General features: G+C 46.8%; 1 protein-coding gene across 2 annotated transcripts; it reads right to left on the bottom strand.

Moving 5' to 3' along the window:
- Positions 1 to 15,597: 15,597 nt before the first annotated feature.
- CDC25B (cell division cycle 25B) lies at positions 15,598 to 49,293 on the bottom strand. Of its 2 annotated transcripts, none has more exons than XM_086960135.1 (16): positions 48,677 to 49,293; positions 43,600 to 43,688; positions 42,511 to 42,562; positions 31,066 to 31,107; positions 30,092 to 30,128; positions 28,301 to 28,402; positions 27,765 to 27,881; positions 27,418 to 27,555; positions 26,365 to 26,439; positions 23,587 to 23,769; positions 22,968 to 23,063; positions 22,801 to 22,863; positions 21,717 to 21,815; positions 21,113 to 21,246; positions 20,169 to 20,280; positions 15,598 to 17,865 (listed from the first exon to the last, which is right to left on the bottom strand). In XM_086960135.1, the coding sequence occupies exons 1-16, from the start codon at positions 48,847 to 48,849 to the stop codon at positions 17,725 to 17,727; spliced, it is 1,653 nt and encodes a 550-aa protein (XP_086816261.1). In that variant the 5' UTR covers positions 48,850 to 49,293; the 3' UTR covers positions 15,598 to 17,724. The 2 variants fall into 2 exon arrangements, with proteins under 2 accessions (XP_086816261.1, XP_086816262.1); XM_086960136.1 differs by having other exon boundaries at positions 30,092 to 30,125; positions 48,677 to 49,281.
- Positions 49,294 to 72,089: the final 22,796 nt, after the last annotated feature.

Below are 72,089 nucleotides of genomic sequence, written 5' to 3'. Positions count from 1 at the left end.
TGGCGTGTCTGTGGACTGAGCGGGTGTTGAGCAGGATGCATTTAAGGTGGTTAGTGTCGGAGCTCAGTTTGGTGTTCGTGGATGAGGAGTTGGTCTTGGTGCCGTCGTACTTACAGTAGTTGCAAGAGAAGGGTCCATGGGTGTGTCCAGGAGCGGCTTGGGCGCAGTTGGGGGGTCGGCCGGGGTTTAGGGCTAGGAGGGTGGAGGCGTCATAGGTAATGTGGGTGGGGTGGGTGGTACGGGGCCAGGGGGTATGGCGCTGGGCACGGGCTTGGCGCGGACGGGCGTAGACGGGCTTACCTTTGGCGCACCTTCGGCGTGGCCGCAGCGCGTGGACGGTGCGCGTTGGGACATTGGGCATAAATGAAGTTGGGAGGGGGCGGAGCGTGGGAGGGTCAGCTGGGAGGCGGGGGCTGGGAGGAGACACGGGTAGAAGTAAATACTATCTGAAATGGCCGCCCGGTAATAAACCGAAACTGGGGCACAGCCGGAGCTCAACTCAATGCAATGTTGTCACAAAAGTGCACAAAAACGCTTCACAATTAAATACATCAGCCACTATGCAGCTCGTGGCTGTATACAAATTAGAATAAAGTAATGTGAGCTAAAACGATACCAAGCGCTGAGAACTGAGCAGTGCGCTGTAACGGGGCGGCAGGCAGCAGGTATCAGGGCAGGCAAGGCAGGCAGCGAGGAGAAAGCTTCCGTTGTGAGAGCAGGGGGCTGGGGGAGCGACCGTGATGGAGGGAATCCAGACGGTCACAGGATAGGGGAGGACGGGGCGAGTGTAGTCGACAGTGTGTGGGAGGGTCAGCTGGGAGGCGGGGTCTGGGAGGAGACACGGGTAGAAGTAAATACTATCTGAAATGGCCGCCCGGTAATAAACCGAAACTGGGGCACAGCCGGAGCTCAACTCAATGCAATGTTGTCACAAAAGTACACAAAAACGCTTCACAATTAAATACATCAGGTGTGGTAGGCATGGCCAACTCACAGATCAATTCCCTGTCCAAAAAGGAGTTTGCCAAGGGTGCGTGCTGGCACCCACACTATTCAGCCTCTACATTAACGGCATTGTGAAACATTTCAATGGTGTGGTAAATATTGATGTCCCTAAATTGGCTACGGGTAGAGTGCCCGCTCTGATGTTCGCAGACGACACTCTGTTGTTGTCTAGAACATCATCGGGCATTCAAAAAATACTTGGTGGATTCGTGGAGTTTTGCGAGCTTTGGGGAAAAACAAAGTTTATGATTTTTAACCCCCTAAGCGGGTACGCCCAAACCCGGTTTTACATGGTACCCCCCTTGAAAGGGTTAAAACATTTGTTTATCTGGGTGTTTCTCTGACTGAGAATTTCGACTGGAACACGCAGATTGCTAAGTCTACACTTAAGTTATCCCAGCTTGCAGGGGGTATAAGCAAAGTTTTTAGGGAGTCAACTTTTAGGCCGGTGTCCCCAGCTCTGGAGATATATTGTCGCCAGGCTAGAACAGCAGCGATCTACGGGGCTGAACTTTGGGGGCACAAGCAGATAATGAACCTTAAAAAGGTAGAGCAGTCTTTTGTGAGGAACCTAGTTGGGTTACCGCCTAGTACGCCTTTGATCCCTCTTAGACTTGATCTTGGCATGGTCCCAATAGAGGAGATCATAAGTGCAAGACCAATTATGTACTCAAAGAGGTTGTGGTCAGTCCCCGAACTGGCCGCTTATAGAGCGGAATTTCTGAGATTTGGTCTCTTCTTATATACAAAAAGATCCCTTGGCTTCATCACATTCGTGCTGTTAGTACCCGGTTAGGTCTTTTGGAACTGTGGGAAACCCCTGAGACTTATTGCCTAGGGATATCAAAGAATGAACTCCTTTCTCATATACGTATGCCGAACGTTCAAACTCTATCGAGCTCTGCAACATTGGGTAGGTTGACATCTGAGTTCCTCCTAGTTAAATCCGAATCCAAAACTGAGGAATTCATGGATTTAATTGAACCCCCGCTTGCTCGAAAGCTATATCTCCAGCTAAGGCATGGCACTCTACCCATTAGGTCTTTTACATCTAAATGGCTAAAACCTAATAACGAAGTTTGCCCTGCATGTAGTTATAAAAATGAGAATGTAACTCACGTATTGTTTTTCTGCCCTGCCTATTCTGCAATTAGAAAATGTTGGCTGATTCCTATTTATAAGTATTTGGGACTCTTGCATTTTACACAGGCCTGCAGGACACTGACCTATGATACCCATCCTCCCATTGTGTTTGCGGTTTCTCGTTATTTACTCAGTATGTGGCGTAGGAGGCAAACCTTTCTAACCTAATTGTTGTACTTATTACTTTTATTTCTCGTATCCTGATAACTTGTAGTTTAATTCTCTTTTAACATTTTATGACTATTAATTGTTTTATTGTTCGTGCTGATGTATTTTATGTGCACTTTTATGGTCATTTGACCGAAATAAAGTCATCAATGAATGAATGAATGAACATATATATACAGACGGAAAACAATTTTTCCTTTGTCTGTATTTATATGTAAAAATGGCAAAATACTAGTAAATTTTGCCAGGCGGCCGTGCTTCAGCCCAGAGTTGCCCGCGCCTGGTCCTTTTGCTGCTGCCCCAGCCCTTGTTTTGAATTCGGCATGTATATCTGTGGCCTCAGGGGACAAATAAATGGTGTGCCACGACCATGGGATCAAAGAGCTTCAGACACCCCTGCCCCCCCCCCCTCGTGTGTGTCAGCCTGGCAGAGACAGATCCCGGGCACACACACAGCAGCACCTGAGTACTTCACAGGTCTTTAAAAGACCATTTATTTGCTAACGAGGCTCTGTTATGTGATCTCACCCCTTGTAAGCGTCCCTGCAGCTCTGCTCTGCATATTGCTCCGAGACTCAGGGGTGCTTTAGATATTTACTTGCAGGTCGTGTACCTCTCACTGGGCCGTTGCAGTGCTCTTTTCTGCATAATTGGTGCTGCGCAGTTAGGTGCACTTAGGGGACTGAATACATGTGTCACTTCTTCTACCTTAGAATCTTTTATTAACTGCGGTCAGAGAGGGATGGCACTGGGGGCCTCCTTACAGTCATTGAGGTCGCAGGGTATTGCCTGTTTCCATTCATGCTGGGCAGCTTAAATGTCCCAAGACATGAGTTCTGTGGTGGCCGCTTCTATGAATCGGTGGCAAGTGCATTGTGCCGGTGTGTTTCTATGGTGGAGGCCCCCACAAGAGTCTTGGGTGTGGTGCACCAAGTGGCTGCTAGGTGGCAGGGTCTGCTCCCATTATGTCTGGTGGCATGTCTTTGCTGTCTTTATACGATGAAACTTTAATGTCCATGTCCATGCCTATGTCCTGGCATTTTAATTTGTGTTTTTTGTGTCCCTCAGCGCTCTGAGTTTGTTCACTATTTGCTGTAAATTACACCCTCGGCCTCCGCTCTATAAATGGGCAAATTAGCTCGGTCCCATTAGAAAGCTAATTCATGTGACCTATAGGGGTTATCAGCTATGCATGTTGTGCATGTGGTTTTATGAGCTCATTTTCTTGTTCTTTGTTTACAGTGAATAATGGGAAACATCCTTTACAACGCAACTTTTACCACGCAGGGCCTTTACGACGCAACTTTTACAACGCAAACCATTATAACGTATTGCGCTGGGGGGCGCTCTAGGATAGGGAATAAGTATAATTTACTATCCAACACCTTCCCTAGTGTCCACGGGGACTGGAGTTTGAATAGTAAATTAAACTATTCACTATCCAGCACCCCAAAGCGCTATGCGTTGTAAAGGTTTTCGTTGTAAAAACCGCGTTGTAAAGGCATGCGTGGTAAAAGCATGCGTTGTAATGTCATACATCCGAATAATGCTGCTCTGCCCACGGGCCTCCAATCATGTTACCGAGTAGGTAAGGTCAATGCCATTTTAAATGTCACCTTAAGATATATGCAAACAAAACAGGTGATGGACCGAATGTGGATCAATGTCACACATTCAACCCAGTCCAAAGATCTGGGCCCAAATCCATCGTTTTTTTGCACTCCACACCACCCTGGGTTAGACAATGGCGATATGCAAATCAGCTCTGACCCTGTGCCCCATGGGAACAGTCCAGTCCGAACTACAAAAGCCATGTCCTTCCCAGAACGGAATCAAGCATCCGAGGACCGGACCGGTTTTGAGGTAACACCTCTCATCAGCCCGGCTAGCTCGACTCCAGTGGTGTGGAGTGCCTGGGACCCACGTCTGGGCATCCTCAGTGCACTTAGGGCGGCAATTGCAAACAAAACAGGTGATGGACCGAATGTGGATCAATGTCACACATTCAACCCAGTCCAAAGATCTGGGCCCAAATCCATCGTTTTTTTGCACTCCACACCACCCTGGGTTAGACAATGGCGATATGCAAATCAGCTCTGACCCTGTGCCCCATGGGAACAGTCCAGTCCGAACTACAAAAGCCATGTCCTTCCCAGAACGGAATCAAGCATCCGAGGACCGGACCGGTTTCGAGGTAACACCTCTCATCAGCCCGGCTAGCTCGACCCCAGTGGTGTGGAGTGCCTGGGACCCACGTCTGGGCATCCCCAGCGCACTTAGGGCGGCAATTGCAAACAAAACAGGTGATGGACCGAATGTGGATCAATGTCACACATTCAACCCAGTCCAAAGATCTGGGCCCAAATCCATCGTTTTTTTGCACTCCACACCACCCTGGGTTAGACAATGGCGATATGCAAATCAGCTCTGACCCTGTGCCCCATGGGAACAGTCCAGTCCGAACTCCAAAAGCCATGTCCTTCCCAGAACGGAATCAAGCATCCGAGGACCGGACCGGTTTCGAGGTAACACCTCTCATCAGCCCGGCTAGCTCGACTCCAGTGGTGTGGAGTGCCTGGGACCCACGTCTGGGCATCCCCAGCGCACTTAGGGCGGCAATTGCAAACAAAACAGGTGATGGACCGAATGTGGATCAATGTCACACATTCAACCCAGTCCAAAGATCTGGGCCCAAATCCATCGTTTTTTTGCACTCCACACCACCCTGGGTTAGACAATGGCGATATGCAAATCAGCTCTGACCCTGTGCCCCACGGTAACAGTCTAGTCCGAACTACAAAAGCCATGTCCTTCCCAGAACGGAATCAAGCATCCGAGGACCGGACCGGTTTCGAGGTAACACCTCTCATCAGCCCGGCTAGCTCGACTCCAGTGGTGTGGAGTGCCTGGGACCCACGTCTGGGCATCCCCAGCGCACTTAGGGCGGCAATTGCAAACAAAACAGGTGATGGACCGAATGTGGATCAATGTCACACATTCAACCCAGTCCAAAGATCTGGGCCCAAATCCATCGTTTTTTTGCACTCCACACCACCCTGGGTTAGACAATGGCGATATGCAAATCAGCTCTGACCCTGTGCCCCATGGGAACAGTCCAGTCCGAACTACAAAAGCCATGTCCTTCCCAGAACGGAATCAAGCATCCGAGGACCGGACCGGTTTCGAGGTAACACCTCTCATCAGCCCGGCTAGCTCGACTCCAGTGGTGTGGAGTGCCTGGGACCCACGTCTGGGCATCCCCAGCGCACTTAGGGCGGCAATTGCAAACAAAACAGGTGATGGACCGAATGTGGATCAATGTCACACATTCAACCCAGTCCAAAGATCTGGGCCCAAATCCATCGTTTTTTTGCACTCCACACCACCCTGGGTTAGACAATGGCGATATGCAAATCAGCTCTGACCCTGTGCCCCACGGGAACAGTCCAGTCCGAACTACAAAAGCCATGTCCTTCCCAGAACGGAATCAAGCATCCGAGGACCGGACCGGTTTCGAGGTAACACCTCTCATCAGCCCGGCTCGCTCGACTCCAGTGGTGTGGAGTGCCTGGGACCCACGTCTGGGCATCCCCAGCGCACTTAGGGCGGCAATTGCAAACAAAACAGGTGATGGACCGAATGTGGATCAATGTCACACATTCAACCCAGTCCAAAGATCTGGGCCCAAATCCATCGTTTTTTTGCACTCCACACCACCCTGGGTTAGACAATGGCGATATGCAAATCAGCTCTGACCCTGTGCCCCATGGGAACAGTCCAGTCCGAACTACAAAAGCCATGTCCTTCCCAGAACGGAATCAAGCATCCGAGGACCGGACCGGTTTCGAGGTAACACCTCTCATCAGCCCGGCTAGCTCGACTCCAGTGGTGTGGAGTGCCTGGGACCCACGTCTGGGCATCCCCAGCGCACTTAGGGCGGCAATTGCAAACAAAACAGGTGATGGACCGAATGTGGATCAATGTCACACATTCAACCCAGTCCAAAGATCTGGGCCCAAATCCATCGTTTTTTTGCACTCCACACCACCCTGGGTTAGACAATGGCGATATGCAAATCAGCTCTGACCCTGTGCCCCATGGGAACAGTCCAGTCCGAACTACAAAAGCCATGTCCTTCCCAGAACGGAATCAAGCATCCGAGGACCGGACCGGTTTCGAGGTAACACCTCTCATCAGCCCGGCTAGCTCGACTCCAGTGGTGTGGAGTGCCTGGGACCCACGTCTGGGCATCCCCAGCGCACTTAGGGCGGCAATTGCATATAGCCAGTGTCTGACCTAGGGTGGTGTGGAGTGCAAAAAACGATGGATTTAGGCCCAGATCATTGTACTGGGGTGAATGTAAGACATTGATCTACATTCTGTCCATCAAATTGTTTTTTGTAATTCTCTCCCTCTGTGTACTGGGGTAGCCCAGCCGTGGGTCCCGAGCCTCCACACCACTGGAGTCAAGCTACCCGGGCTGATGAGAGGTGTTATCTCGAAACCGGTCCGGTCCTCGGATGCTTGATTCCGGTCTGGGAAAGATATGGCTGTGTAGTTCGGACTGGACTGTTCCCATGGGGCACAGGGTCAGAGCTGATTTGCATAAAGCCAATATCTAACCCAGGGTGGTGTGGAGTGCAAAAAACGATGGATTTAGGCCCAGATCATTGTACTGGGGTGAATGTAAGACATTGATCTACATTCTGTCCATCAAATTGTTTTTTGTAATTCTCTCCCTCAGTGTACTGGGGTAGCCCAGCCGTGGGTCCCAGAGCCTCCACACCACTGGAGTCAAGCTAGCCGGGCTGATGGGAGGTGTTACCTTGAAACCGGTCCGGTCCTCGGATCCTTGATTCCGGTCTGGGAAAGATATGGCTGTGTAGTTCGGACTGGACTGTTCCCATGGGGCACAGGATCAGAGCTGATTTGCATAAAGCCATTATCTAACCCAGGGTGGTGTGGAGTGCAAAAACGATGGATTTAGGCCCAGATCATTGTACTGGGGTGAATATAAGACATTGATCTACATTCTGTCCATCAAATTGTTTTTTGTAATTCTCACCTTAAGATATATGGTCATAAAACAGTTACAATGAACAGGTAACAGCATTGTAATTTATGGGCATAATCTATACAGTTACAAATTTCACCAGCAGTTGGACGCTGGCTCTTGCTGGCAATTTCAATGTTCTGGGTCTGCAACAACTAGTCCTAGATCCAACTCTTGTAGCTGGACGCACACTTAACTCCATGTCAGTCTGCGGCTTGGTGGTTTGTGGTTTCCCTTTTGCATTGTGATCGGTCTGTTGAGTTTGTTGCCATTTAGTTTGTTGTTCCCTCTGCTCTTGTGTCCGTGTACAAGCAGTTGCATGTGTTTTTGGGGACTGAAATAAATGTTTGAAAAATAATAGCTGTAGCGTCGTCTTTTGCTTGTGGCAAAAATAAATGCGGCTTTGGGTCCCAGGAGCTTACAGACTATTGCGGCCTTCGAAAGAGTCTCCGGACTCTGGCTCAATGCGGCCAAATCCACATTGGTTCCACTGCACCCCTCCAGGGAATGCTATGACTGTCAGTTGCCCATCCCTGTAAGACATCACTCTGTTAAATACCTGGGGATCTGGGAGACCCTTCTGCCGGAGCTTGAGTGGGCGCTGAATATCGCCCCGTTGGTTGTCCGAATGAAGGCTGATCTTAAAAGGTGTCAAACCCTTCACCTCAACCCCCTAGGGAGAAGCGCCCTTTTTAAAATGATGGTCCTCCCGCGCTTCCGCTACGTCTTACAAAACACTTCTATCCCCCTTTCCCGCACTTGGTTCCGCGAACTTGATGGACTCCTGACCCTCTTCCTCTGGGGGAGTAGACGCCCGCGTATATCCCTGGCGCACACCCGCATCCCTCCCTATGATGGAGGATTGGGGGTGACCCACCTCTACCTCTACTATCTTGCCACCAAGCTAATCGTCATCCACGACTGGCATGCGGGCGGCTGGTCCGACCCAGCATACCGTGTGGAACGGGAGGCTATGGACTTCTCACGGATCCAAGCGTTCCTATATGGCAACCCTGTGCCGCAGACCAAAGCGCCAATTACTAGAACAGTCCTCTTGGCTTGGCGGGCTGCTCTGCGCCACACGGGTTGGAACCGTAAACTCACTAGGCAAACACCGCTCTGGCACGGCACCTGGCTCCGAGAGGTTTCGGCCTTGAATGGATTCCGCCGATGGGATCTGATTGGCATCTCGGTCCTGGGGATGTCTGGGTTGGAGATCATATCCAGGCCTTCGCAGACCTACATCGGTGCTATGCTCTTTCCCATGCCCAACACTTTAGATATCTGCAGCTGCGCCACGCCATCCACGCACATCTCCCCTTGCCGGTCCCTCTCCCGGTATTCAGTCCACTGGAAGCCCAGGTGATGATGGGGAACCTGGGTAGGGGAGGAGTGTCCCGCATCTACCGATCCCTAGTAAACAATAGCCCAGCGTCCCTAGACACACTGCGCCCTTGCTGGGAGGACTGGGTGGGCCCTCTGGAGGAGGCGGACTGGAGAGATGCACTTTTGGTACCAAGAACCCTCACCACATCTGCCAAGTTACGTCTGGTGCAGATTTATTACCTACATGCGGTCTACCTCACCCCAGAACGACTCTTTCGCGCCCACCTGCGACCCTCCCCGGACTGCCCGTGATGCGGTTCGGCTACCGCGGATTTCTCCCACATGGTGTGGCTGTGCCCGGAAGTGGCGGGTTCTGGAGGAGGGGTTGAGTGTGAGCTCACACAGGCTCTGGGCTGGGTAGTTCCCCATGAACCACTGCGGATGTTGCTAGGGGTGTTTGATGGTCTAGATGGCTCCAGGATGGACAGGCGCCTGCTGGGGACGGCGGTAGCAGTGGCCAAAAGGGACATAGCGAGATATTGGTCTTGTGCCGCACCACCTACTGTGAAGGGGTGGAGGAGGGGGGTTGACTGGTGCGGTACCCAGAGAAGGCCCTGTTCGAAGCCCGAGGCGCTACAGAACTGTTTCATAAAGTATGGGGGAAATGGTTCAACATGATTCCACCATGATTCGTGATGTACTGCCTGTTTTATGCTTTGATATCAATGTGTCATAGGATGTAAGGATGAACTGGAGAAGTCTGACCCGATCTATACGACCTATTGATTCTAAACCGCTGTATGTGCTGATTTATGAGCTGCAACCATTGAATTTCTTCTGTTGTTTTAAATACCCAATAAAGTTGATTGTCAAAAAAAAAATCCACTGCATATATATGGGAAACCCTCATTGAGTATGTTGTTCAATCTGTATACAACTGTTAGAAAGTTAAAATGGTGAATGCCAATTCCAAAACAGATGCTTTACTAAGGACAAGTTTTATCTGTATCAAACCACTGACACACACTAAACCTACATAAAACAAGCATTTGCAATGCAATAGCTCTGACATTAATGAGAGTTTAAGCTATTGGCTATGCTTAAACAATCGCAAATGCGAGACCTATTGCATTGCAAATATTTATTTTGTTTACTAGCGCCCATGTGGTGCTTTCACATTCATGAAGGCTGCGCCCCTTTCTTTAAACAAGCCTGTATCTAAAGGGGGTCCGACATTAAACTTAAACCACGGCATGGGGGCTTTGACAAAAAAGCATCTGTTTGTCAAGTAGACAAACAGATATTTTTTTGGGTAAAAGTGCCCATGCCGCGCTTTCACTTTAATGTCAGTTGCGTACCTTTCTTTAGGCGCGGTTTGTGTAAAGAAAGGGGCGCAGCCCCTATGAATGTGAAAGCACCGCATCGGCACTTGTAAATAAAATAAATAAATAAATAAACAAAAAATGCGGCCGTTATAGTTAAAGCAGGCCGCCATTAGTAAAAATTAAAATAAAAGCGTGCGGCGTGTTGCGAAGTAGTGGGTGGAATGGGGGAAGAGCATTAAATAAAATAGTGCCCAAAGACTTATAAAGCAGACCATGTAACAACACCAGTAAAAGGTCAAGTCGTTATGGGAGGTAACAAATGCAGACAAGGCGGTACCAAGGAGGGACCAACAAGCATAATAACGACTCGGAAGCCAGCATTGACGGACAATGACACAAGTCAGTTAAAAATATGGGCAGAGAGTGGGCGGGGCTTCAAAGCCATACTCCACTATTGCATGCCTCACAGCAGCCTAAAAATGAAGTTGATATCAGTAGAGAACTGAGTACTGTGAACAGTTTTCACTCTATGGAGAGAGTACATTCTTAGCACACTGTTTCCACAGTTACATTCTCAGTTGTCAAAAAAGACACTATTTGCTAAAAAAAACATAACCAAGATCTGAAGATCACACTAACTGCACCGTTCAAACTGGTGAAAACTGTACAGATAGCCCTTCTTCTAAAGAAAAACAAGCGTGCATACATAAGTTAGTACCAGGTGCACAACCTCTTCCATGTTAAAAAAAGATTTTCATGGTGACACAATTCTCTCTAATAACTCAAAGCTCCTTACAAAATTTAGTATCCACCACATACAATCCTACTCTTGTTGGAAACTTTTTATGCAGAACTTATTGGATGGAGGCCCCCATGATTTTGCAGGGCCTGAAGGTATGAACTTGTGCGGCACCTCTTTCTGCTGAGGCATCGGCGATGAGCCAGGAAGCTTTAACATGGCAGGAACAGCTGAGGAACCGCCACAACCATGCGCATTCTCTTTGGGGTGAGAGTAGAGGGATGGGGTAGAGTTCCGCCTCACTTTTTTATGCTTACGCTGGGACTTCGACTTAACTGAGAACCTTGACCAAGAACTGGAGCGTTCACAGGAGCAGCCCTGTGAATGGAACTGACACTAGATTTGCACGAAGTCCAACGAAAAGCTGGTACAATGGCTAGATTTTGGATTGCACACATTTGCCACAAAAAAAGGAAACGCTGCCGCTCCCAAGGAGCTACCGGGAACTGGGTCACGCCACGGTAGTGACGGTCCTCGGGGCGCCTTCTGGCGGGGCCTGACTCAATGACGCAGTCCATGCTCTACCCGCTCATTAGATGTAGACGGCGGTGCCCGGGAAGCAGTTCAACTGCTTCCGGGGCAACGCAGGGAAAACGGGTCGCAGAGCTGGCCAGGACCTGTTTTTTCCGGCTGGGTGGGGGGTGTGCAAACCTCTCCACCCCCTTTAAAAGGGACAGCGGAGCAGCGGAAGAGCCTCTATCTTTGCCACTCCACCCTGGTGCGACATCACGATGCCTGCCAGGCACCGAAGAACTCAAGGGAGTATCCTTGTGTATTCTTTTCTCCATCCACCATCCCCTGAGGCAGAGAGGATTAGGCAATTTTTGTCTGTTTAGGTGTGTGTTGTTTACAAAACAGTTTTTCTTTCCAGGTTGAAAGTCTTGTATTAGGGTTGTTTTCTCATTTTACTTTAGTTTTACGGTCAAGTTAGACGCTTGTCAATTTTTCAAGTCATATTTTATATCTGAGTATCCTTGGTCTGGAGTAAGGTCATAATTTTTAGGTCAAAATTTACATCTCTTAGTAGGCATCCTATTGTTTAACGGGGACGCCTGGGGGGGACGGAGGGTGACAGTGGTCTCCAACGATTCTACAGGGCAGGCTCACTGCCTGAAGGCTGAAGGGTGCAGGGGGTAGGGAGTTACGCTTCCGGTAGGCAGCTTGGGCCAACTACTGCGCAGGCGCATTGGGCGCCAACATGGTATAACATCAGCCTCTGGGAGGTAGCATGGCGGAGACGGCGCACGCGGAAGGATTTGATGGGCACACAGGCCTCCTGTGCAAGGTCACTCCGGTAAAGGGGGGACCTGGCAATGTTGGGAACAGTCATGACCTTGCATATAGGCTCATCCAGGATACGCAGAAGACAAGTGTACAAATTCCAGTTTTAGGTTAGGTATGGCTATGTATTAGATTCATGTTAAGGTTAGCCAACAAACTTGTATAAATATGTGTATTTGAAATTGGTTAAATATGTTTGGGTTTTCTGCAGGTAAAATGATTTGTGTTATGAATAAGGATTATGTTTTATTAATTTTAATAAAGTATGGTCGGGTTTATACGACCCTTAATCCAAATAATGTATTTTAATGTGTCCCTATCAATGCCTCGAGGGACCTGGGTGGTTCACTGGTTATCTCTCGAGAGGGGACTCGGCAATACCAGGTCACATTGAAAGCACTGGTCATATGCCTACAATGAACATTTTAGGAGTGTTCTCTAAAATAATCCTGGGTAAACTGAAGGAATGGATCGATTTAAACGCAATTGTCCCGGTAGAACAAGGAGGGTTTAAAGAGGGGCACTCAACACTTGATCATTGTTTTGCGCTGTGGCAAGGAAGACAGTAGAACAGCAGGGTAGATTATACTGCTGCTTTGTCGATTTCCGGGCAGCATTTGATTTAGTAGATAGAGAATGCTTATGGGAGACATTAAAAAGATATAATATCCCCGTAGACATCCTAGAAGTAATCCAAAGTCTGCATAGTGAAAATTGGGCACAAGTTATTAAAGATACAGAAGGAGGCTTAACCCAAGAGATAAGAATTAATAATGGGCTAAGACAGGGATGTGTTTTGGCTCCATTATTATTTTCTATCTTTCTTGCTGACTTACCGTAATTATTAATAACTAAGAGGTGCAAGCCCAAAGGTAGATGGAAAGCATCTGTCTTGCCTATTATATGCAGATGATTTAGGGTTGCAAAGAAAGCTAAATGTTTTGGAGACTTATTGCCTATCCAAACACTTAATAGTAAATAGGGAAAAAACAAAAATATTGTTCATTGGAAAGAAAAAAACATGAATATAGCTGGTTTCTGGGCCACACAAAATTTGAAGCAGTTAACCAATACAAATATTTAGGTGTATGGTTTGAGCGTTAAACTGGAATATGCACCTTCGGGCCCAAAAAACAAAAGGTTTTGCAGGCATTTGTGGTTTGAACAAATTCAATAGCATCTATGGAGACATATCTCATAGACCAGTGTTGAAAGCATTTAGGGCTGATTCCCCTGCAAATGCAGTATGGGGCGGAAATCCTGTGCTTGAGGGGGAAATGTGCTGGGAGAAGGAGGAAGAAAAATGTTTAAAATCACTTCTCTCCTTGCCTAGCTCTTCAATGGTACAGGCTATTAGGTTAGAACTAGACTGGCCAGCATGGAACATACAAGTTCAGGTAAATCTGTGCAGATTTTGGAAAAGGTTGGGATCTGGAGAAGAGGAGAAAGTGTTGTGTTGGTGTAGGAGGGAGATCCAACAGAGTGAATTGAAGTGGACAATAGCTACCAGAAATAAACTGTACTCTATTTGTGAAACCTTAAAAGCAAAATTTGACCCAGAATTATAGTGTATTGAAGAATGGAAGAGTGCCCTAAAAACCTTGGGAAATGAAAAATCCAGACAGATCGACATGGATTACTTGAAGCAAAAAAAATCTGTGCAATTTATGATAAAAACCTGGAGTAACGTTAATTTGTATCCATATTTAGATACCAAATCATAGGATGAGATTGGAATTATTAAAAGCGAGAATAGGTATCAATCCCGCCCGTGCAAATAAGAAAGTAAATATATTAATGGATGATTATGGTAAATGTACATGTGGGCTAGATTTAAAATGAACTAGCATTCATTTTGTAATGGATTGCCCAAAACTGATCAGTACGGCGGATGATTTTAAGGCCTCTCTTTTTTTAAAATATGGAATAAGCACAAGGTTGCAAGCAATCGAGCTACTTACGGACATGCAGTTCTTAGAGTGTGCAATCGCCTTGGCGAAGTTTATACAAGTAGCCAAAAGATTTCTTATGGAACAATGAAATGGAATAGGGTGGTCTAAGGCGTGATAAACTGAGGGAAATAGAAGATCTGTTATTTTATGTACTGAAATGTTTAGGTATTGTCTAGACTTATAGTGTGTTATTAAAAAAACATGTTTTTATAAGAACATAATGAAATTAGTTTTTAGGCTTTTTTGTATTTTTATTTTGTGATATGATGGAATATGTAGTTTAAAGGCCAAACGGTCATAATAAACTTATCTTTTGATTGATTGATAAAAAGATTTAAGAATTGGCAGGCGTACTTAGAACAGGGGTAGAAATAACACAAATTTGAGAAATTGAGTCTTCTTGGCAAAAATAAGAGGTGCAATTGTCTTTGATTTAATGCAAACAGACTATGGCGACACAACAGAAAATAGAAAGAAAAAAAAGCACTGGCAAAAGTTGAGCATTAGACCACTAATCCCAGCGTTTAAGTTCTATAGGAGACGCGCAGTGAACAGGCAAGATGCTGTCCCCGACAGTGCAAGAGAGCCAATGCCTGAAGCGGGCTGACCCACTACCCAGTACTGTGCAGGATGCAAGCAAAATGTAAATGGCCCAAAGGATCTCTCTGTGTGCATACATGCATGTATTTGATGTCTATGAACATGGGCAGACCCAAAAAACGTTAGTTTGTACTTGCTGTGTTTAGATTCATAGGTTACACACACTTTTGCCTACTATGGTAGCGTCGCCCTCTGCGGACTCCCCCTATCTACAACTGCCCCCCTGAGAGCCTCCTTGAACGCTGCAGCGAGACTTATCACGGATCAAAAAAACACTCACATATTTCCCCTGACCTAAAATCCTTGAACTGCCTGCCTTTTGAGGCCAGAATACAACTGAAAATTGCATGCATGACTCATAGGGCTATACACCACAGATCACCCGGTTACCTTACTCAGAAGCTGACAATTTCTGGTGGCTCAAGATCCACTAGAAGTTCAAAGAATCCCCTTCTGAAACCTCGAAGATTCCGGAAGAAAAAAACATATAAGCGCTCCTTCTCAGGAATGGCACCCAGGATCTGGAATTCACTCCCCCCAGAAACCAGACTTATCACCTCCACCACATTCTTTAAGAAAGAAGTGAAAGCTATCCTCATGGCTAAATTCACCTGAACATGTACCTAACTTTGGAACTTTTTGAGACTCCTGACTATTTGTAATACTTGTTTATCAGATTGACTATTTGTATTATTGTTTAACTGATTGTGTATGCTCCCTCTTTTATCTACTTTATTTTTTACTACCCATTTACTACCTCAACTATCTGTCGCTCAAAAGCTTGTTAATTGCTCTCTAGTTTTTACTCCTCCCCTTGTTGTAAAGCGCTCTGATATCTGCAAATATCTTGTTCGCGCTATATAAAACTCTCAAAATAAATAAAATAAATAAAATTACCACCCCATACGCTCCATAAACAAACAAAAAAATCACACAACAACAATGACGGTTTTGACAGGGCAGTTTATTTCCACCCAGCAACATAACGGAGGGCAAGAGGCTCTTTGCGCTGTGTTCCCAAATATCATAAAACCACACACAAATCATGCAACACAAACAAAATGCACAACATCGAAATTCAATCGTACATCACTCCGATGTGTTACAACACAACATCCGATTTGCTCTTCCTTCAAAGGTGCATCTACACAAACATGTAAAAGCAACATAACTAACAGAAACACAATATATTTGGGTGGGAGATATTTTGTTTTTAAGAATAAGGACAAACAATATCACGTCCCCCCCACACTGGGCAGTAAAAATAATGTATCAATAAAAGTGACTGCAAAACTCGAAGCAATATATGGGCTTAGTATGAAGCTCCTTAAATAAATACAAACAAAATCACCCAATTGCAATTCATCCGATTGCAACATCCTTTCAACTTTGATTTCTTAACATACTGTACATTCGAACCCAACCTATGAAACAATTCTCTTCCATATTTTTTATGTTATAAAGTTTTTATCCTTTTCCTTTTTTTAACACCCATATACTATAATAACATGTTTAACACATTTCAAAAATAGTACTGGAAGGTCTTTTATATTTATATATTTAAAGTATTAAAAAAGTATAAAAATATTCCCTGCACACCCTTCAAAAACTGGTTTTAAGATAAAATACATGCGTTCTAAACAATATCTCAATCATTAATCGTGTTTACAAGATATGGCTGCCTCGCCAAATTGAGGCAAAATAATTCAAGTGCTTTATAAAGGATGTCTAAAGAAGCAGCCATATAGGGGGAAGCATGTAAATATGTTGCACTCTTGATTTTGGTGGTGCAACACCATATAGCAATGACACAACGAAATGGACCCTGATCGCACAAATCTTCATACTGCACAGACGCAACTGCTTTTTTGTCTGGGGGATAATGGTGTGTAGCCATGATGTTGGTTAAATATGATAAAATATTACTTGTAATTTTCTTATTTAGCCTTTTCGTTTCCACGTCTCCAGCTTCTTAGATCTAGTAGGTTTTACCTGTGCTAGAATCTTCTATGGTTCATGAGAGCTTGATGTCTGTCCGCCACCCTTGGGAGTTGAATTTGTGCATCCCCACCCATCACAACCTAAGCATCCACTTTCCCGGTAAACTGAAGCAAGTAGAATCCTCTAGCGCAGCCCAAGGAAACTAGAATTTTCCGTCACTGTCATAGCAACGACACAATGTCCGAATCCTCTATCCTCGTTTTACGAAACTAGGATTCTTACTACCTAGACCCAAGAACCGAGAACTCTGCCACCAGAGAATAAATAATACAAATAAAGTGGCTGTCAATCTTTCAACAAAATTCAAAATTGTTCAGTGGACGGCCACAGGAACTCTTCAAGAAGTTGTGATTTTTATAAAGGCAAATACAGACTTGAGCTTGTATCGTCAATAGCCCTCTTCCTACTACCAATATATTATTTTCTATGTAGGTATCTGAGGAAATCTGCTGTTTATCACTATTTCCAGCTTTTCCCCTAAATGAATTATAAATAATCTATGAAAATCACTATAATTTGTTACTTGCAAAAGGGAGTAGCCTTTTTTTATCATTCTGGCGAACAGCAGTTATACAATGTATGGATGACCATCGAAATCCCTTTAATTTCTTTCCCAAACTTCTTTAGCATATTTTCTGTTGCACTGGAAGGAGAAACGAAACAGCACTGTTTCAGCTAGTGGCCTAAGCAATCCAGGCAATGTCATTTTTTTTAATGTACTTCCATGTTGTATTTAGAACACTTGTGGCGGAAGATGCTCCATGCGAAACGACACACACAGCAGACTTGACAAGCACACCCAGTTGCGTTTTGCCCAGGTTCATGTTGTTGTTAGGTGGACAACCACACTCCGATCTCTCACAAAGAGCCTTCTCTGCAAAAATGTCAGTGGAAAATAAAAATGGACTCTTGCCATAGGGTCCAGCCCACAGCAAATGTCTTTCCAGCAGCTGTCTCGAGAAATGTGTTAGTTCCACAGTAGCGGTCGCGGAATGGCAGTGTGGGGCCAGCCCAAGCTTAGAAAGTGTTTTTCGAGCAGGTGTCTTTGGCAGGTTCTTGTGGTCCTGCTCCTCATAAATGCTTGAGCCGGTTGTACAGCTCTCGCTTGCTTTTCTCGCCGGCCCAGGTTCTGCTCTTGGCGCGGAAAGTTTTCAGTTCTTCCTTGAATTCTTCGTGGTACATGGGCCGGTAGGCTTGGGGTTCACAATGGATCTGAAAAAGAGGCACAAAGAGGGCTTGGTAAATATTGAATAGAGGAAGCAAGTCATAATATGTCAAGAGACAGCAGAGTTTGTGGATCACAAAACTATGTGGCAATACCATTAAGATAGGCCTAAAAGGGGCATTGCACTCGTCTGCATTTCACAGAGCACACAGAAAATGCCTAATTTAAGAGGCAGCCAGTAACAGGACACCCACATAAGTAAAGGTAGATGCCACCTTCCACTCGCGCTGTGTTCCCATGCTTCATTAGGAGGGTATGGAAAGGGGGTGTATCTCAGGGCAGAACCGGCTAACTGATCATGAACACAAAATGGGGGCTGATGGGAATGAAAAAAGAGGCTATCCTGTCAAAAAACAACCCTTCTATGTTATTCTTGCCAGCTGCACTTTTGTCGCAGAATATCCCTGGTGCTCCTGGACAGAAACTCTTTAAGTGTCCCCCACACTCCACACACCCGCTACCACAGGTGTGGAAGAGGCTGTAGAGACATTGCCTTCACTGCACCAGAGGCCTGACGGCCAACTAGGCCGAGTAACATGTGGATACCACTAAAATCTATTTGGTCCCCAGCTTACGCAATCCTCACACTTGACTTTGGGCCCCCACATGTTTTTTAAAGCATTAAGTGTTTTCACATGCGCTGGCATGCTGGTCCATGTTCGCTGCTTGAGCTATCGACCCTTTTTAGTTACATAGCCTGTGAGTACAGGGTGTCAGCTGCAGGTATCCCCTGCCAGTGATGGCTTGGATAGTCAGAGGCATATTTACCAAAAAATCGCGCAGCACAGACAAGCAAGTCACCTTGCAGCGCTGGTGACAGGGAAAGGGCAGGAATTTGAAGTATTTAACATAATACAGCACATTCCTGTCGGCGGTGCTGAACAATGGGCTACTTAGCGCCAACGTAGGCACCCTCGCACCGCGGTACAAGGGAGCCCGCATTGCAGACTGGATTGTTTTAGTGCGGGATGGGACACCTTCCTGTAGCCTTCCTGTACAAAGAACAATCCCCAGAACATTCTCCTCTTTCTATGTGTGCTGCAGAATAGAAAGAGGAAAAAACAAAGAGAAATAACATATTTCTCCTCATTATGCATCCCCTGAAGATGCGTAGCCTTTTGACGCATTCCTAAGTCTACGCAATACAACGATATGCGCTGCGTTGCATTATTCTAGATCAAGCCACTCAGAGCCATGCAAGGGTGCCATGCATAGCTTGATAAATATAACTTGTGAGTTGCGTCACTCTTGCGCCCTGTTGCGTGGTGCAAGGGTAATGCAGTTCATGGATACATTTTGCCCTGAGTGTACTTGGACAGTTACTGTGGGATTCCCAATGGAGGGGGCTCCAGGGAGGGAGGAACTTGTGACCACCCAACAATGACCTGGTTGGTGGATGGTTTGACTGAAGCTGGAAATTGCCTTATGGTGTCTGTAAGCATTTCACAGTTCGAATTAGGGTTCACTCTGGAAGGTGGGCCATACCGAAGCAGAGTCGACATTCACTGCCATTACTCTGTTCTGCGGCTAAACATCCCAGGTAACCTGGTGCCAATATTCTACTGAGCAGCGCTTCCCTCAGGCTCCACCATCAAACCTGTTACGGCCATGAACATATCTTCAAAGTGTCATACCCACCAGTGAAATTGTCTATTGGTGTTCCGGTTTTCATCAGCCTCAAAACAATGAAAAATGGAATCAGCTTTTATGCAGCTTATCTGCAGTAGGAGCTCAATCCACTGAGCAATTTTACAGACAGCAGATAAAACAAGTAGCTCAAACACCTGTCAATAAACTATGTGTGCACCTGAAGATACATTGTGTACAACTAGCCAAAAGACACAACCTGCAGTCCTAATCAGCCATAAACTTGGTTTCCGAGTGGACTACTTTATCTTCAAAGAATGCTAATTTTTCCACACATCCATGTTTTTTTACTCATATCGCCGCCCCTTTTAAAGGGGCAGGGTCTGGTGCCAACCAGTTCAAAGGCGACTCTGAATCATTTTACTGCTTCCGGGTTCCTGTGCACCTGGCAATCAATACCTGCGCCTCTTTAGGCTGGTGGCAGCTGAGTCACTCGCCACCACTAGCCACACAGGTAGGCACCGGCGTCTTGCCTTAGGCGTGGCTCCCCCTAGTTACTGGCACCTTGGCAAACAGCCTTCTGTGGCATTTCTAGGCCAACCCTGATCTTGGGGTGTGATGAAATGCACGGTTGACCCTGCAGCCACTGCACCACCCAACTGAAATAAAATCACAGCGAGAGAGAGATGCGAGAGAGCCTTACTTGGAACTTTGGGAAGAAATCCTTATATCCGCCTTTCAAGACATAAATCTCGGGATAGTGAAGGCTGGGGTATTCATTGCGCATCCGGTCTTTTTCACGGACAAAGCGACACCTACAAAACAGAGGAGGTTAAGTATCTTACTGCAGGCTGCTGGTACAGCATCTAGTTTATTTAGTTAAGTCATAATAACAGTGTTGTGCTCCAACCCAACTCAACTTCACACAAGTTTCAGTCAACTCATTTCATGGTTTCCAAGAAGCCCCATTGTATGCATGCATAAAGAGATTAAGTAGAAAAGGGTGAAGATGACACAGCTGGACAGGGCCACCTGTCCAGCTGTGTCAATTTACGCTCAGGTTAGAATTAAGTGGGGCTGATGCATTTTGGGCACTGGTCCCAACTCACAAGACGCACAATTTGCCAAATTGGCCCCTCACTCTGGTCCCATCAGACTACTGATATTTTCAACAACATCGAACTACCAGATGAAGCAATGCACAACTATGCAACGGCCTTACATATACCTGCAGAATTCTTGATTTTGATGCTTGAAATTCGAAAAAATCTTACAATGAGTTCTGTGATAAATGTTACATTCGAACAATTCTTTTAAAAAGGAAATACAGATATTTCCAAAAATCTCCTGTCTGTGGAGGGGGTTTGAACAAGATTAGCTGACCATCTCTATTCCTGTTCAAACGCTGGTCCACTTAAGAGCCTTTGTAAAGGGAGACAGTGTTAATTGTGTCACTATTGACTGTGGACCTAGGAATCCTACCCACTTGATCATGCCTTTGTGAGACTGGGAGAACCAGTATTATAAATATTTGCACTTTTGGTCCTCAAGACTGAATGCTACCAAGGACAAAGATGAGCCCCGCATAACTCGTCCGCAACCACACACCAGCCCAGCCATGCCATCCATAAAGTGAATAGTACTTACATTCGGGGCCCTCTTTCGGAGGAAAATTCACAGTGAAAGATTAGGATAACTCGCTTCTCTACACTGACTGGAACAATTGGCGTTTTCAACAAGTACTCCTCCACGTCCTGTTCCATGGGAAGGTTTATTGCGCCCTAAAGAGACAAACTCCAGGTAAGTCAACTCTGCAAGATGGACAATGCAGACTGCGGAAAGACACAAGCGGCTTTGCTTTCAGTTTTTAAGCACTGTAGGTCATCTAATGGGACTGTAAGCTCAGGTATAAGTGCATGGTCATTCAAAAGTGTCTCGCCTAGTTAAATGTTTATGTGAATTTGCAAGGAGCAAGCACATTCCAGTCAGAGGCGCTGTACAGAGCTTTGAGAAGATGTACAGGAATGATGGAAAGATATTCTGATGAGAAGTGAGGCAAAGTCATAGTGAATATTTGTGAAAAATGCACTGTTGCCATCAGCTTGTAATTTTGGCAAGGAGGAAGATGAGTGCAGATTACTGGTCTTCAGAGCACTTTTAATGAAATGGAAAAGCATTTGCAACAAAGTGTACAATACAACTCAAAAAAACCTCCTGAGACGCAGAGCAAGTAAAAAAAGTAACAAGTTACCTTAATGTGTCCGCCTTCGTACTCGTATGGATACCGGCAATCGATAACCACACAACGCTCCACAATGCTCTTAAATTTGCCACTCATAACAGCCATCATCTAGTGGAAAAAAGCAATTTACAAGGTTAAAACACTGGGAGCATGTGAGCTTTGCTCCATTGTGCAAGAAAAGACGTTTGTCTTGCATTTTGGCTGTCCTCTGCTTTTTTGGTGCCTACTACCAGTGCAGCTGAGGGGAACTGGATACAAGGACACATTCTTAACACCGTTCATTCTTCAGTACTAGCTTCTAAAGTGCTGTGGGGTCAGTGTCTACATGTGTGATCTTGGGCAGTGCACAATAATTGAGCTATTCACCGGTCCTATGAGCCTCCTTGTGCTGGGATGAGAAAGATTAGGGTGGGATACTTTGTGCCATTTACAAACCCAGCTACTGGAGAGTTACCCGAGAATTGCCTAGTGGTAGTCTGCTCAAAATCTGTGATGACAAGAAAAAACTGCAGCTTTACACTGCAGGCTGCCCCGGGAGCTTCATAAAATGGGGCTCAGCCCCCAGGTGGCTATATACTCAGCAGCCCATGCAGGTGAGGTAGGTTTTTTTAAAAACAAGTCAGTCCGGGTTCCAATGCTGCATAACAGCCCAGAGGATGGTTCGTTTTCGTCTAGCATCACATGGTTAGCTGTAAAGTGCCTCCTTCCCACTTGTTTAATCCCACCAGGCTCCCATTCTGCCTCAAAAGTGCTATTATCCAGCAGCTGGGCATTTCTGTGGAAGATTTCTACCCATTCTCACTTTTCTCTCAGCTGCGCCTGTGTCACAGCAATCTCCTTTTAGTCCTCTTTTTATGCCAGCAGCTCTAGGCTTTCTGGGATTTGTAGTTCTATTTTTCCATTGACAAAGATGGCCGACAGGCCATAGAATGCCTAGTGCTGGTGGTCAAAAAGCAGAACTGTCTAAAGTCACCCTCACACAGCTACAGCTTTTTATTCTTTCCGTCATAAAATAATTTTCGTTCAAGATGCATGCAGCCAGCAGTCACATCAAGGGTGCAGGGAAATACCTGCAGACTCGGAAGCTACCTACCATTTCAGGAGAGATGTACTTGAGATCCTGATGTTTTCCTTCGATGGTCTTCAGAACATAGGCCTAGAGGTAAACAGGGAATCATGTTAGCAACTATGAAGGCCATTGTGTAAAGTTTATTTATTTTTTGTGTTAAAACTTTTGACTGTGTGTGCTTGCTCCTCTACCTTTGAGAAATCGCCAATGAGTTCCCGCTGATCGTCGTCCAAGATGTTTTCAATTTCATCGGCGCAAAATGACTTTGATCTGCACAGTCTGATTTTCTGAAATAAGAAAGGTAAAGAAAAGTTAGAATCAGGCCAGTAGATATCTAAGACCAACCTTTCTCCCAACTAGGTCCCATACGAAAACAAAGATTTCATTTTAAATTTGGTCAGAGATGCAATTTAAAAGCAGTGTTTAAAGAGTTTTTCATAGTGTTCCAGGCAATTTAAAGTTCTAATCTTGCTGAGCAGTAAGGTGACAGACAAGTAAACCAGCGTCATGTCACAGAGCTTACAAATGTATAAGCATCATTGTAAAATGTATTTAGAGGCCAATATTTTATGAAGTGCTTAGTAGGGAAAGCTCTTAAATGACCCCAATATTGTTAGAAAAGGAAAAGGAGACACAGAGGGAAGACTAATTTGCCTTGGTTCACTCAATAAGGCTAGCTGGTGAAGCAAAGATTATCACTTTTGGTTTCTGGACCAGTCATTGATTTAGCTAATAAACTTCTTGCTTGAAAAGACAAAGATGGAGCCAGAAGACAATATATCCTCCCTGAGTGTCCCTCCCATGACTCACCGGTTCCTCCTTCTCCACCGTTTCTTCGATGGCGTCGCCTAACAGACTCTTCCTTCGCTTGTTTTTCACCGGTGTGTTGTCGTCCTCAGGCCGGTCCATCCTCTTCAAGATAGGCCGCATGACCCTGCAGGGCATGGAGGGCGAACGGAAGAGACGGCGGCATTTGCTCCGAATAATCAGATCCTGCAGGGACATGAGAGAAGACTTGCATCAAAACACTGCCTGACTGCCTGACTTTTGGAATGTACTACTATTGGCAGGAATAAAAACATAGGCAATATGTAACAAAGTAATAGTTCGAAAGTACTTTTTGGCACTTGAAGTGACTAACTACAGCTCCCATAATGGTACATCTCTAAAAGGCTACACATGACGAGCAGTGTCATACTACCGTAATGGTAATCAAGTTTTTGACAATGGAAGGATTAAAGGCGAAGACAGCTTGCTAGAAATCCAGCCCATGATTACACAGAATACTATCACAGAACTATTTTGCTCCTTATCTTGGGCCAAGGATTCCCTGAAGAGGTTTGCTAATTTAATTCTATGGTATTTTACTCCAACATCCATTTTTGGTTTCAATAATTAGGCTGAGCCACCATATTGCTTAGTTCTTGCTTGAGTTTTCTATGGTATTCCATGCAAGTAATTTTGACCGAAAAGACGGAAATTCGTATCCCTAGGGTACCATGCTTAGAGTAATGCACAAAAGTGTGACACTGTGATTTCCAGCCAAATCTGGTTTAGAAGCCAGTAAGCTTTCTGCATACCGAAATGGTGGCCTATTGTTAGAATAGGTAAAGTGAAACTACACACCCCAGGATGCGAAGTGCTTTTAAGTAAAAAGGCATTGGCAGATTAGGTGTCAGAAACTACATGAAACCAACTACATTTCAACTGTGTGGAAGCAAGAAAACATTTTCTTGACACTGTATGTGAACGTTTACACCAGATACCTCCATATTATCACAGACTTTATAGTCTAGATTAATCAGGATGCAGGGCCCACCTGTACGGTGGCCTTCGGTTATGTTATTTATTAATGTATACAGTTGATCTGTTTCACTACTGAGTCGATCCTTCACACCCATCTGCACATTCATATATTGTATTGTATAGTGATTTCCATTTATATAGCGCTTACCCCCCCCTGATGTGGCGTCGCAGCGCTTTTTCGGTAATATATTTCGTTATCCAAAGATTGTTTTTATTTTTTTGGGGAATACTGACTCTTACATCATGTTTGCACGAGCTCAGTGTTTTTTTGTATAGCACAGATGTTATTCGAATGTGCGTCCAGGCGCTCTAGAAATAAGCCCCACCCAGGGACATCTGGGGTAGGGGCACGCCCCTGTGCTGGGGGAGGATAGGGAGGTGCTCACCACTAATCTCTTTGTCGGCTTGTTAAAGATAAACACTTCTAATCTGATGGAAGACACCTTCCCGACGACTCCCTGTACACAGCAATCATGGCCTCCTCACAGCAGCCCTTGTCTGCTGTAATGTCACGTCAGCATGTGAACAGCCCCCGGGGAGCCCCCACTGCGCCCAGGCACACAGCCACCGGCAGGGGTGTGTTCTGTACGGCGGCTGGGACGGCCCAATTCAGCCGCAGTGTTCTCACCAGCGTGGAATGAGAGGCCAGGGTTTGAATGTTCGAAAGTCGCAGCACTACACGCTCTTTGTTTTTAAACGCTTACAATGCAGCCGTGACGTCAAGTGCATCAGGCTCCCTCGACAGCACGTGGGAAGTAGGACAAGCCCCTGTTGTAGGGGCGCTGCCGATAAGGCGTGCATTATGGATACATTATTTAGGGCCGTGCACCTACAATAGAGGCCTCTTTGTGCAGGAATTCTGAATACAGTAATTATGTGGAGAACATTTACATAAGCACGTGCAGCTACGGGGCCAGACCTAGCACGAAAAGGCAACTCCCAACCCCCTCCTCCCCGGAAACCACACACTTCTTAACCCCAAGAGTTGAAGAGCATGTCAAAGACAATAGGTCGCGCCTTTTTTGGCCAACTTGACTTTACTACGTTTTTAACCTTGGTGTACATGCAGAGCATCCCGATGCTGTGCAGCGTGTCTAAAAAAAATGTTAAAAAAAGGCGGCCGTTTCATTTTGTAGGCACGCATATCATGCATGCCTACAAAATGATGCAAGCCTTTTTTTATTTAATTACCAATTAGGATCGGTAGTTAAAAAAAAATTGGGAGGAGAAACAATGGGAGAAACATGAGGATACTAGTGGGGGAAACAACAGAGGCAAAGGCAAGAAAGCAATGATGGGAAGCCCCCAAAGGTGAGCACAACATGGAGGGGTAGGGAGAAGCGCGCAGAACCTTCAGCGGCACACTACACTCCGCAGGGGAGAGAAGACTGAGGGGAAACATATAGACTCCCATAATAAAAAAAGCAGCACATGAAAAGCAAGCAGTGGAAGCATAGAAGCTAGTCAGTCAAGAGACAGTAAACAGGTGATGCTCCATGGGAGGGACAAACACAAGATTGACAAGCTTGGACACCAATAAGAAGAGGGAAAACAATGCAAGGAATGGGAGGGCTCCAAGCCCCTGAATGTTCTGATGATGGTGTGCAGGGCAGTAGCAAAATGAGGCTCAAACATATTTTGGCTAAAATTACATAAATACATCTTCAAATACTCCCAGAGCAGCGTTTCTGAAACCGGTTGGCTCATTTCTCCTGTTCCTCAGCACCCACCCTGCCCATCGCCCATCGCCCACCCAACCCCAATACTTTTTAAGACCCTCACCGTTTCAGATTCTTGTGTCCGGACGAGGGGGGCTGTCAACAGGTTCTCCATCCCGGATGGGAGGTTGGTGTCATTCTGGGGGGGAAAAGGCAGTTTGATGAAGAAGCACAAGGGACGCTTGCATAAACTTTGCATGACATTTCACAAGTATGACTTCAATCTCTGACGCGTGTCACAAGGCCAAGTCAATTTTCATCAGTATCCGATTCCTTTTATGTATTGTTTGCAACTCTGCAGGAGTTTATAAACATGACACTAAAACGTTATTAATTGAGACCGTTTGTGCTCCTGAATTAGGTAAAAACAGGAGTTTCTAGCAAAATTGAGATTATAAATTGTGCAGGCAACGTCACACACCAGATTCGCGAATGTCATTAAAAATGCAGCAAAATGTGAACAAAGTAAAGAGGACAGGCAGCTGTAACACCGGGTCCTGAATTACCTAAACACTGCAATGCCAGTAATTCAGGCTGCATTATTTTTGCATTATTTTACTGGTCAACTCGTAATGTGACCCTACCTGGTTATAGCCAAGTCCAGACCCCATTACGCTGGTGCATGTCTGTTTGCCATTGTAGCCTGCAGATATGTTTACTCTGATCTAGTCAGACACTTGAATCCCCCTGGGGAAGATTGCTTCTCACACACATGCATCTCTATTAAAATGTTTTAATTTAATTTTCTGTAAAGCACAGCATGCTGCAACAGCCTCTAGGCACTGGGGCCATAAGGGGCATGGCAGGCTAATGGTTAGGTATATTACTCGAATACTGTGGACTAAATACCATATAACAAAGTTATTTTATCCTGCATATTATTTTCTTAAATAACTCCTCATAGGAGTTAATTATAAAATCGTCACAATAAATCAACACTCAATGGAGTGGTTTTTGGAAACTATATTTAAGCCTCGATGTTGTGTTCGATCGTATTTGTGGTATCGATATTTCAACAGACAAGCAACTATAAAGTACAATTTGAGGGATTTCCATCGATTTGCCAATGCTTGCGTGAAATGATGGAGCGCGCTCTGGATTCAGACATGCCACTCACCTTCAGGGGCTGCTCGTGCATGATGTCCATGTACCCATCGTCCTCGTCTTTGTTGGGCGAGAACACCAGGGAAGAGCGGCGTATGAATATAGGGCTATCGCTGTCCAGCTCCTGGTCTTCCTTCTCCGGGGTGAGACACTGGGAACGAAAGATGAGCAAAAGAAAATTAAAAATAACACCAACCGGCTGCGTAACGCGAATTGTGAAAAGACCAATGGAAATGGTTTTTGGCGGTAAACGAAGAAGCATATATTATAAGTTAGAAACAACCAAATGTAAAGTGAACTCGACTATGTAGGACACATACGATGAAAAGACTTGCTCTTCATACAGGGGGCGACACTTACCATGAGGGCAGGTGCTGAATTTGGTCTTTGGGCAAAACTGTCTTTCTGGTCCTCGAATGAGCAATGGCGGAATCGTGGAATTGGACGTGAAGATGGCTTCTTAAAAATAAAAACCTCCTGTAGAAATCAGACAATCCATGTTACTAAACAATGGATCCAAAAGTACAAACTCCGCATGTTTTGTTTATTTATGTATTTGTTTTGCTTCCAATGCTATTCACGTTTCCAAACCAGCACTTAAATAACACTTCAACTTTAAGTAAAAGAAGTCTGTCTGAGCTAAATTAAAGACATCAAGAAGACCACATTCAAGTCATCAATCAGTTGATTTATGTTGAAACTAAGTAATTACTGTGGTTGAGGATGATGAGACAGATAAGGAAACAGAGCCCAAAATGATTACACTGCATGACAAATCAAAAGAAAATTGCTTGAAAAAATATGAAAGGCAGGAAACTGAAACAGACTTGTAAAGTCTAGTTCAATAATTTAAAAAAATAGCAGGCTTCTAGAAGCAGGCGCGGGCCGTGACTTACATTTTCCTTGTCGCAAGGTGCAGGAGCCCTCTCTGTGACATGGGAGAAGTCAGGTGAATTGGAGATGTTTCTGAGGACAAGACTGGAGCCCAGCAGCGTGACCTGGAAGAGCAGGCAGAACATATGCAATCAGCAGTGGCATTGCAGAGCTCCTTGTGGGGCACACAGACATGCTGAACAGTCACATGTACAGGGCTGCCTGAATGACAGTGAGAGGGTGGAGTTTGTTTAGCAGACCGTGGGCACAGAACACAGGGCTGCCGGTCCAAGTGAAAAAATGATTACGCCACTAAACCTATAAAGGTTGTTGAAATACAGTGCACGTAACACACTTAAACATGTAAATACAAAACTAGCTGGCAAGGCCAGTCCAAGTATCTGCAATGACAAACGCTCTGTTGTCATTTTAACAGGAATTCAGATCAGAATGCAATTATTTGAGAAAGTTTAAGGAGCTTTTCTTGAACTAGAAGCCTGATAAGCGCTTTCCATGTTTTACTAGTCATATAGTAATCTTTCTTAATTTCTAATCCACCTAAAGAAATTCTAATATCATTCTTTAATGTATTAAATTGTTTGCACCTTGTCTCATATATTCATATTATTTTTATCAGGTCTAGGTCATTTTTATAAGATCTTCCTAGTCTCCAATAGCAAGTTAAACCTATAAACGCTCCTTTTCAGGAATTGCACCCAGGATCTGGAACTCACTCCCACCTGAAACCAGGCTCATCTCCTCCAACAAACTTTTTAAGAAAGAAGTAAAAGCGATCCTCATGGCTAAATACACATGATCTATTATTCTGTATTTTTCATGAATCTGCTCTGTAAGACCTGCCTGACCCCCTTGGTCTATTTGCATTACTTGTATTATCGACTTACTTGATTGTATATGTTCCCTCTTTGTATATTGTTATATTGCTGACGCACCTGTCTGACTTTGCACACTGTACCTACACCACCTCAACGATCCCTACTCCTGTACTACTGATGCTCCTGTGCGACTATACATCCTGCACTCACCCACCTCAACTATGCCTACCTTTATGCTATCTTCAAAAACATTTTAAGCACGCTTAAACAAGTATATGCTCCTTATTTTTGTACTTTATATTATTATGCAACTGTTTGACTATGCACCTTGTACCGACACTACCTCACCTGTGACCTACCTCTTGTTTTTGACCTACCTATGTAACTACGCACCTTATACCTAACTACCTCAACTATCACATTGTATTACTCTATCACCCCAGTGTCCTTGTAAAGCGCTCTGATATCTGTAAAGATCTTGTTCGCGCTACATAAAACTTTCAAAATAAATAAATAAGTTACCTTTTTTATTTTGAAAATATTATTGACCTGTGTCAGAGTCAAGGGGGTCACACCACTGCATCAGATTCAATAAAACAAAGACAGAAAATGAGGCCATCACAGTGCAACAACCAGGTAGCATTTGTTTTATCTAAGAAGCGGTGGGTCTCCTAGTCCATATATTTTCTAATCAGAAAACTACTGCGTAACAATGGTGCACAATCGGGATAAATGTGGCGTCTGCCTTTTTTGTGGTGGCTCAGTCCACAGTTTGGGGAGAAGAGAACATTTCTTGCTCGCGAGGCGAAGGCCACTGAGACTTTTAAAAACGTATTGTACTCTGGGAAACCGTTCAGCAGTTGCATCACCTTCCATTTCCCGCTCAAGATGTGCATTTTTGAAGATGTGTACATTACACCATTTCAACACAAATCTCTGTGAAGTGTAAGATGTTTGCCAGCAAGTTAACAAACTTACCGGAAGGGAATTTATTCTTCTTATTGGGCACTTGCTGCTGAAAAATCAAAGGGGAGGCACACATTAGTGAATTACCATCGACAACATGTTCATGTGCATTAATGGCGTTTGACTGTAACACAGGAGGTAACGCAACACACAAACCACAATCACCCTCTTTTTACAGTAATCCCACCCGACCAGCTAGCATGAAGAAAGTTACAGGACTGAAAGAGCCCAGTGCCCCAAAAATAGGTCTTTGCAATGGAAGTAACTCACTCCAGATTAAGAGTTCATATTGCTGTCATCAGTCTTCTAGACTGCAGATGTGTGGGCGGCATCGTTACGCCTAAATACTATCTGAGATGACTGGATTCTGATGTGCGATATAGAGTAACGACCAGTCTCAAAAATAGCAACGCTTTCCCAGACCTGTTTAATATTTGCAAGTTCACCCTAATATTAAAATCCAATTAAAAAAATTGCTATTTTGTTTTCCAAAAGGTCAACATGAGCAAAATTACCACTAGCTAAGGCTAGGCTGCTTGTCGAGCGGATGTGGCTCAGCAGCCAGAGCTGCCGACTCGGGAGCCTAGGATCCAGGTTCGAGTCTCGGCGCCTGCGCAACATCCTGTGATTCTGGACAAATCACTTTATCTCCCCGTGCCCATGGACAGCGCCTGGATACCCTCTCGGGTGATAATCTGTGCTATATAAATCTACAAACTTTAACTCAACAGGTCTTGGTAGCAATCAGACACCTCAAAAGTGCGCTCATGGCAGAAAAAAAGAGATTGGACGAGCAGGCCCTGCAAACAGGGCCCCTGAGACCTATCACCCATGAGGGCCACACATGAGCTGTCACTTTTGAGGGGCAGACACAACCTCTCAACCATGAGAGACACATAAGACAAATGTTACTCCCCCCCACCCCCCCAAAAAAAAACAAGGAAGAAATAATTTGCAAACATAGGCGGAAGAAAAGGGATGCTTACTCGTTGGCAACTGGTCCAGTTTCATGAAGTGCTGTTTCAAAACTGCAAGGGGAAAAGAATGAGTTAAAGATGGCGTCTCATCACCTCTGGCAGCAATATATATATATATGGGCACATTAACGAGAAATGTGTAGTATGCCTGACTGTTGTGGTGGATCCTTTTAGGTTTTAAAGTCTTCTGAAAATACAATACCACTAAACTTTCCCAGGCCTCTTTAAACTACATGGCTCATGTAGGAAACACGTGGACAGACACACATACACCCCCTTCTCTCTCTTTTTGAGACAACAAATCTTCTGTTTTATTGTATGGAACGATAGGTTAGGTTTACATGTTGCCGGGCGGGGGAAAGCCTATAAGAAGGGTAACTGTACATCTTTCATTTGGTTATTTCTGAATGTGGTTGTTAAACTGGTACTAATGAAGTGAAATCTTCGCCCAGACAGTATAAGCAATTGTAAAAATTACAACATATTGAAGGAATGCTACCCAAAAATGTGCTGCATAAATTGCCTTTTCCTGCTCCATCATTTAGCACTCCCCTGCCACAAATTCCAACGGCCTGTACATATCAGGGCAACACAACCATAGCCTTCCCATGAGTAACAAGACCATCACACTATCGACTGTGTGATACTCGTAAACACTGAACACAAAGGACACACTGCAGGAAGCGTGCATAGGGCTCGCATGGCCCGCTGCCGCCATTACACAGTGTTAGGTGCAGAGTCCATTTCCACTGTGTTTGTGTCAAGGGAGCGAATGCCAAACCCTTAGTTACATGAAAAAGGGAGAACTCGGTGTGATCCTGGACACATTGCTATTTGTGGTCCACAAAAACTTTCTTAGAACCTAAACAATAAATGACAGTGTTTTGCTGCCTTCGCCGTGATCTACCTCTCCCCCTTCCAAATCCCTCTCACTTCCTATAGTGTGCTCGCTTTGTTCTGCGGGAGGTCCTATTTAACAGCTCTAAAGTACACGTAATCACACAATAAAATCTTTATCTGTAGGTGCACTCTATGCAGTAGGCAGTCATTCCACCGCCATACATTAAAAGTGTCTCTGAACGGCGTAATATCCGACATAAGACTAGTGTCTGGTAGCTCAAATGACCACAACCTAGGAGATACCATTCGTAACGGTTCTGCTGGAATATGAAAACTTAAAACTAGTCACGTATTATGCTGTATTTAAACACATACCTAAAATAGCAACAAAAAAAAGTGATAAAAAGAAGTCCGGTCGCAAAATCTAGTCTGCGGCCTTGGCAGGCTAGCAGGGAGACACATGTATTTATGCCAACATCGTGGTGGTCTAGCCACAACTAATCAAAGCCTGCCCCAGCTGTTCCAGATATGATCTGGGACGCAAACACGGCACAAAAAAAACGATAATTGGCTCTTTTCAGATCTTCAGAAATCTTGAAAAAACAAACCGGGTTGTGAATAAAAGGCCTCTCCAATAAAGGGCCCGAGCGTCCTTTCTATAGGAGGGCGGGCGGTTGCCATGGCAGCCGGGTCAGGCCCGGAGTGCTCCACCTGTATGCAAATGAGGGGGCTGCAGGCCCCATATGCCCAATAGAGGCATCATGACCCCCAGCCCCCCCGCAGCTGTCTGCCGGACCAGGAAGGGACAAGTGTGGCACCACAAAAGGGGGTGAGGCCTGAGCAGAAAGAAGCCATTCAGGCCCGAGGGAGGGGGTCCTACGAGCAGCACGTGCAGCGTCCCCGGATCCCCCCACCCCGCCCGCGCGACAGATGGGAAGCGTGCCCTACCCGCCAATTACCCCCAGCGCCAAGAAAGGAGGAAAAAAAGATTATTGCTGGAACAAAAGGGCTCTTTGGTCTGGTGGAATGCAAACCCCGCCCCCGGCCCGGCTTTTAAAAACTGTTTGGTAATTCTAGCTCCTCGAGTGGCAGAGGAATCCGCACAGATGCGCTGTGTGATTTTAGGCGGGAGTTTTGAATGGGCCTCGGTGAGAGCCATCTGCCGCAGCCCGTCTTTTGTCGGTGCCCGGAGGCCCCCGGGGGCTCCGATGTCATAAACTGGCCCAGCAGGTGCGGGGGCACCTGTCGGCTCCACTCACCTTCAACAGGCTTTATTAGCTGAAGCCAGTGGCGGCTGGTGACATTTGAAAGTGGTGGGGCGGAAACTAATAATCATACTGCCCCGTAGCGAGCGAGCGTAGCGAGCGAGCCCGAACCCCCTAAGGAGGGTTCGGGGGGAAAATTTTGAAAAAATAGTGGAAAAATGGTGCATTTTCAAGCAAATTTAAGAAAGCAGGAAGGTTAATAAAGCAATTGTGAAAGTGCAGGTATTACATTATTAAAGAGCTGTCATATAACATAGGTAGCTGCTTATTCAGTATAACCACAGCCACAGAGCTTTCTAACAGCCTTCTGTGCTACCTTTCCATGAATCAAAACTTCAATTAGACAAAAAACTCTGATCTCTCTCTCTCGCTTGTGCAACTTAAATGTGGCATTCATCAGTGGTAAAAGCAAGAGTGTGAGGGCTGCACTGGTTTCTCTTAGGCCTAACACGGAAGGATTGGAGTTCCTCATGTAATGCAACTGGTGCTATGTAAAGCGCTCTGATATCCTATATAAAACTCTATAAAAAAAGAAAAGTACAGACCAAATAAATAAGAGATCCAGAATGGAAGACCCCTCAACAGACTCACACACAGTTTGAACCTAATCTTCTTCTGGGCACTCAGCACGGTGCCCACAGTAACACCATAAACTGGCGCGTGGCAAGAAGAGCACGATGGATGCACATGGAGGAGTGGCTCTTGACTGTGGTATATTAATATAAATTAAGTAAACATTTTACTTGAGAGCAGAAGCTGCAAAGCTGTCAGAAATAAATGAGCACGTGGGCGGGACTGCACAAAACCACAGACCCAAACTGACAGCGTAAATCAAATTTATTTGGACAACAAATCTGCAGCTTTAGTTCAAGAAAATACAGTATGGCAGCCAAGCCTCACTATTATAACAACATACCTTAACTAATAACTCCCCCTGCTTTGAGTCACCCCAGAGTGCGAACAGTGCCCATTAAATTAAAAAATACCCCAAGACAAAATTTCTACATCGTCATCTTCCATCTCACAACCATGCTTCACTAACCCACCCCTCACGAGCCACAAACATATCAAAATGACACAAAAACATGCTCCGCTGTGCTTGCAGTGTATCTAGAAGTGGACAATCGGCCAGAATGTTACTTTGCAATAATGTTCATGCTAAGAGCATTCACTGAATTTTGGTGCATGGATTCCACACTCAGGACACCTGCCCGTAGCTGTCCATACGCAGGAGGCTGCCTAAAGGAACCAGATGCTTCCTTCCCTCCAACCTGCACTAAATGTGGATGTGTGGCTGTAGGTAAACTGCCTTCCTCTCTCTCCATTTCCACACTCTTTTGCTCTCCTAAACATAGATGTCCCACTCCACCTGTGCTGCTTCCCCTTATCCCTGTATCCTGTAGCGTACCAAGGGTTCAGTGAACCACAATGCAGGAAGGAAATCGGACCCTCACCCCACTGACCACTGTCCCATAGTAAAAAATACAACCACTAACCGTGGTGAACATTCCCGTTCCCTCACCCCTGGCGCCGCTGCACCTGCAGCACGTAAGGAATAGCCCTCTGAGTCCGCAGTTAAATGATGCATCCCAAGATCTCTCCTTTGATAACTTGGCATCGACTTTCACTCTAGATCACTCTTAGCATAGGAGCAGAGAAATATAGGTACAGGGGTATGCAAGGAGTGTAAGACACAGACATGATGGAGGCACACGGACGTAGAGGCACACATGAGGGAGGCACGGGGACGCGGAGACACTGTGAAACAGAGGCACGGGCACTGAGAGTTGTAGGTACTGGAGGAATGGACATAGGGTGGAATAGAATTTCAGGCATAGCCGGCCATGCATTAATCCTGGCAGGCATGGGTGATTCCTGGTACAGACGCTGTGGGTAGGTAGACACAGGCTCTGTGAAAACACTGACACTGTAGGCCACCGTTAGTAGTTTATTAACAGTGGATCACAGATAACTTTTACACTGTACCCTCTTCAAATCTGCACATAACTTTGCATTTTTTATAAAAAATGGCAGTGTTGTTATTTTATTCTTTGTCAGCAAGCCTGCACTGTTCAGATTTTAAAACCTGGGGTTGTTTTTCATCCCAGGACAGTGAGACTCGGAAACGGACAGTCACAGGGAGATACAGGGAGATGCAGGGATCTTGGCATATGGGGAGATGCACAGATGGGGGATTTGTGAATGAGATTGCTAGGAGAATGTTAGGAGAGTGTGGATGGGCAAACGTGTGGATGGGAGGTACGGAGGTAAGAATTCATTTGAATGAGGAGGCATGTCAATGGAGATGATCACTGATCTGTGAAGTGCATTACTGAGGCATGGGGTGCATGCAAAAGAAGCCACTGACGCAGGTTGGCACAGAACCTGCACACTGAAGAATGTGAGTTATAGAGACACAGGGTAAGTGGAGGATTAAATGACCCATCTCAATCGAACAACACACTGCAAATGTCTGTCACGATCCGAAATGCCTCTACCTGATAGAAGTACTACGAGCAAGAAGACAAACAACCTGTACATGGCACTGACCACAATCATTTGGGTCAGGTCTGTGGAAGGTCAAAAGACCTCAAGGATAGAATGCAGAGTGCAAATGCAAGTCAGCCAACGCAGATACACAACAGCATGGAGGGCCCATAGAACTGGAAAACACGAATCTATACACAAATTGTTCATTAGTATTAGTATTGCAAGGGTTCTTCATGATTAAATGTGGAAAATGTCCCTATTACAGTGCTCAGGAAGGAGACAAAAGTGGAAGGAGGAACAAAGAAGAGAATGACGGTAGGTAGGCAAGTAGGAAAGGAATCTCAAAAGGAAAACCAGCTAAAATATGAAATACAAAAATAATAAAAAAGGTAGAAGAGTGCAAGAAAAGGGAAAATACGAGAAAAGAGAAGAGAGGAAGGAAGAAGGTCCGTGAATACTCCTCTCACTCGACAAATAGCCAAAAATCTACCAGTTCTGTGATCAAATTAGTGGACTAACTCTTGGTTTTAATTGCGTGCATAGAATTACTGGCATATTGAAGTTCATACTGTGCTGCCCCACAGGTTAGCGGCATTGATGAGTATACAGTAGGAAATTCGCTTTGCTGTGACTTAAATGACCATCTGCAGTATACCATAACATTAGACATACGTTTTAAACTTGCAACTTGCAAGGGTCTTGAAAGCCTGCTTGGAAAGTCTGCTTAGAAGCTACTAATTACAACAAATCGTGGCATTTTCAAGCATATTGTGATACAAGCTGTCATCCCATCAGAACAGCCAGTATTTACTTGTTTTTAATGTGCATTCATGGCTCTAGTGAGAGCAGTTCTCATACTATGAAGCCAACCATTGTGATTTTTCGACTGTGCGTCAGGGTAGATTTGAATACCTGATTGGGACAACATTACACAAACCTTGGACCGATGGAGTTGGATTTTGTACACCAATTGGCATGCTAAGCCCAATCAATTAAAAAATTAATTTTTGCATTTACAACGGCAACGAACATATTACTTTTTGGTTAGAAATTGCCCAGTTCCGGTAATTTGTATTTTTTTTCTATACTTCATATCCATCAATCACAGGTTTGTTAGTCACTCGCTCTAATGGGATTTTCATTTATAGATCAAGACAGCCTGAACGAGGGCCGTACTGGGCAAACAAAAGCAGCCCATGCAAAAATTATCAATGCAGCCCACTCCCTTCGTCTCCTTCATGATGTGGGAGTGGCCGTGGACTGTGGAGGAGAGCAGGGTCGGCAAATAGGGTCACCAGGCAGTCAGGGCCCGATTGGCAGGTCTAACAGCCAGGTCATTTTTTTTTATTTTTTTTGGGGGGGGGGGGGCTGACTGTGGGCCGGATTATAGTCCGCTGACTGTGCCGGTTTCTACTGTTGATTTTCTAATATTACCACAACACAAACTTTGGCGGCAGGCGCAGCAAGCACAAATCAATGCAGCATTGCATGACAAATTAAACAATTATATGGCGTGCAGTCTTTAAAAGTTCCCAACTGCCCGATTTGCACAAATGGCCCACCATGGGGCCACTGTTTAGCTATCCTATCCGCTAACGGCCGGGGGTACTTTTATTTTGGTGCAAAGGGCTTGCTTTCTAATTCTGTCCCAGTCGGACCCAGGAGGTGGGGAGGGAGGAAGGAAAGACAGGCACAGCAGCAGGCGCTCTGCCTGCTCACTGCTCAGTTTATTTCTATGTCCCAATTAGGCCTAGTCCCAATCCCACACCAGTGACCTTGCGCAAATAATACTATTGAGCAGCACAGGAGGAGCAGAGCCGGAGCCGAGGCTGATACTGGGGTGAGAGAGAAATAAGGAGTGGCAGCCAGGCAGAAGAAGAAACGAAGCGACTGAGCGAGGATCAAAAATAAAGAATAAGAGAGAGCGGGACATGGGGAGCACGAGAAAGTTATCATGCGAGAGTCGAGAGAAAGACGGACATATAAATAATAACGAAACAAAACAGCAGATTGGTCATCATGACATGATCATCATAAGTATAGTAAAGTTATAACTTACGTGGTGGGTGGCACTGGCAGCAGGCGGTCGAGTCCACAGACTGGGCATCTGGCATCATGATTCCAGCACGCCGCGTAGTGACGAGGGACAATGAATGGCCAATCACCGACGAACACCGATGCGCGGCACCATCCTGCTGCAGCAGCCAATCCTGGCGCAGAGTTAGCAGCGCCACTGCGCCAGGATTGGCTTAAGTGCAGACTGAAATCTGCCCTTCTTGAGACCCGGGGCCCGGGTCCATTCCTAGTATAACCATAGTGCTAGAGGGGAGGGGTGGGGGGGAGTCTAAAGTGTGCGCATGCGTGGGCCAGTCAAAATCAGGACTACTCCGGCCTTTTGCCTGCGCACTCGCAGACTGTCACATCACCCACTGGCCTGTGCACTGCCTGCCTGTCGCAGCGCCAGCCCCGCCCCCCACGGGCCGGCCCGGCCCACTTCCTTATCCTGTCGGGCTTCTCCCGGGGCATTAGTGCGCTCAGCGTGATTAATTTTTTAATTGTATTCAATTATATTAATTTTATTATAACATGTTGGCACTAGTTCAGTCAGCGGTCGTCCAGGCTAGTGGGGCAACGCCCCAACGCCCCCAATGGACGCACCGCCACTGGCTGAAGCCACGCCCTGTTTATACAATAATAACGCGCTAGGAGTATCTTTCATACACACAATGCCAGGATTCTTGGCTCGCCACAGATAAGTGTGTATACGAGATTACGAAACTGTTCTTGCGCCTAGAAGAGGCAAGAATGAATATAAAAGCACGGAGCAACGGATGGATAGTTGCATAGGGCGTCTTTATAAATACATACAATTGTGAGGATATATATGCATTGCTGCCTCTCCAAACATCTATCGATCTATCAAAGTAATATCTGAAATCAACAGACGCTGCTAATAAATGAATAACACGAGGAACCTGTGCTAAAATGCGCCTGGAGTTTATCAATCACTTCCCCAGATGTACACAATTGCCACGAAATAGTTTCAGAAATAATTTTAAGCTAATCGATCGAATTTTATGCTGGTGATGCCTCTAGGTGCTATGGTTAAGAGAGTTTGCCGTTGACACGATTTAATGCATAAAGTAATGTAGATAATAACCGATACATTTCCTTTAATCGAGCACGTTTAAATCTGGCAGTAATCTAATTGAAAGCTAATGCATGTTTCTCAAACTGACATCATGTCCTTGCATAGCCATGACATTGATTTCACTGCTGATGAAAAAGGCAAGTTAAGTCCTTTTGTGCGGCGTTCCTGGAGTATTATGGGTGTGCTCTGCTGTGCTCTCTCGGAAACGCATGCTACTATTTCTAGCTAGCTGTGTGGGACATTTTTGGCAAGTACAACAGTGGAAAAAATGTAGCACCACCTTCTGCTGCCAAGCGGGGAGGTGATGAGAGCCATGTGAGGACCACACGAACACGTGCATCCAGTTCTTCAATCCAGTAAAAGCGCACAAAGGCGCAGTGGTTTGTAAAGAGGCGCTATACAATATGATAATGTCTGACATAGCGCTAACAAACAGCATAGCACACATTGGCAGCTAGGCCACCTTGATGTATTAGTAGGTAGGTTTCGGATTTTTTCCTGGTCTCACACAATACTATAGCGAGTCCTCAACTTGCAAACAGACTGCATCGCACAGATGTGAACAGTAAACATGGAGGCATCAACCGACCGAGCCTAATAATTCAAATTGTGGGCGTCAGCATGAGCAGGGCCGGGCACGCAAGAACGAATCAGTTACAAGTTTAAACTCTGGCCCAACCTGGAATAATATTCGTGTCTGTCTCGCCCAAGTAACTTCAGAGAACTGTTTACCCTCTCCAACAACACCTACAGGGCTTGGGCGTTGTGTACTCTGCGATAGGCTTGTGTAATCGCAAACCACCACTGACACACACCCAGAGAAAAGCGCGCAACTTTCAAATGTCAGCATGTCATGTCTGTCCGTGAACCAACCAGGGCCACGGGAAATATCCGATGCCGGGCTGGTGCGTTTTCCTCATAACTATGGATTTTCCGCATTTGCCGCTTAATACTAACTACCCTTCTGCACAATGTACAGATTTGGCTCAAATGTAGTAAAATCACAGCAATAAGTTTGCTATGCAGTGGGAAGCCCGGTTCAAATGCTGCCTGGCCACCTTCAATATCAAAGCTGCGACCCCTGGCACTGTCTTTGCGACCCCTGGCCTCAGAGGTGGCGAAGCAGGGATCCGAGGGAGTTACCTAGGTTATTAAGACTAGTATACGTTTTGGTGTAAGTGTGACTACAACCGTGAAACCTTTGTTCAGAGTTAACATATGAAGTAATTCTATCATGAAACACGCCACACGGTGCCGCATAATTTGCCTTTTCTTGCCGCATAATCTTATCACTGCTGCCACACAACTTGGTCCTAAGCTGCAGCACAATTCCAGTGGCGGGTGCCGTAAACCTATCTGAAGCCCTTGCACCCACCTCCAGGGCATGTGTGGCTTCAAGTGCATCCTTGAGGCCAAACTGGGCTACTTCAGGCTTTGCACACAGACACCTGTGTGGACACAGGAAGGTACGGCCCATCTCACCTACTGGTATTAGGGCTAACACCTGGTAACTATGTGTCTGAAAGGGTTGGTGCAGAGACATGTCTCTGGGGATATTCTGCAAGCCAGCTGTTCGAATACTGGCAGGACTGCCTTGGTGTTTCATGCTTCCACTCTAGATAAAGGGAAGAATTAAAGTGGGAAAAATGTCCACTTCAGTGGCCGAACCTCGGTCATTAAGTTATGTTTAGATGGGTTATATAGCGCCAAGCACACCCCGAGCAGGTATCTAGGCGCTATGGGCTCCTAAAACAGAGACGCAGACCAGACCGTCCAAAGCCTCGAACAGAAAGGAAACGGGAGAGATAAACAAAGCCAAGTTGTGAGTTCATGAACTTGGAGAATTTAGTTGTGGAACGGATATTCAGAGGAAAGGTGCTCCAGTGGTATGACGCAAAATATAGAAAAGAAAAGCCATTAATTTGCATGTCTTTTCCTTGTAAAGGGATTCGATGCTCCACATGCAGACAACCCCAACCAAGTGCCTTCACTATGTGAGATGTGAAGAGAGGGAACGCTGCAGGAATCAGTCACGTAACCCAGGCATCCTCGCGGCCACTGCAGTCCGAGAACAGTCGGGGCCTTTGTACACATTAAAGCCCTCCTCCGAGCCAAGCGGTCCAGGCCTGCTGAGCGTGTGCCCTGGCAGGCTCCGGGCATGGACAGCTGAGTGCAGGGTCTGGGCAGCAATCGACCCGACAGCTGCCCCTACCACCGTGCTTGCAGCTGCCAAGGCTCCTTCCCGTGGCAGAAAGCATCAGCGACCTCATAACAACCTACTGTATAGCCGGCCCCTTCAAGCTACATCTGGGGTGCTGAGACAGAGCCCAAGAGGGCAGCCCGCCAACACCAAACATGTGTAAAGCTGCTTTTTACAAGCTTGAGACATGTCACCACAACCCCCACCCCCCAACAACACACAAGATGAGCCCATAACGCATACAACGGGTGTGCCCCCGGAATATCGAGCTGGGACTCTCAACGGCACGAAATATCGAAAGGCAAGTCGAGTTTCTCTACAAGTATATAGAGATATCCAAGGTGCAAAGATGTGTAAACCTATGCTGTCTCTTTACGCATTTACCTTTCAATATTTGTATCTCAAATACCGGTCACAATATTCCTATGATTGACGTTCTGTACTGCAATATTTATTTAAAAAGTTCCATAGCATAAAGGCGCTAGAACTATGCTTTACTAGCGCCTATTTCAATGGTATTCACTTTTTATTAATTTCTAAATGGTGACAAGCAGACTAGTCCTGCATGGACTGAAGACTTGCAGGTTACAGGTTAGGTTAAGTCTCTGCAGTAAGCCCCTTAACCCATTACGCTAACTCTCTGGACAGACAGTCATACACACCTTGGTACTTTACTGACTGACACATGGTGTGATATACTGAGCTTCAGAACAGGGGTACAACCCACTGAACTATCTTAGGAACTTACAGAGATAAAACAGAAGACAAAAACAGTATTCAATCGGTGTGGCAAGATGTATTGAGGAAGTAGGCAATGCCACCACTGAGCCTCTGGGTGGAATGGGTGGGTGGAGAGAAGTTACACCACTTTTATATGTTTAAAGTACAAACAGTGCATTTCCCAAATGTACAGGAGAAGTGGAAGGTGAGAACTGACTATGTAAGGAGTGAATGGTTAGTTCAAACCTCAGGCATGTTTTACCCCTCCTACAGACCCCCCACTCACCCCAAAAAGTTATTACTTATATGGTAGTGCAGTGGGCTTCTCAAATGCAAGCTCAGCCCATCCTAATATCGTGCAGGGATGTCAGCTGCGACCCCTGACCTCAGAGATGGCAGCATCAGTGCCAGGAACACAGGGGAAGGTTGGGTCCCCGCTCCCTTCCTTTATTCTCATTGTTTATTACACTAATAGTGAATAATCTTTTATTATTCACTACTGGTGTACTAAAAGATGTAGTACAATTAGCTGGAATGACATTCCCTGGTAGCTGAGGTAAGTAAAAAAATGCTTGTAAATGTCCGTTGTGCATGCTTGCGGGTGAGTGTGTGTCAGTGTGGATGGGTGTGTGTGTATAAGCATGCGTGCGACTGAAACTAAAGGTCAAAAGGGAGGTGATGTCACTTCCGATACCCCATGCATTTTGGTGAATTTACGTTCATGTTTTTGTGTCCTTGAGGTGGTTGTAAAACGTGTAATCGAGCAGAAGGATGAACGCGTCACTTACGTTTCCTCGATATCCAGTGGGTCCAGCGGGCTGGGCGAATCCATGCAGAAACCTGCGCAGACAGACAGACAGCAACTTCAGCGTGGGTCAGAAACAGGAACCCACCCCACGCCATTCACTTCCACTCGCTGCAGCGGGGGCTCAGCGCAGTACAAGGGGGCCCTCACACTGGGGGCCAAAGCAGAGGGCAACAACATGGCTAGCTAGGGACTGGGTGCCACCTAACAGGCTAACAACCCCATGCCATTCACTTTCAACCACTCCCTGCAGTGGGCACAGCACGCAGAGGGGCTTCAGGAAAGGGCTGTCACACTAGGTGCCAATGCAGTGGGCAAAGTATGGCTACCCAGGTACTGGGTACCACCTTGCTTCATTCATTGTCACCCCAAAGAACCAGCAGGGCGGACACATTTTTTGGTGCCTAGCAGGCATGCACATATGCAAACTAAACTGGGTGCACTCACAACGCATGCGCCGTGGCCGAGCCGCCACACCCAAGGTCAGCAGCAATTTTTCCACCTCCAGATCTGAAGACACAATCTACACAGCCAGCCTCCGAGCCACAAACACACCCTGACGACACCCACGCTGCAGCTTTCAGCCATGACTCAAGGGGGCGTGCTCCCTGCTAACGGGATGCCGGAGATGTTTGCCATACCTGAGAGGCCCCCGCAGATACCTGCACCCATCACAGGCCACCTGTCTCTTGTCTCGTGCACACACACCCCAGGGAAAGACTCCTCTGTGCTAAGCATCACTGGAGGCCTGAAACCAGCATCGGTGCAATGTCAACACAAAGCCACATACCCAAACTCGGGGTCTGCTGGCGCTCGACTGGAGCACCCACCACTGCGCGGGTCCCAACGCATGCACCGTGCCCCTGAAACGGGCACCTTATGCCTCAATGCTGAGGGTCTGGGTTTAACCCCAGAGGACATGGCCTGCTCTTGCAGAAAACAACACCGACAACGCTAAGGCCAGATGCCATACAGCGCCAGAAGGATGCAACAAACAGACCCCCCGGGGCACTGCCGAGAGCGCACAGCCATGCACCAGGTGAGAGAAGCCGGATTGGAGTCAGGCACTCACCTGAGTCGGAGGAGTCCGAAGAGGATGTGCGCGAGAGCAACGAGCTCTCCCTCCGGAAGGGCATGGACGGTCTCCTCTTTGGGGTGTCACTGGAAAAAAGAGACAAGAGGGTCACTGAATGCACAAGAGAAAATAGGACACAAAGTAAAAGTGGAGTCACTGAAAATAAGAGGAAAGAGAGGGCCACTCTATGAAAGCAAGAGGAAAGAGAGGGGGGCACTGAAATAGAGATAAAGAGGGCCACTGAAAGCAACATAAGAGGGTCGCTAAAACAAAGAGGGGACAGTCACTGGAATGAGAAAGTGTCACTGAAAGCAAGAGGAGAGTGTCAGTGAAAGCAAGATGGGAGCGAGTGTCACTGAAAGTGGGGGTGGGGGGGTCACATTCCTCGTTAGGGCACCGGATCAGGGCCAGGCGACAATGGTGCGACCCCGCTCATCCCAACAATGCTCGCTGGAGCCGGCCCGGCTGTGGAGTCAAGGCCCAGCCCCGGGCCCGAGGCCACGCGCTTTGTCGCGAACAAAAAGGGACGCAGAAGGCCATCGGGAGGGATTATCGGTGTGAGATAACATCCTGCTGCGATGGGTGTCTGCAGGGGCACGAGAGGGGCCACTGCGCGAGCCCGGATATGCAGAACAAGCGAGGGCAGTGCTGGCCTTAGCCAGAGAGCCCCAAGAGCGTCCGACCGGAACCGGAAGCAGCAGTAACCCTATGCGTTCACAGCATCGCGTTAGGAACACACTGCACTGGTATTCGTGCCTCTGGGGTGTCTGTGATTGCCAGCAGTCACAGCTCAGTGCACTAATGTGTGCACTGTAAGGACCAGCCTTGGCCCCCCACCCGAAGGTCAAAGGTTCAAGCCACAGAGGGCAAACGCTACCTGTCACCCTCATGAGTACCACTGACCTGTGCAACAATACGCATCTGTTTTATACCACTAAATGGACTATGCCTAGTTGTAATGCATGAACCTGAAAATGCGTTAGGATGTCGGCAGTGCGATAGCCAATCAGATTCCTCTGAACAAAGCCCATAACCGCTTTCAGTGGGACAAAGAACCCGCCATGTTCACATCCCTCCAGCACACATCTGTTCTGCTCACGAGCTTAGTCCATGCGGTTAGGGGTCAGATACCACCTCCCACCCCAGGGGGGAGGCGCCCTTGTGCCCCCCATGGGTGACCGGAGCTCTCCCGTGGGTCTGGTCATCTATGGGCGTGGGCTCCAGGCAGCGGGGGGGGGGCTGCGCTTTTGTATTTATTGACTGCATCTCTATTGCCGTTTGGACCCTGTGGCCATCCCTTCAGTAGTCGATATGCCATGGGTAGGAGTGATCAACTTCCACCACCCTTAGAAACAAGATACTGAACCAAAGTGCCCAATGAACCTGAAGCGCCTGGGATGGATGGTTTTTAGAATAAAATGAAAGTGGTGCCAGGTGGCCCCATTGGAACCTATCGAGGACCAATGCCCACGTGTGACAAAGATAAGGGACCCACACCATCTCCTATCCAGGGGGTGCAGCCTCCATTGGTGCAGCAGGTGCAGTGACACCAGGGCACAGAGCCCAGAGGGGACTAATAAACCCTGACAATTCTTTATTTTACTCTCTCAACAGCAGTCAAAGGGGCTAATTTCTTTGAGTGCACCAGGGGGCCCCATTGATACACCACAGCCCCAATAACTATTTCTTCATCGAGAAATGCTCCCATGTCCAATCCTGACCCTTCCAGGGTGTGGTCTGCCCGCCCCTGCACATTAAGGGAGATAAATGGACCACTAATAAATCTGGAAGGAAATCATTTATAAAGGGGTATCCCAAAAAGGATGGCGGCATTGTGACCACTGGCCTCACTAGTGTTTCCACAAGGAGGCCTGATTACCCCAGCCAAGGTTGTGTCTGGTTAAATAGCAGCAGGGGGGGGGGGGTGATAGCAGAGCTGAGCTGCCACGCCCACGCATGCGACCGACTCCCCCAGCCCACCCCTTACTTACACCACAGACCCAGCATGGGCCTGTGCACATGTGAAGTAGCATTATTTTATTGTATTTTTTATTTATTTTAAAAGTTTTATATAGCGCTGACTAGACCCGGACCACAACCACAAAACAAGTAAAAGTGTTCATGAAATGCAACTAGACTAGGGGCACTGTTATTTTTGTTTCTAAGAACCCACCCCATTGCACTCGTGCACCAAAGGACGTTTCGGGGCCGATGCACAAAGAGGACGTGTAATTGTCCTCCTGCAGTACTACTTCCAGTACTTATGAATGGGATTGTCACTTAGCCCCAGAGTCCAGACAGGGCTTGAGTTTGGAAAAATGTGGATTACTCAACTGAAAATGGTACTCATATCGACCTTAAAGGATGAGAGGCTGAACGGGCCCCACCGGAATTTGAATCTAAGACAAGATGCCAAGTACAAAGCTCCTACATACACACTATCCTTCCAAGAGCCTATTGTTCTTACGATAACTTCCGAGCCTCCCGATGTTACATACCTAGGAGCTCGCGTTTTTATTTTATGTTCTAATCTGGAGGAAAAAAATGGATTATTGTTGAACTTTTTTTTCTCGCACAGTATTGCAGAAGGCCTCCGCAGCTGGGGGTCATTGGTCCCGCAGGCTTGGCACCAACATTCTCTTTATTAAAATATATGTGTTTGCCTCTGATGAACCTTTAACCCTGGACCGCGGGATTCGCACGTATGCACTTGGTGCAAGTCAGACAGGGGACGGGCGGGGCAACCCTGCAGGTATTATTGTTATTGCCCACCTCCGCCACAGGGGGCGCCAGAGAAAGCGCTCCCTTTAAATGACAACACGCAGGCGAGGCAGCCAATGAACGGGGAGCAGATCAGCACCGGGAAGTGCAGATCAACAGCAGGAAACACTTTGGGCCTGTAGTGCCCGGGAAAGTCAACAGTAGTTGCTGCTTTCATCTGTATGTGGGATTCAGGGTGGAGATATGGCTGAGAGGCTACATTTTAGGGTGTCAGAACAAGTTGATACCAGTTGTCCCAAACTGTGTGATCTTGGACAAAGCAATCTTTGCTTGACCACCCATATTTTTATACACGACATACCGCAACGCTTCAAGGATCTTTGGATATATAACTGCATGACTTGTTATTTTTGCTGCACCCCATCTATTAGCGTACTAATGTGTGATGGACAAAGCGTTGTACTCCCCTGGGCTCTCTCTGACGTAGCTGTGTTCGCCTGCTGCCAGGGGAAACCGAGGAGCATGCCATCTGCGAGACATTACGTAGTCATTTCCCAGGGTAATTTTATCTTTACAAGGAAAACTTGGCATTCGCACTGTGGCAATAAAAGTGAATTCCTCTGCACATTTGTTCACAATAACATGCGATCCGGCCCCATTTAGCTTTGCTGGCCAACCCCTTACTGCCTCTAAAATATTCCTGCAGCCTGCTCGATAACACTTTCCTCTTATGTTTTATCCGGGAGTCGTTAAGTGGTCGGTGTCACGCCCTGTGCACGTCCAGGCGTCGGTGGTGACACTTGCACGGTGTGCTGGCCCCGAGCTGTGAACCCCGGCACAGAGCCCCTCCCCCCGGAGACAGCCTGTAATCTCCCTCATGGTAATCAGCATGGCAGCCCGCCACCAGCACAGCTGTTGTGTCAGAGCCCCCAGGCTCGTGCATACACCCCCCCCCCCACCTCCCCATGGATGCGGCTCAGGTGGCGTGGGGACTCCGTCTGGGAGCCCCAGGGCCATAATCCTCCGAAGATAAGAAGGATGCGGCGTCCCCGCTGGATCAGCGCTCATAGGCCGCCGGAGGGCACCAGGGGAGACATGGACCGGGCACGGAGATCACTGGTGCAAAACAAAGGGCAGCGTCACAACGCGTGACTGCAACACTCCCCTGACCCTTGGGAGAAGAGGGGGTGCGGAGGGAGCCGCAGCTGGGAAAAGAGCACAGACAGCGGGGGCACCTCTCTCTACCAAAGATCACCAGGGTAAAACACAACAGTCACCCTGAGTGTGAAAGGCATACTCCCAGGCCATACCCCTTAACAGAGGGGTATGGGGGTGGCAGAGCCTGTCACCACCCAGGGCAGCTGGGCACTGACCATAACACACTGGAACGAGGTGCATTTCATACCTACCAAAGATCACTAGTGTAAAAACAAAAAACAATGTGTGAATGCACCACCGCAGCTGGGAAATGACCACAGGCAGAGGCCGCGATGCCGTCCTAGTAAAGATCACTAGTGTAAAAACAAAACACAGGTTCACAATGTGTGTGAATGCACCACCACTGCGCCTATACATTTAAGAGAAAAGAGGGGTGCAGAAGGAACCGGTCACCCCACCGCAACTGGGAAATGCCCACAGCACTCAGGCAGAGGCCGCGACGCCCTCCTAGTAAAGATCACTAGTGTAAAAACAAAACACAGGTTCACAACGTGTGAGACTGCACTACCCCTGGGCCACCCCCAGGATACGCCCGAGACAGGACTTGTCTCGTAGCACAGGCCCCTTGTGTAAAAACACAACCGGTGGCTATGCTACAACTGTGTAAATACAAAACACAACTTCATCATAACGTATACATCTAGATTCACATTTAGGAGAGGTAATAAAGGGTTGGTGGCAGCCACTAGGTGTTCATAAAACACACCCAACAGCAAAGCCGATGAATGAATTGTGTGATGCACGAATAACCAAACATGCACATATTCTAGCAATAAAATGTCGTGGACAGGAAGAGCCCCTCTAAATGTAGGGGGCACAATGCAGACCCAAATCTACGCAAGTCATAGTGCTTGCCCCCCGTAGGAGCTGCAGAGTGCGTGCAGGGCATGTTTTGCACACACAAGATGCAGTTTCTCTCGTGGGCCCTGCACTCCGCAGCCACAAACAGAGCTGCACACAGCATACGTGCCAGCACCGAGGCAAACAGGCCTAGTTATCAACAAACTCCCAAAGCGGGTACAGAGTTTGGGTAGTGCGTGCAGTGGTCGGGGGCAGAGGGGAGAGACAGGACAGTGCCAAAGAAGCAGGGTAGAGAGCAGTAAAAGCAGGGATGCTGCGTAGGCGCCGTCCTTACCTGCCCAGACCGCCCAGCTTGTCGAGGTTGAGCGTCAGGTTGGTGACCGGGGACACGGCCCCCCCAGAATGGGATCGGAAGAGACCCCTGGCCGCATGCGGGGCGCAGGACCCCCCGGCCACGTCCTGCCGGCTGCAGGGGCCGAAATCACTGAAGATCCGCTCAAAATCCATCTCGGCACAGAGACGCGAGCCGCAAAAAGAATCTTCTGAAGTTTTCTTTGCAAATGAAAATAAATAAACAAACAAAAGGGCGCTCGCGGGAAAGTGAGCCTGCAGCCGGACGGGTCTTCCAAACTCACAGTATCTCGTGCAGAGGGGTAAAAGTGCAAAGCAGAGCAGCGGCGGCACGAGCAGAGGGGCTCGTGGAAGCTGGAGTATATATACGAATATATAAGTTATTGCACAGAATAAATACAATACAGCGGGGAGGTTGCAGGAGGAGAAGCCGAGGTGGCCGGGTCTGGAGAACTACATAAGACTAGGAAAGGGGAATAAATAAATAGGAAAGCGAGGCCTGGACAGCGGCAGGCCCGAGCGGCGGCGGGGACTGCTTCTCAAGCCGGGCCCCTTCTTCCTGTCCCTCCGCCGCCCTGATATTTATATTCGAAAAATAACACGGGCCGGGGGCGGGGCCGGCTCATTGAGGGCGCCGGGGGTGGGCGGGGCCGAGGCGGCAGGGAGGGACGGGGGGGCCAGCCCGCGCTGCGCTGTGGGTCAAAGAGGGGGAGGGCGGGATTAGAGTCTGGCGGGAATGTGCGAGAGGCTGATGGGTTTCACTGCAGGGTCTCACACTGCATAAGCACTAAGCAGCGGCCTCAGGCAACAGGAGTGCACGTCCTGCACAGGAAGTGCACAGAGAGCTGCAGGTTGTGACAGCAGGGGTGCATAATGTGCAGCTGCAACAGGCACTTGCAGCAGGAGTGCATAATGCGCAGCTGGAACAGGCACCGGCAGCAGGAGTGCATAATGCACAGCTGCAACAGGCACTGGCAGCAGGAGCGCATAATGTGTAGCTGCAGGGGCACTGACATCATTGGTGTATAATGCACAGCTGCAGCACGCACTGACAGTAGAAGTGCATAATGTACAACTGCTAGAGGCGCTGACATCTGAACTGCATAGTGTACAGCTGCGGCAGGCACTGACAGTGCATAATGAGAACAGGGTTGATACTGGCACTGGCAACAGCAGTGCATAAGGTTACAGCTGTTTGGCGCACTGACAGCAGTGTATAATCTGGATAGTGAGGCCACAGGCACTGGCAAGAGAAGTGCACACTGCACAGTGAGCTGCAACCTCTGACAGCAGGAGTGCATAATGTACCGTGCCAGAGGCACTGGCAGCATAGGTGCATCATTTATGGCGGGTGGCTACAGGCGCTGGCGGCAGAGGTGCATAATGCAACAGTCGTTCACACTGCACAGGGGTCTGCAGACACTAACACTGCAGCAATGCATACCACACAATTGCTGAAGGCCCCGACACGGCAGAAGGGCACACAACACAAATACTGTCTATCACAGGCGTAAAAGTGCATACTTTCCTCTGTGGAGTCGTACCCTGGCACAGGGGTTATGAACTGCCCGGGGAGATCCAGAATGACTCCAGTCTTGGTGCACACTGCACCTGAAGGCTGCCGCTCTGCCGGCGGGAGTGCAAGAGGCTGCAGGCCCTGATTGCATAGTGCACGCTTTACATATATGTGCTGGCTCTGGTAGCAGGCCTGTTAAGGGTTAAGGGAGTTCACACTGTAGTAGCAGTTGCTGACTGCAGGGGGCGCAGTCTGCACAGAGGCCACAAACTCCCACTGTAAGGGAGTTCACAGTGTAGTTGCAGTCTCTGACTGCAGGGGGTGCAGTCTGCACAGAGGCCACAAGGGGATCCTTGAACCCTGGCAGCGGAGTGCAGACCACACTGGGGCCCGGTGCATTTATACAAACTCTGCTTGTTGTGCACGGCACATCCGTGGCCCAACTAGTTTAAATGGCCCCTTCATGTAGACATCATGGCGGCCGGTGTTCTAATAGCTCGTCTAGGAGGTATTTGGGTGACCTCCTCCTCCCAAGGAAACCGACATTAGATTTCAGAGCACAGAGTCATCGGGCTTGCAGCGAGTACGAGGCTCTGGCCAAAATTCTGCAACAGACTCTGGCCACGCTCCTCCTCTGAATAGTCTGCTTTGGTGACTTCAGGAGCAGTAGGAAAACAATATATATTCAAAGTGTGCAAAGCAAACTATATTGATCAGGGGATGGCAGACATCCCTGTTCCTGGTTTGTCTGCTGGGAGACCTTGCATAGCACGGCAATTGTACACATTTGGAGCAGGGACTAAGTACTTGTGTCCATCCACTGCTCTCGTTTTTGGAGCTACTCCATATGGGTGCTCATGTTATTAGTCCGTCTCCCATATTCTCGTCCATGTAGCCTTTAATCCCTCCCACTCACCCCTTCGATATTGCTTTTTTTCCGTGCCACCCCCTTCCCTGTACTCTACTCCTCTGCATTTTACAATATTGCACTGTTCTCTACACCGCTTTACTCTATGCCACTGTACTCTTCGCCACTGCGCCACTTTTCTCTGCACCACTGTACTCTATGCCACTCTGCTCTTTCTGAACCACTCTACTCTACGCCACTCTACACCACTGCACTTTATGCCACTTTACACTATTCTGCACCGCTCTACTCTATGCCACTGTACTCTCTTCTGCACCATCTATGCCACTGCACTTTATGCCACTGCACTTTCTGATGCTCTACTCTGTACCACTCTGTACTCTACACCACTGCACTCTATGCCACTGCACTCTACACCACTCTACTTTGCACCACTGCACTTTATGCCACTGCGCTCTATGACACTACTCTGCACCACTCTAGTCTACGCCACTGCACTCAATGCCACTGCACCCTATGCCACTGCACTCTACTCTGCACCACTCTATGCAGCTGCACTTTACAAAACTGCACTCTTCTCTGCACCACTCTACTCCATGCCACTGCACTCTACACCACTCTAGTCGGTGTCACATAAAGCTGCACCCCTTTACATAACTGCACTCTACTCTGCACAACTCTACTTTATGCCACTGCACTCTACTCTGCACCACTGCGCTCTGTGCTGCTGCAGTTTATGCCACTGCCCTCTGAATCACTGCACTGTACACAGCTGTGCTCTAAGAAACTGCACTCCATACCACTGTACTGTGCCCTACTTTTTACCTCTCTACTCTATGACACTGTACTCAATGCCACGCTACTTTACACCACTCTGCTCTATCACACTCTACACCAGTGCACTATGCACCACTCCACCCTACACCATTCTACGCCACTGCACTTTACACCACTGCACTTTACTCTGTACCACACTACTCTATGCTACTCTATGCCACTCCACGCCACTCTGCGCCATGCCACACCACTTCTCTCCACGCTGCTGTACAACATGGCTAAAATAAGTTAGCAAAGCCAATATCTCTTGTGCAGGCAATACCAATTGGATTTGCCAATGCTTGTTAACTAATAGCCAGGGAGTGGTGGCCGCTTTTTAGGTCGAAATCTACCAGACAGCACCTCTATATGGTTTGATAAAGACATCTCGAGGACATTTGGAAATCTTCCCTAGGAATGCATTATGCACACTGCTGACCATTGCTTTATACGGTACAAAAGGGGGTGGTGATGGACGGAGAATTTGAAGCAATCAAACACTCACACCCAGTCAAAAGATCTGGGTTTGATCCAGCACCGTTCTTTAGCCCACTCTGCCACCCCAGTTCAGACATGGCTATATGCAAATTAGTCTCCCCCTGTGCCTCATGGGAACAGTCCAGCCCGAACTGCTAAGCCATGCCTTCCCTGGACCGGAAACAAGCTTCCGAGTACCGGTTTCTGGCATTCTAGCCGTCTTCAGCCCGGCTTGCTTGAATCCAGTGGCAAAGTGAGCAAGGGACTCACGTCTGAGCATACCCTGCCACACTTATGGCGGCCAAAGTGGTACAAAAGGGGGTGGTGATGGACGGAGCATCTGAACCAATCAAACACTCACACCCAGTCAAAAGATCTGGGTTTGATCCATCACCGTTCTTTAGCCCACTCTACCACCCCAGTTCAGACATGGCTATATGCAAATCAGTCTGACCCTGTGCCTCATGGGAACAGTCCAGCCCGACCTGCCAAGCCATGCCTTCCCTGGACCGGAAACAAGCTTCCGAGGACCAGTTTCTGGCATTCCAGCCGTCTTCAACCCGGCGTGCTTGAATCCAGTGGCAAAGTGAGCAAGGGACGCACGTCTGAGCATATCCTGCCACACTTATGGCGGCCAAAGCGGTACAATAGGGGGTGGTGATGGACGGAGCATCTGAACCAAACACTCACACCCAGTCAAAAGATCTGGGTTTGATCCATCGCCGTTCTTTAGCCCACTCTGCCACCCCAGTTCAGACATGGCTATATGCAAATCAGTCTGACCCTGTGCCTCATGGGAACAGTTGAGCCCGAACTGCCAAGCCAAGCCTTCCCTGGACCGGAAACAAGCTTCAGAGGACCGGTTTCTGGCATTCCAGCCGTCTTCAGCCCAGCTTGCTTGAATCCAATGGCAAAGTGAGCAAGGGACTCATGTCTGAGCATACCCTGCCACACTAATGGCGGCCAAAGCGGTACAAAAGGGGGTGGTGATGGACGGAGCATCTGAACCAATCAAACACTCACACCCAGTCAAAAGATCTGGCTTTGATCCATCACCGTTCTTTAGCCCACTCTGCCACCCCAGTTCAGACATGGCTATATGCAAATCAGTCTGCCCCTGTGCCTCATGGGAACAGTCCAGCCCGAACTGCCAAGCCATGCCTTCCCTGGACCGGAATCAAGCTTCCGAGGACCGGTTTCTGGCATTCCAGCCGTCTTCAGCCCGGCTTGCTTGAATCCACTGGCAAAGTGAGCAAGGGACTCACGTCTGAGTATACCCTGCCACACTTATGGCGGCCAAAGCGGTACAAAAGGGGGTGGTGATGGACGGAGCATCTGAACCAATCAAACACTCACACCCAGTCAAAAGATCTGGGTTTGATCCATCACCGTTCTTTAGCCCACTCTGCCACCCCAGTTCAGACATGGCTATATGCAAATCAGTCTGGTCCTGTGCCTCATGGGAACAGTCCAGCCCGAACTGCCGAGCCATGCCTTCCCTGGACCGGGAATAAGCTTCTGAGGACCGGTTTCTGGCATTCCAGCCGTCTTTAGCCCGGCTTGCTTTAATCCAGTGGCAAAGTGAGCAAGGGACTCACGTCTGAGCATACCCTGCCACACTTATGGCGGCCAAAGCGGTACAAAAGGGGGTGGTGATGGACGGAGCATCTGAACCAATCAAACACTCACACCCAGTCAAAAGATCTGGGTTTGATCCATCACCGTTCTTTAGACCACTCTGCCACCCCAGTTCAGACATGGCTATATGCAAATCAGTCTGACCCTGTGCCTCATGGGAACAGTCCAGCCCGAACTGCCAAGCCATGCCTTCCCTGGACCGGAAACAAGCTTCCGAGGACCGGTTTCTGGCATTCCAACCGTCTTCAGCCCGGCTTGCTTGAATCCAGTGGCAAAGTGAGCAAAGGACTCACTTCTGAGCATACCCTGCCACAATTATGGTGGTCAAAGCGGTACAAAAGGGTGTGGTGATGGACGGAGCATCTGAACCAATCAAACACTCACACCCAGTCAAAAGATCTGGGTTTGATCCATCACCGTTCTTTAGCCCAGTCTGCCACCCCAGTTCAGACATGGCTATAGGCAAATCAGTCTGACCCTGTGCCTCATGGGAACAGTCCAGCCCGAACTGCCATGCCATGCCTTCCCTGGACCGGAAACAAGCTTGCAAGGGACTCACGTCTGAGCATACCCTGCCACACTTATGGCGGCCAAAGCGGTACAAAAGGGGGTGGTGATGGACGGAGCATCTGAACCAATCTAACACTCACACCCAGTCAAAAGATCTGGGTTTGATCCATCACCGTTCTTTAGACCACTCTGCCACCCCAGTTCAGACATGGCTATATGCAAATCAGTCTGACCCTGTGCCTCATGGGAACAGTCCAGCCCGAACTGCCAAGCCTTGCCTTCCCGGGACCGGAAACAAGCTTCCGAGGACCGGTTTCTGGCATTCCAGCCGTCTTCAGCCCGGCTTGCTTGAATCCAGTGGCAAAGTGAGCAAAGGACTCACTTCTGAGCATACCCTGCCACACTTATGGCGGTCAAAGCAGTACAAAAGGGGGTGGTGATGGACGGAGGATCTGAACCAATCAAACACTCACACCCAGTCAAAAGATCTGGGTTTGATCCATCCCCGTTCTTTAGCCCACTCTGCCACCCCAGTTCAGACATGGCTATATGCAAATCAGTCTGACCCTGTGTCTCATGGGAACAGTCCAGCCCGAACTGCCAAGCCATGCTTTCCATGGACCGGAAACAAGCTTCCGAGGACCAGTTTCTGGCATTCCAGCCGTCTTCAGCCCGGCTTGCTTGAATCCAGTGGCAAAGTGAGCAAAGGACTCACGTCTGAGCATACCCTGCCACACTTATGGCGGTCAAAGCTGTACAAAAGGGGGTGGTGATGGACGGAGCATATGACTCAATCAAACACTCACACCCAGTCAAAAGATCTGGGTTTGATCCATCCCCGTTCTTTAGCCCACTCTGCCACCCCAGTTCAGACATGGCTATATGCAAATCAGTCTGACCCTGTGTCTCATGGGAACAGTCCAGCCCGAACTGCCAAGCCATGCTTTCCATGGACCGGAAACAAGCTTCCGAGGACCAGTTTCTGGCATTCCAGCCGTCTTCAGCCCGGCTTGCTTGAATCCAGTGGCAAAGTGAGCAAAGGACTCACGTCTGAGCATACCCTGCCACACTTATGGCGGTCAAAGCTGTACAAAAGGGGGTGGTGATGGACGGAGCATATGACTCAATCAAACACTCACACCCAGTCAAAAGATCTGGGTTTGATCCATCACTGTTCTTTAGCCCACTCTGCCACCCCAGTTCAGACATGGCTATATGGAAATCAGTCTGACCCTGTGCCTCATGGGAACAGTCCAGCCCGAACTGCCAAGCCATGCCTTCCCTGGACCGGAAACAAGCTTCTGAGGACCGGTTTCTGGCATTCCAACCGTCTTCAGCCCGGCTTGCTTGAACCCAGTGGCAAAGTGAGCAAGGGACTCATGTCTCCACACTTATGGCGGCTAAAGCGGTACAAATGGGGGTGGTGATGGACGGAGCATCTGAACCAATCAAGCACTCACACCCAGTCAAAAGATCTGGGTTTGATCCATCACCGTTCTTTAGCCCACTCTGCCACCCCAATTCAGACATGGCTATATGCAAATCAGTCTGAACCTGTGCCTCATGGGAACAGTCCAGCCCGAACTGCCAAGCCATGCCTTCCCTGGACCGGAAACAAGCTTCCGAAGACCGTTTTCTGGCATTCCAGCCATCTTCAGCCCGGCTTGCTTGAATCCACTGGCAAAGTGAGCAAGGGACTCACGTCTGAGCATACCCTGCCACACTTATGGCGGCCAAAGCGGTACAAAAGGGGGCTGGACTGTTCCCATGAGGCACAGGGTCAGACTGATTTGCATATAGCCATGTCTGAACTTGGGTGGCAGAGTGGGCTAAAGAACAGTGATGGATTAAACCCAGATCTTTTGACTGGGTGTGAGTGTTTGATTGATTCGGATGCTCCGTCCATCACCACCCCCTTTTTTACCGCTTTTGGCCGCCATAAGTGTGGCCGGGTATGCTCAGACGTGAGTCCCTTGCTCACTTTGCCACTGGATTCAAGCAAGCCGGGCTGAAAACGGCTGGAATGCCAGAAACCGGTCCTCGGAAGCTTGTTTCCGGTCCAGGGAAGACATGGCTTGAGAGTTCGGGCTGGACTTTTTCCATGAGGCACAGGGTCAGACTGATTTGCATATAGCCATGTCTGAACTGGGGTGGCAGAGTGGGCTAAAGAACGGTGATGGATTAAACCCAGATCTTTTGACTGGGTGTGAGTGTTTGATTGAGTCAGATGCTCCGTCCATAACCACCCCCGTTTGCACCGCTTTTGGCCGCCATAAGTGTGGCAGGGTATGCTCAGACGTGAGTCCCTTGCTCACTTTGCCACTGGATTCAAGCAAGCCGGGCTGAAGACAGCTGGAATGCCAGAAACCGGTCCTCGGAAGCTTGTTTCTGGTCCAGGGTAGACATGGCTAGGCAGTTCAGGCTGGACTGTTCCCATAAGGCACAGGGTCAGACTGATTTGCATATAGCCATGTCTGAACTGGGGTGGCAGAGTGGGCTAAAGAACGGTGATGGATTAAACCCAGCTCTTTTGACTGGGTGTGAGTGTTTGATTGATTCGGATGCTCCGTCCATCACCACCCCCTTTTGTACCGCTTTTGGCCGCCATCAGTGTGGCAGGGTATGCTCAGACGTGAGTCCCTTGCTCACTTTGCCAATGGATTCAAGCAAGCCGGGCTGAAGACGGCTAGAATGCCAGAAGCCGGTCCTCGGAAGCTTGTTTCAAGTCCAGGGAAACCTGGCTTGGCAGTTCGGGCTGGACTGTTCCCATGAGGCACAGGGTCATACTGATTTGCATATAGCCATGTCTGAACTGGGGTGGCAGAGTGGGCTAAAGAACGGTGATGGATTAAACCCAGATTTTTTGACTGGGTGTGAGTGCTTGATCGATTCGGATGCTCCGTCCATCACCACCCCCTTTTGTACCGACCATTGCTTTATAGTTTGTAACTCACACTTGCTTGCCTTCTCTTTGCTGGCTTTATTTGTTTTAGGCTCTCTAGCTTGAGTTTGTCCCTTCAGTAGTCCCTACTCAATTTACTGTATTCTTCCACCAGTACTCACTTCTGTAAACAGACCTTTAAATCTTGGTATTATCTTGTCATATTTGCTGTGCATTCAAAGATAGAGGTCAAATGTCAGGCTCTGTCTTCGTCTGAGGGAGATTGCTGTTTACTTTTCTTTCTCTGACTTTAAATTGAGATCATGCTGGTTACTGGGGGTGCGCTGGAGGAAGTCTCTACAATGTTATTTTTTTCTAGCACACAACAACATTTAGATGTCTGTAAATGAACTGTGCAGAAATTTTAGGATATATCAGAATTAGAAAAGCACAAATAAAGCATGCTTTTTGGGAATTCAGAAGTATGGTGGAAACAAATAATTTAATATGATCAAAAAATATCAATACACTAGGTCATGAGTACTTAAAAACATTTTCCCAGGGGCCAAAACGTTTGGTCTGTAGTCTCACCAAAGGCTGCTTCGATGCCTGTAAGGTGCCAGTTTGGGGGAAGATAGGGGTTGTGTAAGGTGGGGTTAGGGAAAGCAATGCATGTACATCTAAAGGCTGAATTACACAGATAAATCCTGGATCCCTCCCTTGACCAACTTGTGTGATCCTAGGCAATTGTTTTACTTTGCCTCCTTTTTTGGTCATTATCACATATAATCATGGTAAAAAATAATAAAATCCATATTTGTAAAGCGCAATCTACTCACCCTTACGGGTCTCAAGGCGCTGGGGGCCATCGTGGAAATTAAGTGAGCTATTGCCCAGAGTCACATGGTGCTGGGCTGAGCTGCCGCCTGAGACGGAGATCGAACCGTGAACTCTGTGCTCTGAAGTCAACTGCCCTGGCTGCTGCACCACAATCAATTGATCAATCAATCAAGCATTTGTAGAGCGCACTAATCACCCGTGAGGGACTCACGGCGCTGAGGGGAGAGGGGGGCAGCTACTGCTCGAACAGCCAGGTCTTGAGTCGTCTCCTGAAGGTCAGCAGGTCCTAAGTCTGTCGCAGGTGGGTGGGGAGGGTGTTCCATGTCTTGGCGGCGAGGTAGGAGAATGATCTGCCGCTGGTGGTCGTCCTGTGGATGCGTGGGACGGTGGCGAGGGCACGGTCAGCGGAGCAAAGTTGGCGGTTCGGGGAGTAGAAAGTGAGTCATTTGTTGAGGTATACTGGTCCGGTGTCGTGGAGTGCTTTGTGAGCGTGGGTGAGGAGCTTGAAGGTGATCCTCTTGTTGACTGTGAGCAGCGCAGGTGTCTCAGGTGAGCTGTGATGTGTGTGCGGTGGGGGATGTTAAGGACGAGTCATGCAGAGGCGTTTTGTTTGCGTTGTAGTCTTTTCTGGGGGACTTCCTCTGCTCCCTTTGCCTTTGTGCCCTCGTCGGTAGGTGAGTCAGCACTTCGGGACGCAGCGCTCGTTGTTTCCACTTCTGAGAAGTTCGCTTCAGACTTGCCTGAAAGTTGTGAAACTGACTCTGATGCTGCTCAGAAAACCAGCTGCATGCTGGGTAATGGAGTCCCTTTGGCTAAAAAACAGGAGTTAGAGGGCATAGCGCTATGTGAAACTGTTCTATTGACTGACCTAATGGACCAAATGGAGGACTTAGAGCTCAAAAAAGAGGAGGACCCAGATGACAAATTCTTCTCCCTATCAGATGTGTCTAACTCTTCAAAAGAGGATGCCCAAGACAGGAACTGGGCTGGCGATGGCAGCGATACCAGTAGTTGTCACTGGGATGGTGAAGGTGATCACTCTCAGTTGAGGACAGAGACGGTCAAAAAAGCTAGAGCAATCTCGGCTTGCCCTATTCAGAATGGGGTAACCACTGGAGGTATGTTTTGGGATTACTCATATTCATCGGGCCTGGTTGATAAAGGTGACATAGTGGACAGTGCAGTGTCTGGCAGTAATGGAACAGCTTTCGCCTCTCCTGAAGAAATCAAGCTCTCCACCATTTATCAGGTGAAGATGGCACATAGAGAGGAATCAAGGGTTGAAAGCTCCCGGACACAAGGGGCCTGTAGGAAACTACAAAATTCCATCCGCAGGATTGCGAAGACTTGCTCAGAGTTTTCCTCCAGATTTACAGAGGCAGAAACTAGGATTTCCCAGCTTGAAGATTACTTAGCTGCACAGCAATCTAAGGTGGAAAGCATACAGTCAATCAAGGATGACACTGTGTTCAAACTGACTGATTTGGAGAACCGGGCTAGGTGTAACAACTTGAGAATTCTGGGTATCCTGGAGGGTCAAGAAGGTGCTAACTGTTAGGGTTTGTGCACAGCAAAGAGCATGTCCCCTCTCATTGCACTAGTGGTCTCTGTAATAGCTCTCTTTAAACATACTACTGAAAGCCTTTCTTGTTATCTCAGCCCTTCCCTAAGACTTCTGTGTATGTTGCTCAATGTATTCACAAGTTTGGACATTGCTGTCTTGTTTGCACATTGGACCTTGCTTTTACCAAGGCTTATTTAGAAAACAGTGGACCTTGCTTTTACCAAGACTTATTTAGAACAATTCTCCCTAGGCCATGTGTTACTTCAACTCATTAGCATAATAACTGAAGCTCTGCACACCTGCTTGTGAGAACCACACCCAGCTCTTCGAACCACACCCAGCCCTGTCTATAAAAGGCAGCTCCTGAACCTCACCCAGTGCTTGTGCTCTTCTACCTCCCACTTACCTGAGAACAGATCCTTCGGCGCGGGAACTCCTGCTCTCTCCAGACCTTCATTGACTTCAACGGGTGCGGCTTCTGGCTCTTCCTTCTTCTGGTTTCCGGCTACTTATTGCCTTAGCCCCTCTTCTGTCCACTGCAATCGACCTGCAAAAGAGAAAGAGGTCAAGGTTAGACTGATCAGTATCCCTTTTCAGCAACAAGTAAGTGCAAAACCTTTTATTACCTGAAAGAACTTTATCAGCGATTTCTGGATTCATGTAAAGACAATTTGGAACAAGATATCTTCCTCGAACTTTGTGGTTCAAACCCTTTGTTACAAGAATACTTTGTGGAACTTTGTGAAATAAACATTGTTTAAATGAAACTTTTTTAAGAATCTAACAGAGGAAACCATTGACAGCAAAGCAAACAGTAAATCAAGGACTTGCACAAATTACCTGCTGTATTTTGATGTAAAAGTACAGTATTTGTTTTATAAAAAGTCTGGATATGTGTGAAATAGCATAATAACTGAAGCTCTGCACACCTGCTTGTGAGAACCACACCCAGCTCTTCGAACCACACCCAGCCCTGTCTATAAAAGGCAGCTCCTGAACCTCACCCAGTGCTTGTGCTCTTCTACCTCACACTTACCTGAGAACAGATCCTTCGGCGCTGGAACTCCTGCTCTCTCCAGACCTTCATTGACTTCAACGGGCGCGGCTTCTGGCTCTTCCTTCTTCTGGTTTCCGGCTACTTCTTGCATTAGCCCCTCTTCTGTCCACTGCAATCGACCTGCAAAAGAGGTCAAGGTTAGACTGATCAGTATCCCTTTTCAGCAACAAGTAAGTGTAAAACCTTTTATTACCGGAAAGAACTTTATCAGCGATTTCTGGATTCATGTAAAGACAATTTGGAACAAGATATCTTCCTCGAACTTTGTGGTTCAAACCCTTTGTTACAAGAATACTTTGTGGAACTTTGTAAAATAAACATTGTTTAAATGAAACTTTTTTAAGAATCGAACAGAGGAAACCATTGACAGCAAGGCAAACAGTAAATCAAGGACTTGCACAAATTACCTGCTGTATTTTGATGTAAAAGTTTGTTTTATAAAAAGTCTGGATATGTGTGAAAAGTGAGTTTGCTATTAAGAATTTAGGCTTTAGTTATATTAAGGTGAATGTTAGACGTTGGTAATTCTGATAATGATATTCGTTTGATTTTACAGACGTTTTACAGTAATAAAAAGCACATCCCAGAACAGTAACACATTCCAAACCTGGCAGCTTGAGACCAGGATCCAAGAGGTACTTTTAGAAGAGAATTTCTAATAAGATTAAGGTTTAGTCAGGAACACATTTAGGGATAGGTTGCACTTATCTGTTCTTTGTTTATGTTTCATTAGGCACCAGTTTCTACAGAAGTCAGAGAGGGCCACAGATTTTAGCAGCTCTTCTACAGTGGAAACGCAAGAACGGTGTTGTCTCTCTTTTTTTATTTTATCCACTTCCCCCCTTCCCTTGAGCTTCTGGTTCTTAGTGCACTGTTTTAAAACTAGTGTGCTGGAACAAGCAGTTTCAGGGTGGGGTCGGACTGTCTTCAACCTCCATCAGAACTGAACAGAAACTCAGATGAGCTGGGCTTTGACACTAACTTTCGCCAATTTGTTATTGAATTATTTGAGGAGGCCTTCCCGGATCTCCCAAAATGGGACTGGAAGACACAAATCCAGAGGGCTCACCGCTTTCCTTTAAACCAACTGAGCTCTGCTGCTCAGTCTGATAATCGTCCTCGTTCCTATCCTCATCTCTTTGAATAACTTTTTACCCCAGGAATCCTTGTATGAAAAGGCCAGGCCAGCCCGCAAAAGAACCGGAAAAAGGCCAAAGCTTCTTCATGCGCCCTGACTTCTGTCAGAAGACAGTTGAACTGCGTTGGCACCTTAGGCAATTGATTCCGGAATTTCAGGCAAAGGGGGCTCAGGTTTTTCTCTTGACCCCGACCAAATTAAAGGTGATCTGTAAGGGGCAAATTCAATTCTTTCAAACAGAGGTTCAGGCCAAGGATTACCTATTTACTTTGAAGACAGGATAAAGGGCCACAGATGGTACTGGTAGATCTCCTTGGTCTGCGGATTACTGTATATTTATCTATATTCTTGGGATCCGATTGATTTTGTTCTAATAGGCCTTTGTGATTAATTTTCAGCTTCCCATTCTTTATACTTGCTCACTGTCAGAATTTGGCCTCTTCCGGTTTGTCCTGGTTAATATCTTATTTGTTTTCTCTCCCTATATAGATAGGTTCCTCATTGTTTCTGTAAGGCTGCTTCGAGTATATTCTGGGTGCAGGGGTGGATTGAGTGGGGGGTCTGCCGCTCAACATCACCAGAGACAGTTGGTCCCCAGATCTTTGAAGGTGGGGGGAGGTAGGGTGGAGTTCAGGGGGGGGTCAAGAGGAGGGGGAGGGGGTGGCTGGGTTTGGTGGTGTGAGGTGGAGGGGGTTCAATCTACTTTCTTACAAAACAGTTATGGAAATTTATGTTAAAGTTTTTCAAGTTTTCTTTTGTTAATCTCATTTTAGGTGTCGTCTCAATTAGTGACACAGGACTGTTGGGCCCGGGCAGTATCTGGGTGATCAGGATTGCTTTTAAGGATGATGGGTAGGCACAACTTCATTCGAATTTGCTCTCTAAACTGCTGCGGTTTAAATAATAGGAGAAAGAGGGGTGTGCTAGCTAAACTTGTCAGACATTAGGACATAGACGTATTGTGTTTGCAGGAGACACACATCCCTTGAAATAACCATGCTTGGCTGAGGGAAGTGGGTCTTGATTTGATTGCCTGCTTCCGGCAAACAACTACTACTAGGGGTGTAGCTATAATAGCTAGGCGAGGTGTCAGTGCCGTCAAGCAAGTGAAGGTGGACAATTTTGTCCGATGGGCTCTTGCCGATATAACAGTCAAGGGGTCTCCATATATCGTCTGCCCATTGTACGGCTCTAATTTGGATGAACCCTCTGTCTTGCATTTTTTGAGTATCGAATTCGCCCAATGGCCTTCCCCAAAAATCTTGTGTGGTGATCTCAATATTCATCTGAATTCAAACTTTGACCTAAATAGCAGTGTCCTGTACCCTGGGAGGAAAGGCAAGACATTCAAGGCTGTTCGGGGGCTTTACCTTGAACCTGCCCTGGTCGATGTCTGGCAGAAGCTGCACCCGACTGACCCCGGTTATACTTTTTATTCAGCCCCCCACAGCAAATTTGTCCAATTAGATTATTTTTGGGTGTCAGGTCTGATTCTCGAAGGAGGTATTTGTGAGCTGCATCCTAGAGTAATTTTGGATCACAATCCACTGATTTTGCAACTTCCATCTAGGGGGATAAAACCACCTTGGTCAGCCTGGACATTTGAGCGGAAATTATTGCTCGATCAGGAGTATTGCAGTCATACGGCTAAATTGGATAAAAGATTTCTTTCAGTGAAATAATGGTTCAGCCCCTTTGGTAATTGTTTGGGACGCCTTTAAGACAGCAGTGAGGGGGGAGACTCTCAGCTTCTCGCTACACCGCCAAAAGGAGATTAAAGAGAGGGTCAAATGTTGGAATAACCAGTTGCGAGAAGCTGAGGAAGCACTAATCAGAGTCATTGCTGATCAGACAAAGAGAGAGGAATGTCTTAGGCAGATAGCTATCTGCAGGAATAGAATTTATCAGCATTTTGGGGAAGAGCTTGCCGCCAATTTTATTCAGTAAAAACAGATATCTATGAGTATGGTGAGAATACTGGTAGACTGCTGGCTAAAAGACTACAGCATAAGGGGGTTCTGCATCGGATATGTCGTATTAAAGATAGTACAGATCAGGTTCAAGATCAGCCGGACAAAGTGCTGGAAGTATTTCAGGAATTCTATAAGGTTCTTTATTCTTCTGAAGAGGATGACGAAGGCGATTCGGGGAAGGAATTTTTGGGTGACTATGTAACTGTGAAGGTGACACCGGAACAGCCGGGTGTTCTTTCTTCCCCGATTTCTAGGGAGGAGCTAGAACCAGCTCTAGTGTTATTGGCAGCTGGTAAGGCGGCTGGCCCCGACTCGTTGCCCCTTGAGTTTTATCGAACATTTAGGTATACTTTACTCGGGGAGCTAGAATCCTTGTTTGCACTTGCCCAGAATGGTCAGACCCCTGATTCCTGGCACAAGACTACTATCGTAGCCTTTGAAAGAAGGACAAACCAGAGCTTAGCCCTTCTTCCTATCGCCCGATTTCATTAATCTGTGCGGATAGCAAAATTTATACCAAAATCATTGCGCTTAGGCTAGGTAGGGTGATTGCCCCCTTGGTTTCCAATCGCCAGGATGGTTTCATACCTGGCCGGGACACCACAGATTCCATCAGGCGGGCAATAGCATTATTTGACTGGGCTCAGGTCTGCAAACAACCTATGGCAATGATCCTGCTGGACGCCGTAAAGGCGTTCAACAGGGTCTCCTGGGGCTTCCTATGGCAGTTATTAAAAATGAAGGGATTTCCACAAGATGTTATCAAGTCCATACAAGCCTTATACATTTCTCCATTGGCTTCAGTCCGCATCTCTGGTCAAGAATCACGTTCCCTCTCTATTAGCAGAGGAACTCGACAAGGGTGCCCCTGCTCTCCGCTTTTATTCTCAATATACATAGATCCCTTTCTGAATAAACTAGATAATAGTCTAAGGATTAAGGCAGTTTTTGGTTAACGGTGTAGCTCATAAAACACTGGCATACGCTGACGACGTGGCCATTTTCACGGAGGTGTGTTCTGCTCTTCCGGCAGTTTATGATTTAGCTAAGCAATTTGGTGCAGTTTCTGGTTATCGACTTAATGTTGATAAAACACAAGTTATACACTCAGATTTTTCAAAACCTGCAGGTATCCCAATAATCCTGGTTGCTACCTATCTGGGGGTGAAGATCACGCCGTCAGTGGAGGAGATACCAGAAATTAATATGTCACCGATTGTTAAAGAGGTAAATCAATCATTGGAGAGACTAGACCATCTCCTCCTTTCACTCCATGGCCGCACCAATGTAATAAAAATTTTAATATTCCCAAAATTCCTATATTTATTTCGGTCTATCCCTATTGAATTCCCAATGCATTGCATTTCGAGTGCCGAAAGGGCTTGCTCAAGATTTCTATGGGGCTATCATAAAGCTAGAAGAGCGTCGAAGTGGTTAATACTTCCTAGATCAAGGGGTGGCTGGGATGTACCCTCTTTGTTGTTATATCATTGGGCTGCACTTCTACAGCATATGGGGTTGTTATTATCAGGAGGAAAGACCGTGGTGCCAGAGTTTGGCAGACATTCAATCTTTGAGATACTCCTTGGGGGAGAGGCTTGTAATTGCTTGGTCAGTAACATTGAACCAAGTTAATAAAAGAAAGTCAAATTTAAGATTATACAATCCGCCTTTTCGGTCTGGAAAAAATTTTGCAGACGATCTGGCATTCCAACTATCAATGCATATCCTCCCCTGGCCTCCTATGGCCTCCTGCCCATTATTTTTCAGGACTCGATTACTTTTAGCTGGGGTACTCGTGGGATGAAGGTTTTGGGTGATTTATTTCTGGGGGCCCAACGTTCTTCTTTTTCTGACCTTCATGACAAGTATGGGCTTCCCACCAGATATCTTTTTTAATTTTTACAAATTAGGAGCTATCTCTTGAAGCATGTAACATCTAGAGCAGATATGTTTGCGAGTATCCCGCTAGTGGGGCACCCTGAGAAAAGATCCAGGATTGGGTCAATATATCAAACAATCATCTCTGAATTGCCTGATGATCTAACTGCTCAAAATGACAAGTGGGCCAGAAAATGTGATCAAGAAGGGACCGATCTGGCAGCCTCCTTGGAGTTGGCCGGCCAGACGGCTAATTACTGGTAGCTTGAGGGCCCAACATTATATGGCCGCCTTTGACTTACATTATACTCCCGGTAAGATCGCCTAATGGTCTAATCCCCGAGGGAATCTGTGTAGCAGATGTGGAACCCGGGCTGCGGACACAATACATATGTTTTTCTCCTGTCCTAAGCTAGTCAAGTATAGTGAAGATGTTGAGCTGTTTCTTGTTCAAATCATTGGTAACGCCCTGACTTTAACCCCTGCTTTAGTGATCTTGGGGGTTGATCAGTCACAAAATGGCGCCTTGCGTAGTAAACCTGAGTGAGGCTTTTTGTTTATCGCTATGTATATCTTTAGGGCATGTATTACTCTGCAATGGATTAGTCCTGATTTCCCCACCTTTATTAACTGGAGGGCCCGGCTATTGGCAACATACAATATGGAGTTAGCTGTGTACAGAGCAAAAGGTCGGAGAAGACAGGAAGTGGGTCAAAAAATATGGGCTGTTACAGATTGGCTAGGATGAATTCTCTGTACTCTGTCGTTGTTTGTGTTTATTATTTGTTTTGCTTTATCATGCATCTGCTATTTATCTGTATAATTTTCAAGTATGTATTGCCATAACGTTTGTTTAAAAACAAAATAAAAAATCTTTTTAAAAAATAAGCTAATCTTGAAATACATGACTTCAGGATGTGCACTGTACAAACTTCTCATTTATTAGATTGAATAAACTATAGTCAAGGCTACTGGAATTATGTTATTGTGTGGCTGTGGCGTTTTTATCCTAATTAAGGATTTCCACATAACCTATCATCTGCTGCATAATCTGCATTTTAATGAAAAAAAATGGTGTCTAGCTCAAACGGTTTATTGGAAGGCCCTTTGCAAAGTTTGAGTGGTCCCCTTTCTGTTGCTTATTGCCATATTTGTTTGTTAAACTAGTATTAATAAGGTGCAGCCTATGCCCAGAAAGGGTTAACACGTGTAAAAAAGACAAAAGTAATGAAGTAATACTATCCCAAAATGTGTCCTATTACACTGCATAATTTGCCTTTACATGCTGCATAATTTGCCTTTTCATGCTGCATAATTTAGTCAACTTTGCTGCATAATTTGTCCCTCCCCTGTCACATAATTCCAGTAGCCCCCGCTATAATGTTGTCCATGTATAATAGCAACCCTTTCCACCCAGAGGGTGCACATAACAACTGGCATGCCTCTTAGTTCACTATTGGCATTGTTGCCAGGGTGGGGTGAAGCATGAATGTTTCTAAATTGATGTTTGTAAGCCATCACTTAAAAAAAATACTTGTCAATCCACTGATACACTCTACGCCATCAAACTCTATGCCACTGCACTTTACACCACTGCACTCTACACCAGTCCACTCTACGTCCCTCTATTCTTCTGTGAACCACTGCACTCTATGATTCTGCACTCTATGCTACTTCACTTTACCATGTACTCCATTAACCCCTTGGGTGCGGCCGCCATTCTGCGCCTCTGCGGTCGTTTTTAAGAGTGGGCGGGTTCATGACGGCCCCCAGCCGTCATCAGCACACGAGCACTGTGATGCATGATGGCTGGGGGCCGTCATCAGCATGGAAGGGGCTAAACTCTACTCCTCTCTATGACACTTTACTCCACTCTATGCCATTCCAATGTACAACACTCTACCCCATGCAACTCTGCGATACTACTATATTCTGCGACACTCTACGGAACTCCCTCTTTGCTACTCGATGCCGCTTTACTCCACTCTGTTCTATGACACACTACTACACTCTACTGCACTCCAATACTCTGCCACGACATTCCATTTTAAGACGCTCCACTCTGCGGTATTCTCCTTAACACCACTAACTTTTAGCCATGCTGAACAGCAGCCACTATGGTGTACAACATGGCTAAAACACTTTGCAAAAGCGAATAACTCTTGCTTAGGCGAAAGCTATGGCTTTGCCATTGCATGTACATACATGCCAACAGAACCGATTCTAGAGGGAAACATTTTTTTTTTGTTGTCTCCCGCCCAAAATTGCCTCTGCTTCAATAGAAGTCAATAGGGAAAACACACCCCCATCCCCTCCTGCCCCATCCCCTGATTTTCTTCCAAAATCTCTTGCGTTTCTGTTCTTAAGTGTTGGCATGTATGTTTTTACTACCCATGCCTGTTTGACGGATAGAGGTGTTCCATAATTCAATCTGCATGCGTCCCAAACATCCAGGAATGTTGGAAGCAAATAAATACGGTGCCTTTGTGCTTAATTTCACTGTTTCTACCCTTCAACTACAGAGGAACATTAATCTATTTTATTTTTCATTTGACTTTCTTCCTCCTTATTAATTGTTGACATATTTCCTGTGGATTTGGGCAAATGTGATTTGTGGGAGGGGCAGTGGGACAGTCATGGGGGGTACGTTTCCTGCCACGAACCGAACGGGGGCGAGGGGACGTTGTTGGGGGGACCCCAGGGTCAGTGTTAAATCAAAGGAGCTGCAATGTAGGTTTATTTAAAGCAGCCCATACATGCCAACACTTCGAAAGAAAAAAGAATGATAATGGAAAGATAATCGGGGGAATTCATTGTCTCAATTGACTATTGTTGGAACTGGGGCGATTTTAGGCGGGAAACAGCTAAACATAAAGACATTTTTCGCCTTGAAAAATTGAGTCTCCCGCCTGAATTGGGACTCCTGGCGTGAGGACATGAAATAAAACATTAACTTTTTCTGAAAAACTGGACAAAAATTGCAGCAATAGCAGCTGGCGACGAGGATGGTGTATGTGTGTGGAGTGTGTGGGGGTAGGGGTGCTGGGGGAGGGGGTGCCACAGTATCTCGGATCACCCAGCCTGGATGTCTCAGGGACTCCCAGAGTGGAGGGCTGCCCCCCACACACGGTTTGATGCTGTCAGGGGGGTTGTTAGAGCGACACGACGACAGTGGGTGGGGGGAGGGGCTGTGCGCATATAGAAGGCCCCAAGCAGGGCCTTGCTGCTACGAATCACGTGTGAGTTAAAATCCCCCAATTGTAACAACAAGCTTAAATGGAACGCAGCGATTATTTTGGGGACACCTCTGTTTACCGTGAATGCCACTAAGTTCTATGCAGTATTTCCCCCTCAAGGCTCTTGGGTGAATATTTCTGACAAGACACAATGCTGTTGCCTGTATCTTAGCTCGCCTTTTGTTGTTGCAGTTTCATATGGCGGGAACTCGACCCGAAGGTATTGGAGGAGCGCTTTACATGAGCACCAGTTACATTTCACATGGACACATTCATTTTTTGGTGCGCACGTGGAGATTCAGTGATTTGCTCATAAATTGAGACGATGCTGTGACTGGAACCTGTTCCCCAGGTCCAAAGTCGGAAGCTCTGGCCCTTATACCACATCCCCCCACCCCCTCGCCTTGTAGGACCCTTTTTCTCACACCGGAATTAGGATGTATTTATACTAGTCCTTGTTTTTAAACAGCATTGATTAAACAGAGACATTTTATTTTACTTTACACTTGCCAACAGTCTCTGACAAAAGAGGTGGGGTTTTTCAGGTTTCAAACATGCCATTTTGCATAATGATGAAATTACATGAAATGAGATCACACGACTTTTAACCGGATCTTGCCTTTACAGGAAATGACCTCACAAGGTTTTTTTTTAATTTTTTTTAATTTAATGCGATTTTATATAGCGCAAACTTTACCCGAAGGTGTCAGAGCGCTTTACATAAGAACCAGTTTCAAAACATAAGGACTAAGGATTACATGCGTTACATAATAGCTAAAAGAAGAAAAAAATGGAAATGTACAAGATGTAAAGTCACAGAAAGAAGACTGGTGATTAGAGTTCTCTATATGCATAGGTGAAGGGATACAAATGGATATACTCTAAGAGTTACATAGGAATGGTAGAGAGTACAAAGGTCTACTGCACATGCTAGTGATTAGAGTTATCTCTATATACATAGGGAAGGGATACGGATGGATATACTCTAAGGGGCAGATTTACAAGTCCCTTGCGCCCCTTTTACGCTGCTGTTGCGTTTTTGTGACGCAGCAGTCGCACAAAAGAAGCGCCATGGTGCGGGGTACTTACAACGTGATGCATCTGGGAGATGCGTCACATTGTAAAGCCCTGCGCCAGAAGGGGGCGTTCCTGCACAGGGAGGGCGTTCCGGCGCAGGAACGCCTCCTAAAAGTGGCTGAGTGAAACCTACAAGATTTCACTCGGTCACATTAAGGCCCATGCTGCGTCAAAACCCTGCGCCTAAGGATTGACGCAGCATTAACAAGATAGGGCCCCCCAGAGCCTTGCTGGAGCTGCATCGCGCTTGCGACGCAACTCCAGCAATGCGCTGCTTTTACGGCACAGATGCGTCACAAATCTGTGCCGTTTTTGCCCATTGGTGCGCCGCATTGTAAATGCGGCGCATCAATGGTGGCTGAGGCCTGGCGCACAATAAGTGACGCATCCCTGCTGATATGCAGGGATGCGCTACTTATTGTAAATCTGCCCCTAAGAGTCACATAGGAATGGTAGAGAGTACAAAGGTCTCCTGCACATGCTAGTGATTAGAGTTATCTCTATACATAGGGAAGGGATACGGATGGGTATACTCTAAGAGTCACGTAGGAATGGTAGAGAGTGCAAAGGTCTACTGTATATACTAGAGATATCTCTATATACATAGGGAAGGGATACGGATGGATATACTCTAAGAGTCACATAGGAATGGTAGAGAGTACAAAGGTCTACTGCATATACTAGTGATTAGAGTTATCTCCATATACATAGGGAAGGGATACGATTGATATACTCTAAGAGTCACATAGGAATGGTAGAGAGTACACAAGTCTACTGCATATACTAGTGATTAGAGTTATCTCTATATACATAGGGAAGGGATACGAATGGATATACTCTAAGAGTCACATACGAGTGGTAGAGAGTAAAAGGTCTACTGCATATACTAGTGATTAGAGTTATCTCTATATACAGAAACGCAGAGTTCCATTAAGTGGGGTCGTAGGGGGGATGCAGTCACAGCACCAAGGGAGGGACAGAGAAGGGCTGGAAAGTGAGACAAACTAGAGAGGGAAACAGATAGTAACGAGTAAGACAGTGAGGAGTAATTGTAATTGTAATTGTAAAGGCTCTTCTATAGCGCATGGCTACTCGGAAGCATACCAGCGCGAGGAGTGTGTCAGAGGCAGCAGGAGAGACAATAGAAAGGTCGCTAGGACAGAGGGGGGAGGTCAGAGATCGCTAAAATGGCGGAGGAGAAAGGTAGAAGAAGAAGTGAGTCATAAAAAGAAAATGGCGGGGAACACAGAGGTCCAGGTCCGAAAGGGCAGTCCCGGGAGGAGGGGAGAACACGCCACAAAGCCCTCCCCACATCATCTGGGGCCAAATGGAGGAGCCTTAGCAACGCAGACGCTGGATAGACAAAGGAGGAGGCACAGGAGGAGGGCGGATCTATGACAGAATTTCGACAGACAGAATTTCGACCTACACAAATATCGGCGTAATTATATCGATAGCAAAAATATCGACGCCCTATGTACAACATGGTAAGTACCAAAATATCGAAAATTTAATATCGATGTAAAAAATATCGTTGTTAAATATATCGATTTTTTAAAAATTTAAAATAACATAAAAAAACTGTAAATAATACATAATAATTACTTAAACATATTTAAATATATGTAATAATTGTTAAAAAAAATAATAATACATATTTAATAAAAAAAAATAATGAATCATATATAATATATAATTACTTAACAATAATTACTATTCCCACTCCAGTGGGTGCAACAGTAGGGAAAACTGACCCTGAACACTAAAAATACCCCTTTACCCAAAAACCTAAAACTGACCCTGAACCCTAAAAATACCCCTTTACCCATAAACTGAAAACTGACCCTGAACCCTAAAAATACCCCTTTACCCAAAAACTGAAAACTGACCCTGAACCCTAAAAATACCCCTTTACCCAAAAACT

The sequence above is a fragment of the Lissotriton vulgaris genome, chromosome 3_1 (genome assembly GCF_964263255.1).
Source record: "Lissotriton vulgaris chromosome 3_1, aLisVul1.2, whole genome shotgun sequence".
Classification (NCBI taxonomy): domain Eukaryota; kingdom Metazoa; phylum Chordata; class Amphibia; order Caudata; family Salamandridae; genus Lissotriton; species Lissotriton vulgaris.
Note: the sequence above shows the minus strand (reverse complement) of the source record. Positions and strands in the feature narration are given on the sequence as shown.

Coding starts and splice junctions, on each gene's coding strand:
- CDC25B (XM_086960135.1), bottom strand. CDS start 48,849: ATGGATTTTGAGCGGATCTTCAGTGATTTCGGCCCCTGCAGCCGGCAG. Junction 23,770..26,364: donor GGACACAAGAATCTGAAACG/GTGAGGGTCTTA, acceptor ATGTCCCTGCAG/GATCTGATTATTCGGAGCAA. Junction 21,816..22,800: donor AGTACATCTCTCCTGAAATG/GTAGGTAGCTTC, acceptor TTTTTCCACTAG/ATGATGGCTGTTATGAGTGG.